Consider the following 63,169-nt stretch of genomic DNA (forward strand, 5'->3'; position numbering starts at 1 on the left):
CTCACCTGACTGGACAGTGGCAGGAGATGTGGGGGAAGAGAGTCAGAGGTTACCATGGGATCCTTATTCATTTTTAGAAAGTCGTCACCCTCTGAGAACCTTCTCAGCAACTCTCTTTTTCCCTCTTTCTCTCTGTCCTTTTCACCCACTTACCCCATCCCACCTTTTCTTCTCTTCTACCCTCTCTCCTGCCTTCCCTCTGTTTCTCTTTCCCTCCCTCTCTCCCTGCTTTCTTTCTTCATTCACACTCTCATAGAAACCAGTGTTTATTTGATAAGCCTCAGACAGTTTATAAACAAACTTCTTGTCCATTACTAGATGTTGGTCTTTTTGCAGGCAAATTCTCAGAAGTTTCATTATTTATTTCCTCCTCTCCCACCCTTTTTAAAGTGTCCTGTCTGAGGTCAGCATAGAAGCCAGGAAGGGCCATGAAAGAAATGGAGGTGTCCTCATATCTCAAACCCTGGTGGCATCGTGGTTAAGAGCCACGGCTGCTAACCAAAAGGTCAGTAGTTCAAATCCACCAGGTGCTCCTTGGAAACCTGATGGGGCAGTTCTACTCTCTTCTATAGGGTTGCTATGAGTCGGAATCGACTCAACGGCAACAGGGTTCCCTATACCAGGCCTAATATTGTGTGTGAATCTGTATAAGAGAGTCATATTTATCAGCAGAAGCCATAATCTCTTCTAGATCATGGTTAACAGGACTTGAAGCCTCTCCAAAATCTAAGACCAGGGAGGTAAGAGTTCAGCTAAAAAAGTGGTAGCTTGGACTGGAAGTTGAGGTTGGGGCAGAGCAGAATTTATAGTAGAATTCACCCTAATGATTAGAAAATTCCTTTGATGTCCTTTTAAGATCTTTTCAAACTTTCCTAGAGATCAAAGCAGAAATGGATGTGAAATAAAGGGAGAAGTAATCAGTAGCTGGAGAAGAGATTCATAGTCCTTTGGTTTTACTGGAGCCTGCTCTGCTCAGAACCATTTGTGTACTGCTTCTTGGCCCAGAGTTGGAAGCTGAAGCCCACCCCTACTCATTCCAGCAGAGAAACTTGAGCTCAGGAAGAGGTTCCAGGGCATCCAGGCACAGATAGTCCTGCCCTGACTCCACCTTCATCCTGCTTGAGCACCCTACCCACCAAGGACCAGAAGCAGCAGCCACAGCAGCATGAGGTCAGAGGTGATAAGTTGTCCTAGGAACAGTCAGGGACAGCTCAGGTGCAGCTCAGGTCCTAGAGCAGGAATCTATCCAGATGACCATGAAGCCAAGGTTGAGCATGTGGTTTAGCAGGGATTTTATAGAAATAGAAAAAAGGAAATAGGAAAGCTCTCTGTTTGCCAATAAGCATTGCCCCCACATCCACCTCCAGGGGTCCTGAGAAAGTAAATGTTTTTTCTCCTTTACACAGTTGCTCAGATGGTGTGTATTGATTAGAAAAGCGTCTTAAAATGTCAGATGTTTGCTTTATAGCACAAGTCACTCAAGGGAAGTTTCCCAACTTGGTTTTTTTAAACATTTTTTTATTTTGCTTTAGGTGAAAGTTTCCAGAGCAAATTAGTTTCTCATTAAACAGTTAATACACAAATTGTTTTGTGACATTGGTTGCCAACCCCACGTTGTGTCAACACTCTCCCCTTCTCCGCCCTGTGTTCCCTGTTTCCATTCGTCCAGTTTTCCTGTTCCTTCCTTCCTTCTTGTCTTTGCTTTGGTCAGGTGTGTCCATTAGTCTCCTATGCATGAATTCAACTATGAAACCGGTTCCTCACGTGTGTTATTGCTGACGCTGTCTAATCTTTGGCTGAAGGGTTAACCTCAGGAGTGACTTCAGTACTGAGTTAAAAGGATGTCTGGGGGCCATACTCTCAGGGTTTCTCCAGTCTCTGTCAGACCAGCAAGACTGGTCTTTTTTTTTTTTTTTTGTGAATTTGAATTTTGTTCTACATTTTTCTCTTGCTCTGTCTGGGACCCTCTGTTGTGATCCCTTCCCAAGCAGTCAGTGGTGGTAACTGGGCATCATCTAGTTGTTCTGGGCTCAGTGTGGTGGAGGTTATGGTATTTGTGGCCCGTTAGTCCTTTGGACTAATCTTTCCCTTGTGTCTTTGGTCTTCTTCATTCTCTTTTGCTCCAGCTGGGATGGGACCAGTAGATGTATCTTAGATGGCCACTCACAAGCTTTTAAGATCCCAGACGCTACTCACCACAGTTGGATGTAGAACAATTTCTTTATAGACTGTGTTATGCCAGTTGAGCTAGATGTCCCCTGAGACCATGGTCCCCAGACCTCAGCCCAGTAGCTCGGTCTCTCAGAGCATTTCCCAACTTGTTTTGACTTTGCAGAGAATGTTGAGATCTGAGCTTGCTAAGATTTTAATCACTTGTTTTGCCTCTTTCAAAGGGAAATTCTCTTTACCACTTAAGATGCATGGTTTGTTATGCAATTCCTATATTGTGACAGTATGCCAATTCTGCATGGATGCTGCTCTATGGAAATCTACCCAGACCCCATGAAGAGCCAGACATTTGTAAGAAATGATGATGGGATTAGGATGATACTAGATGGTATTATGTATGACCAAGGGACCTAGCAAGATACCAGTTCTGCTTAACCCAAGTCACTCTTGCCCACGAGGTGTTCCAGAAGATACACACAGGAAAGAATAAGCAATGCAAATACCTTATAGCTACTTGAGGCTTTAGTTATAAATATAATAGAGTGGTCAGAAGGGCCTGAACACATACAGGAGAACACACACACTCCAAAGTTCAAGAACAAATTTTGAAAGAGAGCTTTTGTGTCAAGTTGGAAATAGAATTCACTCTAATGGTTAAAAAAGGGGGAACTTTAATGAAGGGACTGCCTAGAGAGATGTAGATAAGGTTAAAGTAACAGAGTAAAGATGGCGAACCAGCCAGATATGAGCCACAGTGGGAAGCTGTTACTATACCTAGTGCTGAAGAAGCAAGGGAGGAAGTACTGTTACAAAGCCCAGTGAGAACTGGAACCACCGGAGGAGCTGCCAGTTGGTGTTGTGACTGTGGAAAGACAGAGATGAGGCACAAAAGCCAAGTGGAAGAGGAAAGAAATATTCCGATTTCTCTCTGTTCCTGCCATCTGATCACCCATCAGCACCTCCCGTTGATGGAGCCCAACTGAAAGCCAGCTGGCCACAGTATGATAGATGGTGTATGCAGAGGTCAGTCCCTCAGGCACAGAGCAGCAGGAAGGGTACAGAATGAATCTAGGGGTGGAGTGAGGTGGCTTAAATTGAAAACAACCAGTAAAGTCCTCAATGAGGAAAACAAGGTTACACCTTCCCAGCAAAATCCTTTTTTTCTCCATCTTTGAATCTGCATATTCCCACCCAATGTTATCAATGTATGGGTTACTGAGGTAAGATTTAGCAGATATTTTGGTCAAGCAAAGAGAATACCTTGATCATCCTCAGTCAGCCATATTAGGGAAGAATCCTGATAGAAGAGTAAACAAGGCAAATTAATACCCTTTTACTAGTTACTTGTAGATCCAAATTCTGAAGGAATTTTAGCCTAGGCTGTAAACTTTTATCCAGAATTTGTTATGATTCACACAGTCGAATGGCTTTGCAAAGTCAATAAAACACAGGTAAACATCTTTCTGATTTTCTCTGCTTTTGGCCAAGATCTATCTGACATCCCTCGTTCCGCTTCCTCTTCTGAATCTGCCTTGAATTTCTGGCTGTTCCCTGTCGATGTGCTGCTGCAACCATTTTTTGAATTATCTTCAGCAAAATTTACTTGTGTGTGATATTGTTTGATAATTTCCACATTCTGTTGGATCACCTGTCTTTGGAATGAAACATCTCAATTGGTATTCTGTCAATTCCTGGAGCCCTATTTTTTGCCAACACCTTCAGTGCAGCTTGGACTTCTTCCTTTAATACCATGGGTTCTTGATCACATGCTACCTCCTGAAATGGTTGAACATCGACCAGTTCTTCTTGGTACAGTGACTCTGTGTATTCCTTCCATTGTCTTTTGATGCTTCCTGCATTCTTCAATATTTTGCTCATAGAAACTTTCAGTATTGCAACTCAAGGCATGAATTTTTTCTTCAGTTGTTTCAGCTTGAGAAATGCCGAGCATGTTCTTCTCTTTTGGTTTTCTAGCTCCAGGTCTTTGCACATTTCATTATAACACTTTACTTTGTCTTCCCAAGCTGCCCTTTGAAAACTTCCAGTCACTTAATTGTGCTCATGCACAAACTGTACGTAAACCAAAAGGCAGTCGTTCAAAGAGAATGAGGGGATACTGTGTGGTTTAAAATCAGGAAAGGTGTGTGTCAGGGTTGTATCATTTCACCATGCTTATTCAATCTGTATGATGAGCAAATAATCTGAGAAGCTGGGCTATAAGAAGAAGAACGCAGCATCAGATTTGGAGGAAGACTCATTAACAACCTGTGATATGCAGATAACACAACCTTGTTTGCTGAAAGCAAAGAGGACTTGAAGCACTTACTAATGAAGAATCAAAGACTACAGCCGTCAGAATGGATTATACCTCAACATAAAGAAAACAAAAATCCTCATAACTGGACCAATAAGCAACATCATGACAAACGGATTTCATTTCACTTGGATCCACAATCAATGCCCATGGAAGCAGCAGTCAAGAAATCAAACAAGGTACTGCATTGTGCAAATCTGCTGCAGAAGACCTTTTAAGTGTTTAAAAGCAAAGATGTCACTTTGAGGACTAAGGTACACCTGGCCCAAGCCACGGTATTTTCAATTGCCTCATAGCATGTAAAAACTGGACAGTGAATAAGGAAGACCAAAGAAGAATGGATGCCTTTGAATTGCGATGTTAGCAAAGAATATTGAATATACCGTGGACTCCTAGAAAAACTAACAAATCTATCGTGAAAGAAGTACAGCCAGAGTGCTCCTTTCAAGCTAGAATGGTGAGACTTTGTCTCATTCACTTTGGACATGTTATCAGGAGGGACCAGTCCCTGGAGAAGAACATCATGCTTGGTAAAGGAGAGGGTCAGTGAAAAAGAGGGAAACCTTCAATGAGATGGACTGACACAGTGGCTTCAATGATGGGCTGAAGCATAGCAAAGATTGTGAGGATGGTGCAGGACTGGGCAGTGTTTTGTTCTGTTGTACATAGAGTAGCTATGAGTTGGAACAAACTCAATGGCATCTAACAACAACAACAACAACAACAACAACATGGAGCATTAAACAAGATAGTCCATCTCCTGGTCATCAACAAATAATATATAAAATAAATAATTAACATATTTATAAATGAAACTTTCTGAGAATAGATTTTATATTATTACTTATTTAGATATTATTTTATCTTTCTCATTAGAGTTTAAAGACTTATTTCTATTTCCTGCCAAGCTCATTCCTAGGTAAATTATCTTTTTTTTTTTTTTCCTATTTGTAAATGGGATCTTTTATTCTGTTTTCTTGTTAGTGGTTGGTGTTGGCCATTTTAAGGATCTTGATCCATATTGTCAAACTGCTTAATTAATAGGAAGGTTGTACAATTATGTGTCTATCATCCCTTCCAAGACGACATCCAGGCAGTTGAACATGGATGGAGAGAGATTATGTTAGTCTTCTTTTGAAAATCCCCATGGTTTTCCATCTCACCTAGATTAAAAGTCCAAAAATTCTCAAATGACCTATTAGACTTTATATCATCTGGCTCCCCAGATATATTTTTCTAGCATCATTTCCTACTGCTTTCCCCTTTGCACTCTCAGCTGTATCTTGATATTTCTTGTATATATGAACATGACCAGCACACGCTTGCATGAGAGATTCTGCACTGGCTGTTTCCTCCATCTAGAATAATTTTTCCCCAGATAAGCACATATCCCTTCATTTCATCCCTTTGTTTCTTCATATGTCTGCTCAAATGTCACCTTGTCAGTGAGGCCTTGACTGACCAACCCATATAGAAGAGCAATCCTCTTCTCCACCCCCTTTACCTCGCTTTTAAAATATGCTTTATCAACATAAGAAATAGCATGTATTGTATTTGTTTAATTTTTCTCTCCCCGGTATAATGTAAGCTCCCCAAGGGAAAGGGCATTCTCTTTTGTTCATTGTTATATCATCTATGTCTAATACTGCCTGACACATGGAAATATGCAGTATTACTAGAAAGAATGAATAATGTCAGTATAAGGGAGTACAGTGTGTACCCTCACTCTACTGACTTAGAAAGAGATCACACCTCAGACTCCATATGTTACTTCAGGTGGCCCTGTGCAGGATACTTCTGCTTCTTTCCACCTGGGAAGGGCACTGTTCCTAGAATGGACAAGAGAAGACAGTGCATAAGAATTACTGGCAGAGCATAGTGCAGCCTGTGAAGAGGAGACTGGACTAGATCCACAGATCAACATGGGCTGCTGAAGTCATTTCCTTTTCTCTATTCCCAGGAGGAAAACATTGTGTGCAGACCAGTGAACAACTTCTTTGTTTCTAATAAAGCTTCTTCATTGTTCCAGAAGGGAGAAGAAAGTTTCTGAGTTGTGAGAAGCCACCTGTGAAAGGGGAAGCCCAGGGGTCCTTCAGTCCCTCAGCTTCTCCCCTTTTAAGTGGAACAGAAAGTAGTCAGAACAGTCTCAGAGCTGGGCTTATTGTTGGGTCAGGATTGTTAAATTTCCTTTTAGACTGTCTTCCAGGTACAGGAACCATTGATTAGGAGAGGCATTAGTAACTGGGTGAATAGGATTTCCAGGGATGAGTTATACCATTTCCTAAAGAGATACTTCTCCACAGGCAATTATCACTGTTTTCTGTTCATGGAAAAATATTGATTAAGTGCTTGATGCTATCTACAGTGTCTCTATGTCTTCAGATTCTTAACTTAAAAGTCTAAACTGCCTGTAAGTCCTACATTCAACTCAGAATCAGATGCCCAAAATTTACCATGCAAAGGTGATTGCAAAAGAATGTCCATTGTTGGGTTATTAATTATGCTGAGAACAATCAAACTGTCCAACATTACAGAATTGGTTACATTATTTATTGTATATTCACAAAATTGAATTGTGTGTAGTTATGTATGAAGTAAATACATATTCTTTGATGTAGAGAGATATACATAATATACAGTCAAGTAAACAAAGAGGTTATAGAGCATCATTATAGTATGATCTCATTTTATGTATATGAAGAAATTACTATTTAAAGACCATTATCAATTTGTGTCAATTGATCTAGGTTTCAGAAACAAAATTTACCTTAGGAAGAGAACTGCTCTTTTGTTTGGGAAAATAATTTAGTTACGTTAAAAAATGTATCCACATAAAAGGAAAGAAAAGAATCACATGATCATCTCAATCAATGCAGAAAAGGCATTCGACAAAATCCAACACCCATTTCTGATAAAAACTCTCAATAAAATAGGTATAGAAGGGAAATTTCTCAGCATAATAAAGGGCATCTATGCAAAACCAAAAGCCAACATCATTCTTAATAGAGAGAAGCTGAAAGCATTCCCTTTGAGAACAGGAGCAAGACAAGGATGCCCTTTATCACCACTCTTATTTAACATTGTGCTGGAAGTCCTAGCTAGAGCAATCAGGCAAGAAAAAGAAATAAAAGGCATCCAAATTGGTAATCAAGAAGTTGAACTGTCCCTATTTGTGGATGATATGATACTATACATAGAAAACCCAAAAGATTCCATAAGAAAACTACTTGAACTAATAGAAAGATTCGTCAGAGTGGTAGGATACAAGCTAAACATACAAAAATCTGCTGGATTCCTATACACCAATAAAGAGAATGATGAAAAGGAAATCAGAAAAACAATACCATTTATAACAGTCCCTAAAAAAATAAAATACTTAGCAATAAATCTAACTAAGGATGTAAAAGACCTATACAAAGAAAACTACAAAACACTACTGCAAGAAACCCAAAGGGATCTACATAAATGGAAAAACATACCATGCTCATGGATAGGTAGACTCAACATTGTGAAAATGACAATTCTACGTAAAGCAATTTACAGGTACAATGAAATCCTGATCCAAATACCAACAATATTCTTTATAGAGTTGGAAAAACTAATCATTAACTTTGTATGGAAAGAGAAGAAGCCCTGGATAAGAAAAGCACTACTGAAGAAGAATAAAGTAGGAGGACTTGCACTAACTGACCTCAGAACCTACTATACAGCTATGGTAGTCAAAATGTCCTGGTATTGCTACAAAGGCAGATACATTGACCAGTGGAACAGAATTGAGAACCCAGATGTAAATCTACCCACCTTCTATCACCTGATCTTTGACAAAGGCCCAAAGTCCATCAAATGGGGAAAAGATAGTCTTTTTAACAAATGGTGCTGGCAAAACTGGATGTCCATCTGCAAAAAAAATGAAACAGGGCCCATACCTCACACCATACACAAAAACTAATTCAAAATGGATCAAAGACCTAAATATAAAGCCAAAAAGTATAAAGTTCACAGAAGAAAAAATAGGATCAACACTAGAGGCCCTAATACACGGCATTAACAGGATACACACCATAACCAACAACACACAAACTTCAGAAGATAAACTAGATAACTGACATCTCCTAAAAATTAAACACTTATGCTCATCAAAAGACTTCACCAAAAGAGCAAAAAGAGAAGCTACAGACTGGGAAAAAAATTTTGGCCATTACAAATCAGACAAAGATCTAATCTCTAAAATCTACAGGAAAACCCAACACCTCTACAACAAAAGAACAAATAATCCAATTTAAAAAGATGGGCAAAGGAAATGAACAGACACTTCACCGAAGCAGATGTTAAAGTGGCCAACAGACACATGAGGAAATGCTCGAGATCACTAGCCATTAGAGTAATGCAAATCAAAACCACAATGAGATACCATCTCACCCCGGCATTACTGGCACAAATTAAAAAAAACAGGAAATAACAAACGTTGGACAGGCTGTGGGGAGATCGGAACTCTTACGCACTGCTGGTGGGAATGCGAAATGATATAACCATTTTGGGAAACCATATGGCACTTCCTTAGAAAGCTGGAAACAGAAATACTATATGATCCAGCAATCCGACTCCTAGGAATACATCCTAGAGAAATAAGAGTAGTCACTCGAATAGACATATGCACACCCATGTTCACTGCAGCGTTGTTCACAATAACAAAAAGATGGAAACAATCTAGATGCCCATCAACAGGTGAATAGATAAACAAACTATGGTACATACACACAATGGAGTACTACACAATGAAGAAGACAAATGATGAATCTGCGAAGCATCTCATAATGTGGATGAATCTGGAGGGCATTATGCTGAGTGAAATGTCAATTACAAAAGGACAAACATTGTATGAGACCACTACCGTAAAAACTCATGAAAAGGTTTACACATAAAAAGAAACAATCTTTGATAGTTATGAGGGAGGGGAGGGGTGGAGATGGAAAAATACTAAATAGTCAATAGATAAGGGGTAACTTTGGTGAAGGGTAAGATAGTACATAATACTGGGGAAGCCAGCACAACTTGTACAAGGCAAGGTCATGTAAGCTCCATGGACACATTCAAACTCACGGAGGGACCAAATTACTGGGCTGAGGGCTGTGGGGAACATGGTCTCAGGGAACATCTAGCTCAACTGGCATAACGTAGTTTATAAAGAAAATATTCTACATTCTACTTTGGTGAGTAGCATCTAGCGTCTTAATAGCCTGTGAGCGGCCATCTAAGATACTCCAATTGTCTCACCCCTTCGGGAGCAAGGAAGAATGAAGAAAACTAAAGATACAAGGGAAAGATTAGTCCAAAGGACTAATGGACCACAGCTACCACGGCCTCCACCCAACTGAGTCCAGTACAATAAGATGATGCCCGGCTACCACCAGTGACTGCCCTGACAGGGATTACAATAGAGAGTCCCAGACAGAGCTGGAGAAAAATGAAGAACAAAATCCTAACTCACAAAAAAGACCAGACTTACTAGCCTGACAGAGACTGGAGAAACCCCTAGAGTAAGGCCCCCAGACACCCTTTTAGCTCAGTAATGAAGTCAGTCCCAAAGTTCACTCTTCAGCCAAAGATTAGACAGGCCTGTAAAACAAAATGAGACTAACGGGGCACACCAGCCCAGGGGCAAGAACTAGAAGGCAGGAGGGGACAGGAAAGCTGATAATAGGGAAGCCAAGGTCAAGAACGGAGTGTTGATATGTCATGGTGTAGTTAACCAATGTCATAAAACAATATGTGTACTAACTGTTTAATGAGAAACTAGATTGTTCTGTAAACCTTCATCTAAAGTACAAAAAAAAAAAAAAGAAATGCATCCACCCCTCCTCCCCTACCACATTTAGGTAGTAGTTAGATAATAAGATGAAAAATGGCTAAAATTTCTCTGAATAAGAAAATAAAAGAAGTTACAAACAACATGGGCAAAGCAATTTCAAAAATATTATGCAATTGCTTTTCTCATTTCTGGATTAGAGACTCAGAGTTTGCTGTTTTGAGCTGTAACTTCCTTACGTGGCGGCTGCCCCTTGGAGTCAATCTCAGGAAAACCACAATATCTACAATGTGCATCACAGTTAGCTACAGAGAGCACTCACATCGTTTGAAGTGTTGGGTCCTCAAAATTGTCCTGTAAGATCAGAGAGTTTCAATGACACATTCCAAACCTCAGAGCCAGTAAAATCTAAAAGCTATTTGTCTATGTTTTAGACTTAGTGACTAAACAATATTACTATCAGGGCTGAACATACACTGCTGAATTAATTCTTATCGGCCAGACTCACGGAAGACTCATTTACAAACCCAAAGATCAATTTTTTAAAGTTTTATATACTGAATATATCTTCCAGCGTTCAGAAGAGTACTTGGTTGAGCTATGTACTATCCCTCCTTCTTAGTACCTAAAAAACAAACCAGTTGCCATTGAGCTGATTCCTGCTCCTGGGGATCCCATGTGTTGCAGAGTAGAACTGTACTCCATAGGGTTTTCAGGCTGTGACCTTTCACAAGTAGATTGCCAGGCCTTTCTTCTGAGGTGCCTCTTGGTGAGTTTGGATCACTAACCTTTTGGTTAGTAGTTGAGCACTTAACCATTTAGGTCACCTAAGTACTTGAAAAATAGAATTGTTCATTCATTAAGTCATTCAAAAATTTGAATATTTGTTGATAGTCTATGCTGAATACTGTGCTAGATGTTAACTCTTGAGGGCCATCCAAAAAAAAAAAAAAAATGATCCCTATTTCCATGGAGCTTCTGTTCTAATACAGGAAGACAGATATTAAAAATTGTGACAAGTGGTGCAAAGAAAAATTATAGGGTCACTATGAGTCAGAATCAACTTGATGGCAGTGGGTTTGGGTTTGGATTTATGAGAGAATATAATAGACATTCTGGGCTTGTATTAGTCAGGATTCTTGATTGCAAGCAACAGACACCCAACTCAAATTAGCATAGGTTGAAAAAAGAGGACAAGTGAGAGAGAATTTAATGGTTGTTTTAGCTTGAGTTTTCTGGAAATCATAGCCTGAGACAAAGATTAAGTTGCTGATCCTTTATTTGGGAAATGAAAACTCAAGTCAACATGGGTAAGGAAGAAGGGAAATGAAACAAGTAAAGATATGAAGGAATGTGAAGTGGTGCATTCTCACGTTGGCTATCGATAATATCAAGCTACAAAGAACTAAAGCAAGATCACAAAATGGGTATGTCCACTTGGCTGGCAAGACTTCTCTAGAGACATTTCAATGAAAACATCATGCCTCAGAGTACTCAATGAGAGCCGGGTCCAAGGAAGAATCTATTCTGCTCTTCCCACATCCTGTGGCATAGGGTTTTATCCAAACACTAGAACGTTGCTTAATGAACATGGAATCAGAGCAAAGAGCTTATGATATGTCACTGAAGCTGTGGTAGATTTTTTTTTCACTTAAAAAAATGTATTCTTCCTGTTGAGACTATACACAGCAAAAACACACCAATTCAGCTGTTTCTACATGTACAATTCAGTGACATTGATTACATTCTTCAGGTTGCAAACATTGTCACCCTCCTTTTCTGAGCTGTTCCTCCCCTAAAGTTCCTATCTAATCTTTCCAGTTGCAATTGTCCCTTTGATCCTGTACAAAAAAAACAAAACTAAACCCGTTGCCGTCGAGTCGATTCTGACTCATAGCAACCCTATAAGACAGAGTAGAACTGCCCCATGGAGTTTCCAAGAAGCACTTGGTGGATTCAAACCGCTGACCTTTTTGTTAGCAGCTGTAGCACTTAACCACTATGCCACCAGGATTTCCGTTGATTCCATATCAGCTTAATGCTCAGGGCAAGCTGGACAATGAATAGGAAGACCGAAGAAGAATTGACGACTTTGAATTGTGGTATTGGGGAAGAATATTGAACATACCATGGACTGCCAAAAGAACATACAAATCTGTGTTGGAAGAATTACAACCAGAATGCTCCTTAGAAGCAAGGATACTGAGACTATGTCTCACATACTTTGGACATGTTATCAGGAGGGATCAGTCCCTGAAGAAGGACATCGTGCTTGGTGAAGTAGAGGGTCATTGAAAAAGAGGAAGACCCTCAATGAGATGGATTGACACAGTGGCTGCAACAATGGGCTCAAGCATAGCAACGATTGTAAGGATGGTGCAGGACAGGACAGTGTTTCGTTCTGTTGTACGTAGGGTCGCTATGAGTCGGAACCGACTCGATGGCACCTAACAACAACAACAACAAGCTAAATTGTTGTTTGGTTTTAAGAAGACTTAAGGGGATATGACTGTGGTAGATCTTGAACCATCACCACCCTCCTAAACGGAGGTTCCCAACTCATGTTACACCCTGGAACACTGATCTGGGTGAGCTATTGATCCTCTAGGGCCTTAGTTTGTTGGGGCAGTGCCTGGGGCCACTGGAAACCCTGGACCACTCATTTCCTGCTGCAGCAGCCTCACCCAGGCCTTTAGATTGCCTCCAGTTTATGCCAGATTACCCAACAAATATTATCATGTTATGAAAAACTGTGGGAAGGATTACTGGAAGTACACTTCCCTTGTAACTTTGTCTTGTGTCAGCTAAGAACTGTAAATCTCCTCTACAGAAGCGAGGATGGCGAGACTTCCTCTCACATACTTTGGACATGTTATCAGGAAGGACCAGTCCCTGGAGAAGGACATCATGCTTGGTAAAGTAAAGGGTCAGCGAAAAAGAAGGAAGACCCTCGATGAGATGAATTGCCACAGTGGCTGCAACAATGGGCTCAAGCATAGCAACAACTGTGAGGATGGCGCAGAACTGGGCAGTGTTTCGTTCTGTTGTACACAGGGTCGCATTGAGTTGGAACCAATTCAACGGCACCTAATAACAACAACAGATGCTGAACACACACATCCATGTGTATTAATTTCCTAGGGTTGTCATAACAAAGTACCATAAACTGGGTGGCTTATAACAACAGAAATTTATTGTCTCACAGTTCTGGAGGCTTAGAGTCTGAATTCAGGGTATCAGCCATGTTGATTCCTTCTGAGGGCTCTAAGGGAAAATCTGTTTCATGCCTCTCTCCCATCTTCTGGTGACAGCTGGCAATCTTTGTAGACCATTCCAAACTCTGTCTCCATCTTCATGTGGCTGTGTTCCCTCTGTGTGTCTCTCTCCATGTTTCTTTTCTTCTATAAAGAGCACCATTTATATTGGATTAGGACCCACCCTACTCCAATATGACCTCATGTTTACTGATAACGTCTTCAAAGCCCCTATTTTCAAACAAGGTCTCATTCGAAGGTACTGGGGGTTAAGGCTTCAACATATCTTCTCTGGGGACACAATTCAATCTATAACACCATGCTTAACATTTTATGCTGATGTATAAAAGGCTTCCAAGGCTGAAGCAAGGTGGTGATGAATTGACCTAGGAGAGTGTGTGTATTAATATCTGGTTATCTGGTGAGAAAGCAGATTCTTCAGACTACGTAGGTTTTCCTGGAGGCCCGAGGAGACTAATTTGCTCTCTGTTCTCCCCTTTTTCAACTTCCACCTACTACTTACCTTTGCTCACCCCTGACACACCCAACCCACTGAGAAAAACTTCTCTAGTTCACAGCATTCAGCACAAAGTAGGCAGTCAAAATATTCAAAATTTTGAATGACTTAACGAATGAACTAAATCTATTTTTCAAGTACTTTGGTACCAAGAACTGAAAAGGAGGTACTGTACATAACTCAACCCAGTGTTCTTGGAGCATCTGATATTCATCAAAAGCATTCAGGAGCAAAACTGGTTAAGAACCATTAATAGTCAATCCTATTTCTGTTTTTCTTTTTTCTTTCACTTATCATTTTATATTAGAGTTTCCAAGATTATAGTTCATGGGTTTGTCCCCTTGTTGCACTCTAGTATCATTGTTGGGAATTGGGAGCTACCAAGACTTATTAAAAGAAAACTACAAATGCTTCTTTTGGGTAGGTCAGTCTTGTTGGAAAGACTTGCGCCATGGGCAGATTCGTTTTATTATATGTTGAATATTTTTTGCCTCAATTTCATGGGGTGAGAGTACTTTAGTTATTCAAATTCTGATGCCACATCCTAGATCTGCAGCTTCTATAATGCTTTTGGCTATTATTTACGTATAGTATTTACAACACCATTACCTCACTTCACAGTGCACTGCTTCAAACAGCTTTGTACATTTTGACATTTACTTTTCTCTTGGGGGTGTATTTCTAAAATGGGATTACTGAATCAGAAAGAAATTGAACAGTCTTTTTCATATATTGTGAGATTACTTTTCTGAAAAACTGCTATTTTGCAATGCCACCAGCAATATACTTGTTTCTAAAAGATCTACTATCATTGCATTTTATTCTTTATGTTTATTTTTGTTAATTTAACTGAGCTGTGCCTAGGAAGATTTTGAAATATAAATATACATGCCTTTCCTTTTGTTCCTTTTTATAAGTGGAATTCTTTGCTTGGTCTGCTCAGTGTCTGGACCTGATCAAGATAATAGGTGAGGAAAAGAACTGGAAGGAGCTGAGAGCAGAGTAATTGATTTCCATGAGAAAAGGCACAGAGTTAGCTGCAGAAGAAAAATATCCCGAACAAAAGAGAAAAGAAAGTTAGAAAAGGGGAAAGAGGTAATGAAAGAGAAGAGCCAGGAGAATTAGAGTGTTGGAAGGGATTTTAAAATGAGTTTTGGAAGTAATAGCTACTGTGCTGAGTGAAATTTTGAGGGAGAAAATGTAGAAAAATACATGGAGGGCATTTGGCTTTGGGTTGTGTGATGAAATTTACTGCTTTTTTGAATATACTTGGTAAAGAGGTAACCTTCACCATGACTCCCGAACTCTTTGGCCTATGGTATAAATGAGCAGGATTTTATCACAATCAGGTTATGACGGTTCTCAAAACACACCCTCAAAGTTTAAGAGATATTGCAGAGGAAACTGTGATATTTTAATAATGCCCATTGAGGAAATGATGCAGTTTGGATCTGGTTATATTAGAAGGAGAACCACATTTATAGTGTTAAATGAATTCATTGATATGAAGGTTAAGTAACTCCCTTTAGAGGTCAGATCTTGTTTTTTAACCCAACTTCTATGGATACCCAATTTCTTAATAAATTACAGTCTTTCCTAGAAGGAGAAAGATCCTGGGTAGACTTTTGCCCTACTCCACCATCTAAGACAGGGCCCTCTAAGGACGGAATGGCTCTTGTGAGCCAAGTCATTAAACAAATTTTGGAACCACAATTAGAGACCATGTGCTACCATAAGCAAGAGAAACTCATGGGGAGTTCTAGTAGAGATGGTTGAGAAAGACACTGAGTCATGGTAAAAGCAGATCCCTGAAGTTTACAGGTTGGCCAACCTGGAAGGTAAAGAAGTATTGGAGATTAAATGAGATACTGCAGTTTCCAGCTAATGCCTACAATCTTCTCCATGGGTGGGGCAGATTTACAAATCCAGGACATCCCAGGATTTGGGAAGGTAAGGCTACTGTATTGGTTTCCTAGGGGCGTAGTAACAAATTACCACAAACTGTAGCTTAAAATAACAGAAATTTATTCTCTTATAGTTCAAGAGGCCAGAAGTCCAAAATCAAGGTTCAGGCAGGATTGGTTCCTTCTGGAAGCTCTAAGGGAGAATCTGTTCCATACCTCTCTCCTAACTTCTGGTGGTTGCCATTGACCTTGGCAGTTCTTGGCTTGTAACTACATCACTCCAATTTCTGCCTCCATTGTTGCATAGCCTTCTTCCCTGTGTGGATCTTGATGTGTCTTTTCTTCTTACAAGGACGACAATCATTGGATTTAGGGTCCATCCTAATCCAGTATGACCTAATATTCCCAAATTACATCTGCAAAGACCTTATTTCCAGATAAGGTCATATTCTGAGGTTCCAGGTGGACATGAATTTTTTTAATTGTTGTAAAAAATATAAAAAACACAACATATGCCAATCAGCATTAGTCATTTGTACAATTCAAATGAAATGAATTGCATCCATCATTATGCAACCATCACCAATATCCATTGTCATATTTTCCATCTCCATAAACAAAAACTCAGTGCTAGCTTAACCAAGATTTTCCTCTTTCCCCTGCCTTTCAGAGACACTATTCCACCTACTAAGGCACAGTGGTTAAGGCACTTGACTGCTATCTGAAAAGTCGGTGGTTCAAACCCGTCACTCCAGGGCAGAAAGATGTGGCAGTCTGCTCCTGTAAAGATTACAGCCTTGGAAACCCTATGAGGTGGTTCTACTCTGTTCTATAGGATCACTGTGAGACAGAATCCACTCAATAGCAATGAATTTAAAGTTTACTAAAAAAAAAAAAAAAAAATCTGGAAAACATATCTATACTGATCCAGGCAAAGTCATCCTAAAGGGTGGCAGAGAGGAACCATGTGAACCCAGTAAGAGCAAGATAATCTCAAGAATGATAATGAACTTTGAAGTTGAAGGGACCCTGTGTGATCCAATTAGATTTTGTAAACATCTTTGCAAAGATTACAGTAATTTCACTGGATTAAAAAGTTGGCAGGGACAAAAACTATAAAGTATTAAATATTCAGCATTTCCCCTATCCTGACTTTTGTGGAGAATTTCTTGTTTGCACTGTAAAATTGGGCTTATCAGATAATCTAAGGAGGGTGCTAATGTGAGTTCTGTAGCATATTTGAGGGTGACTTGTGGGAAAATAAAAGATTAAAAATTTTTTTTTTTTATTGTACTTTAGATGAAGGTTTACAGAACAAATAGTTTCCCATTAAACAGTCAGTACACATATTGTTTTATGACGTTGGTTAACAACCCCGCGACATGTCATCACTCTCCCTTCTCAAACTCGAGGACCTTTTTTTGGTGAAAATATACATAGCCAAAGTTACACCATTTCAAAAATTTCTACATGTACAATTCAGTGACATCGATTACATTCTTCCAGATGTGCTGCTATTCTCACTATCCTTTTCCAAATTATTCCATCACCATTATCTTCAACTCACTGTCCCCTAAGCTTCCCATCAAACCTTTTGAGTTGCTGTTGTCAATTGGATCTCACATAGATAATTCTTTTTTTTTTTTTTTTGGTACCTTCGATGAAGGTACAAAACAGAACAGGGAAAATAAAAGATTTTGAAGACATTTATGGTTTAAATGCTTTCAGTGTGATGAGTAACTACAACGAAATCAAAGACAGAAAAACGAAAAACAACACTTACACGTGTAAGTTTATGTTAATGAAAATCTAACAAGTATTTTTAAAGGGGAATTTTATAGCTTAGTTAATTAAATGTCTTAAACATTTTTAACTGCAATTATAAATTTAATGCACTATATTTGATTTTCTTTCCTCGTAAACTGTTTGACTGACAAATATTCTCATGTACTTAAGTAATCACAAATCAAATAAATTACACTTATAAATATGGTGACTATTAAGCTCTCCTCAATGATGTTGACAAACTTGGTAAAATATTCTCTTATAACTTTCAACTTAAAACCACAATTCTAAATAATGTACTCATTACACATGTTTAAAATTGGAACCTCGTGGTTAATTTATTAGATAATCCAATATGCTAAATTATTATAAGTATTACAGATATCTAAGACATTAACCATCCAAAGATTCTTTCTTAACATAGAGAAAATATTAATAAAATGTGTTTGCTTTTACTTCATTATCTCAATTTTCATTGATGCCTTCATCAGGCTAAAGTCAATTATCCGTTAAAGAAATAATTTTAGCAGTTTGAAAAACAATCTGGAGTTACTAAATGTTAGGAATTTGCTTGAGTGCTAATTTCAGACACCTAAAATGATGATGGCTTGAAGATGTTAGAAATTTGTTTTTCTTTCACCTAATGTCTATAGCAGCAAAAATTGAATCTTTGGAAAGAGTTTCACAAAATCTAACTGGGCCACTCAGAGTCCCGCCCAGTTTCAAAGTCCACCCTTCACCCATGATATTATCTTCCTCCTACTTAGTGTGGCATCTCTGTCCTTTTCAATGTCCTGGGCTCCTTCTAGCTTTCTATTCTATACTCTTTACCACACAGCTTCTATCCTAAAGGTTGCCTCAAGGTCACAGACACAACATTCCATTCCAGGAAGGAGAAAGGAGGAAAGAGGAAGGGAAAAAAGCCCTCAAGTTGAGTCAACGTCATCTCCTCTCTACCAACAACTTCTGCCTATATACCATTGTCTAGAATGCAGTCATATGGCCACGTTTACCTGCAAAGGGAGGCTGGGAAATATTGTTGTTCTTAGGTTACATTACAGCCCCCAATAAGAAGGGGGGAGTAACTGTTTGGTGGATAACCAGCCATCTCTGCCCCACTCTGCCAAACACCATGACTTTATGGTGTGGTGCTGGTGGACTGAAGTTGTACATAGACCAGAGATTTGGGCTGAGCTTCAGAGTTATTTTTCTCAAAATCATGAAAAATAAGTTGAGCCCTCTTTTATTGTTTCCGTGCCTATACCATTTGCTGTCAAGTGGACTCCAACTCAAGGCGACCCCGTGTTTGTCAAGGGTAGAACTGTGCTCCATAGATTTTGTTTGTTTGTTTTTTTAATGGCTGATTTTTTGGAAGTAGGTGTACATCTGGGTGGACTCAAACCTCGAACCTTTCCATTAGCAGCTGAACACATTAACAATTTACACCACCTAGGGACTCCATCTTTTAGTGACCCTATAGGACAGGGTAGAACTGACCCATAGAGTTTTCAAGGAGCGCCTGGTGGATTCGAACTGCCAACTTTTTTGTTAGCAGCCGTAGCTCTTAACCAATATGCCACCAGGGTTTAAAAGTACAGACGCTGTGAGCAGGATTCAAACCTGCGCAGGGAGACCCCATTGGATTTCAAGTCCAACGCCTTAACCACTCGGCCATCACAGCCACTTACAGCTATGAGTCACTATAAGCTGGAATTGACTTGACAGCAATAGGTTTGGTTTTTCGGTTTTAGGGACTGCATGACAACAGGAACTTCAAATTGATGTCCTGGAAGTGAAATGGTCATGCAGCTTGCTGTCCCTGGATTCAAATTATATCTGAACAGAATTTTAAATCTGGTTAGAGGCTATGACCCTCCCCACCCCCACCAGTCTCCAGCATGCCTCTTTGCCATTAGATTGGATCCAACTAATTCCATTATAAATTTTCTTCATAGTTTTAGCTGGCCAGAGTACAACTCCCATAGATATTTGTATAACATATGATTGTATTGGAAACCCTGGTGGTGTAGTGGTTAAGAGCTATGGCTGCTAATCAAAAGGTTGGCAGTTCGAATCCACCAGGCGCTCCTTTGAAACCCTATGGAGCAGTTCTACTCTGTCCTATAGGGTCGCTATGAGTCAGAATTATATGGTCGCTATGAGTCAGAATTGACTTGATGGCAATGGGTTTGGGTTCGTTGTGATTGTATTAGGCATATCTTACATGTCAGCTTCTGAATGTGCAGTGACAGTTTCTAAGATCATTGTAATGAAGAGAGGAGAACTGAAGACACACAAGGGAAAGGTATAGAAGAAACTCTGGAAGACACGGGGAGAAGGAAGAAAAGTGGAGAGACTGGGATAGGAGGTCTAGGGTGAGTTCAGGAAACTAGAGAATTGGGAAAAAAAGAAAATAGATTTGGGGTGAGCAGACGTTATGATGAGTGAACTTTGGCAAAAGAGATCTCTAAAGGAGAATTTTAGACAATTTTGCTGTGTGCTGTGTGTTGTGATACCCATCATATTTTACCACTCTCTACCCTTGCCCTCCTCAAGAGATAGTCTTTGAAATCCTGCGTTACTTTTCAATACTTGTGGGGATTGGATTTCTGTACTTTTTGAAAATGCCACCTTACCAAAATGGATGCTATTGAGAAAGCACAGACCTAGTTTATTGGGGTTCAGTAGTGTTACGACTTTTGACGAATGTTTTATTTTTTCTTTAATTATTAGCAAGGTAGAATATTTTTCTTTGATTTTTAAATTAGTTTTGAATCACACAAGTATACATAAATGCACTCTTGCAAAAATGTAAACACTACAGATAAAATTGGAGCTCCCCCTGAACATATCTGTGAACACTAATCCTCACTTTAGATGTAGTCATTGTTGTGATTTTAGGATTGATTCTTCCAGGCTATATAAATATGTATCTATAAGATTGCTTCATGCATGTGTGCTTTTTTCCAACATAAATGATGTCACACTTTTCGTATAGTTTTGCAATTTTCCTCCCTATGTAAAAACCTGTCCTGGTGATCTTTCCAGGCCAACTAATATTAAAACAAGCAAACAAAAAACCAAACCCGTTGCCGTCGAGTCGATTCCGACTCGTAGCGACCCTATAGGACAGAGCAGAACTGCCCCACAGGTTTCCAAGGAGCGGCTGGCAGATTCGAATTGCTGACCTTTTCGTTAGCAGCCGTAGCATTAAACCACTGCGCCACTAGGGCTCCAAAAAAAAAAAAAAAATCCTGCTGCCGTTGAGTCAATTCTGACTCATAGTGACAACTACCTTATTCTTTTAAACTCCTAAATAGTATTCTACATTATGGCTATATCATGGTTTATCCAGCTAGTGATGTGCTGGAGTCCATTCATACTGGCTTGTGAGCTCATCTCTGCAAGCTCATCTCTTACCATAACTCCAGATACAAGAAACAATATTCAACAAATGTTTAGTAATTGTTTGACATAGTAATTGTATATACATGTGTGTGTGTGCATGCATATGTGTGTGTGTTGAGAAGAGATAAATTCTCATATATAATTACAAAAAAGGAGGAAGCTCTTGCTTAATAGGCTGGGAGAAACATTTCCAGACAAGAATAATATTAATCTCAAGGAGTCACAAATGAGAAAGTGTGAGATGTTACAGACGACAAGAGTCCAATTCGCCGCTGCAGTCCATATGAAAGTCCATGGTAGGGAATAATGACAAGAAAAGGTGGTCATATGGAATAGGAGCAGCTGACAGATAGATGTTGAACTCTAACGTTACTCACCTTTACACCTGCATCCTCACAGGGCCAAGATTCAAAGACTCTGTAATCTTCCTCCCACTGAGACAGTGTATCTTCCATTCCATGTTGACATCCTGGGTGAAGGCTGGTTGCATGCCTCCTGCCAGAGGCTTACATATTTCCCCTCAAGTATTCCTTTGGCAGGTCTGCAGCCAAGATCTTGGCACACTATGGTGACAAGCTTCAAGTTCCAGCTTTCATCACACATGGTGCCCCGCTGACCCACCCATTTCACTTTCACCAGCCCTTTGAGTGGTGGGGACCGCTCACCCACCACACTCTGGATGAAGACTTTGCAAAGACATAGGATATTAGCTGGGGATGAGGGAAGAGCCCAGAAGGCATTCAGGGATGTATTCAGTCAACTTGAGACTGCTTCTACCATTCAGAGGGGGAGGCAGATGTTGCACAGTAAGGAGAGAAAGGGCGAGCGGTGGGGGGCATTGAGGGGAGCGGCAGGACTATTTCCCTGAGCTCTGATTTTATTCCGTCTCTAATCCAAACCTCCAGTGGTGTCACCCACCCCCATATACCGCCGTATTGAAAAACTTCACTGACAGTCAATTGAATAAAACTGCTGGCTTTTTAGTTTGAAGATTAAGGGAGACAGGCTGGTTAGGTGGAGAGGGAACTCAGAATTATTATCTCATGAGGACTAGGGTTCAATGAGCAAGAATGCAGTCTTTATGTGTTTAGAAGAACAAATAGATTTGCTCTTGAGGTTCCTGAGGAGATAACTAGAACTCCTGTATGGAAAGTGCAAGAAAACTTTTTTTTTTTTTTTTTTTTTTTTGTCTACTCATCATGAGAAAAAACTGAGGAGGGAATGGGGTGTCCCAGAGAGCATGCAATCCACAACTGTAGGTTTTCAGTCATATGGCCTGTTAACAGATATTCCACTACTTAGGGCTGGATGCTTCAGTCTAGTCATGTTTGCTGAATCTTAATGTGCACCTGTTTTATGTAGGACTGGCTTTGGAACAGGGTAGGACTGAGCCCACAGGTGAGAGTCCCTGGTGTGTCCTTCCATGGCTGGAGAAGGCAGGGATTGGCATTTTGAGGTGGTTGTCAAAATGACTAAGGCTCTCTTGGGCTGCCTTTCTAGAAATAAAATGTCTATATATAACAGGATTCTGTTGGGTTTGACTGCTGTTTCCTTTATGCCACTGTATGCACCTGCATTACAGCATTGACTCGCTTCTGTTGCTCTCATTTGTTTACCTGTCACCCTCCACCACAGTGACCCAGATGGAGAGAGAACTCAGAATTATGTCACATGAGAATTCAGGGTTGAAGGAACATGAGCACAGTCTCCAGGCATTTAGAAGAACAAATAGATTTGTTCTGTGGGGTTTCTGAGGGGATAACTAGGACTCATATATGGAAAAAACTGAGGAGGTAATAGATTGTTCCAGAGACCATGCTGTCTACAACTGTAGGGATTCAGTCATATGGCTTGTTCATTACTGTGGCTGGCTGATTATTATTAACGATTTTTTTTTCTCACCAAGTCTCAGGGTTGTTTATTGCAAAAATACTAATAACTGTCAGAAAAGAGTTCCTAAACACTTCTTAAAACCCCAGCAGTGACCCTGTCTGTTTGGGGACCTTGTGGATGCTGTGGGACAGTCACGGCACCTATGCTATGGACTCCCTCAGAGAACGACGAAGCCGTGATGGCCTCCCATTCTCCAGATACCTGCAGTGAGAGATCCAAGAGGAAGCACAGGTGATGGTAGCCAGGAGAGTGGAGTCTGCAGGGGGAAGCCCTGTGAGCCTGGCTGGACTGTCTGCATCCTGCCTGGCCTTTGTTGTCCTCAATGCCCCTTCTGTGCTCTGTGCTGGAACTTCAACCTCTGCTTCTCTGGACTTCTCTGGAGATGTTCCTTCAAACGAGACATTACAGGGATGAGGCTAAGAGCATGGGATTTGGAGACGGGCAGACCCCATTCAAATCTCACTGGGAGCACTTACTGTGTGACCTTAAGTAAGATAGTTTTGCCCTTGGGGGTAGTTTTGTTGTATAGGATTTAAACTGTTTTGCTAGAATTATCAGCTTTTATTTCTGCCTTTTAGTAAATAAACTTCTAACTAATTTAGTCTTACATAATCCACTTTCATGTCCATCTTTTAAATGCTAAATCAAAAGTGATGGCAAAACAAGCAGCTTATATGATGACACCTCAGATAAGCACCAAGCAGGGATGGTCAGCTGACTCCTAAATCTAGCCTTTCTGAGGTCCTTCTGTGCCCCAGAGCAGACTGCCTGGACATCCCTGATCCTAAGCTTATGAATGACAGACATTCCCATGTTAAAAAGCCCCTCTTCTGGTAACTCCATAACAATGGTTCAGTACAGGGCCCAGAAGAAGACAGGAAAGAGGAGCTGTTTGAGGTGGTCCAGGATTGGGAAGTGTCCCAGGGGTTCCCGAGCTCCGTTCTGCCGGCCCAGATGCCTCTTCTTTAGGCTATACTGATCCTCTTCCATGAGTCTGCACCGTTGTTGTTCCATGTGGTCTCCGTGGGATTGTCGGTTTCCTTTTTTCAAGGAAAAAACAAAAAAACAAGGCTTGTCTCTGCCAGCAGAGGGCAGTCTACCCTTATGGACTCTTGGGTGAAACTTTTCAGAAAAAGCAAACCATCCTATCAGTCGTGGAGGATTTCAAGCTGCTTTAGAAATGTAAGAAACCCTGGTGGCTTAGTGGTTAAGTGCTATGGCTGCTAACCAAAAGGTTGGCAATTCGAATCCACCAGGAGCTCCTTGGAAACTCTATGGGGCAGTTCTACTCTGCCCTATAGGGTCACTATGAGTTGGAATCAACTTGATGACAGTGGTTTTTTTTCTTTTGTTTAGAAATGTATGTGTGCTTCTCTCCCACTGTGCAATATTTTCAATAGTTTTATTTTATTTATTTTTAGTAAGTTACATATTCATATGGTTCAAAAATCAAAATATATAAAAGGGCATACACTCCCATTCTCAGCTAGTTTCCATCCTCTGAAAGCAGCCTATATTATCAGTTGCTTGGGTAATATTTCCAAGAACTCTAATGTACAAACAGACAGATAAATACATATATGTTTGCTTCTCTTCCTTGTTTGTACAAATGGTAACAGACTGTACTGCGTTTTGCTGTTTTCGCTAAACAATAGCTGTTAGAAATTTCTATAAGTCAGTACATAAAAAATTCCCTTATCTATTTTCATAGCTGAATAATATTTCATTGTATTGGTGTAAATAATTTATTTAACTTCTTCTCTATTGCTGGACATTAATACTGTTTTTAAATATTACCTATTTCAAACAAGAATGCACTGAATGAATTTCTGCTCCACAGGGTTTCAAGCCCCATCAGGCAGGGATTTTTGTCTGTGTTGATCATTGATGTATTCCCGGTATCCACAGCTGTGCCTGTTACACGGTAGATGATCAATAAATATTTGTGGAATCAATTTATTATTTTAGATATGCATGAGTCTATTTGTAGGGTCGCTATGAATCAGAATCAACTCGGTGATAATGGGTTTGGTTTTTGGTTTGGATCTGTAAGGTAAATTCTCATAAGTATAATTGCTAGGATAAGCATATATCCTAAAATACTTATTAATACTGGATTATACCATCCACGGAGCCCTGGTGGTATAGTGGTTAAGAGCTTGGCTGCTAACCATAAGAGTGGCAGTTTGAATCTACCAGTTGCTCCTTGGAAACCCTATGGGGCAGTTTAACTCTGTCCTATAGGGTCACTATGAGTTGGAATCGAGTCAGTGGCAACGGGTTTGGCTTGGATACCATCCGTGGAACTTGCTGCAATGTACAAGAGTATTCTTTACTCAAAAAAAGATTGCCACAAAAACATACCTATTATCTCCCTTGCATCTACAATTTAAATCATCATGCCCTAAATGGGAATAAAACTATTTAAAGTCTCTTTAGGCAGAAATATCCCCTAAGATTTCCCTTGCAGTCGGTTGCTTTGCTTAATAGCAAGAACATGCAAATCTTGTTGCTATTCTCAGTTACCCAATTGAGAAGATGGAGCTGCATGTTCACTCACAGAACCCAAACCACACTGACTTTCAGGTCAGACATCTGCGGGCATGGCAAAGACAGTGAATCTTCTGAGAGGGTATCAGGCTCATACTTTTCCATCCATAGATAAGTGGTGTGCAGGGTCCCCACAGCTCGCTCTAATCTGGCCGAGGATGGGGGGGGGGAGCTGTGCAGTCAGACTATTTTGTCTCTAGAGTCCCACTCTCCTCATTCTGAGCCTCTTCCCTTACTCTGGCCTCCTTTCTCCTCCAAATCTTTCTTCTAGTAACTCCTCTCTGCCCCAAAACCTCAGTAAAGAAAGGAAATTAAATATCATTTACACTGAGTACTCATAACCTAAAAAGAATTTAAATCATCACCTCTCCCAGGGACACTTGTGTTCTAGGGTTTAAACCTTTAAGCCAAAAGAATAGCTGGAGTAGTGGACACAGTTCCTGGCTTGGAGTCAGTAGATCCCTCTTAGTTTTTCTATCAGTCAAAACTACATAATCTCAAAGATTCCTTCCAACTCTGACATGTTTTGTTTCTTTGAGTCTACAAATGAAACCCCAAGAATCTCAAATTTCACCTTTGTGGAAAAAATGGTTTTGTTATATTTGGGCACTTCTGGCTCTCTTGCAATCATCTCAGTTGATTCTCTGGCATCTTTCTGTCTGCTGGTTCCCGGTTCAAGTCCTCGTCTTTCTCCAGGCCATTATAATATTCCCTAAGAATACTGTGCCCCCTGGTCCACCCCTCACAGCTAATCAGACTTGTCTTCTGGCTTTATTCACATCACTTCCCTCTTTAAACTTTTTCACCATTCCCAGCTGATGCCACAACAATGTCCAAACTCCTTACCAGAGGGCTTAATGGTGCTTATAACCTAAGCCTTCTTTGCCTCTCTGATTCCTTCCTTCTGATTCCTTTTACACACTCTACACTCTAATCATGTTTCACCTCCTCATTCATTAAACACAGCAGGCTTCCACCCTTGTGTGATATTGATAACGCCCTTCCCCTAATATGGGGCACCATACTCATGTTCCCCTATTCTTCTCTACTTATCCTTCAAGGATAACCCCCTAATCAGACTTAAATTGTATCTTTCTCTGTTTTTAGTCAACATTTTTTAATCCGTATTCGAACATTTATTTTATTATAATCTACTATATACATAAATCTGTCTCACCCACCAGATTGTAACTCCTTGAGGGCAGATTTTGGATCATATCCATCTTTGTTTCTTTATATCAACTACGGTAGTACAAAATATAGTTAAATTCATCTTTGCTGATATGCACTGAATTTGCCCGATGAAATTTTATTTTTCGGATAGCCAGATGAAATGTTCTCCTTGATGCTGAAATTTCAGTTTTTATTTAATATTTAGCTATAATATGTTAATAAGTAAATAGAAATAAATACAAAGCAAGTCACAGAGAAATTATAAAGATCACAGATTTACACAAATACTTGTTGAGACTAGCAATCTGCCTGCCATCTTGAGTAGGCAAAGGGCTGTACCTGCCATCTTCTGTGATATAGGAACTAACTCCCTGTCCTTAAGCTATCTCCTTATTTAGATATGCTTCCTGTTTCTGGCCAAGTTGAGGAAAACAAGAGACTGGGGTCACAGGACCAGCTGAAACTGGCAAGAACTAGATCCGTTCCGCCTGACATCGACCGCATCTTCTGGGTGACCCCGGAACTCTTCTCCCACTGGATGGAACAAAACTTTAGTGGCCCAAGATTAGTGGAAGGCTTTCAGAAGTGAGGTGTTGGAGGCTAAGATCCCGTTTGAGAGACCCCCCTCTTTTGAGACAGCAAGGGCAGAAAGGCTGGACTGCCCTGGGAATGCCTTTTTGGGCCAGACCAGTCCTCAAGCTGGCCCCACCTGAAGGTGTTCCTGAAGACTGCAGACCGAATTTACTTCACCCATATAAACCCCTTGGGTTATTGTTCTGGGAGCCATCTTGGCGATGCAAGTCCTGGTGTGCTCCTTTGCTTGGCCAACCAAATAACGCTTCTTCTTTTGCTTTCATTCACTTTGTGTCTCTATGGCCGTGTGGAGCAGGCCTGGAACAGTCAGGTTACAGTGCTAAAATTCTAACCCTTGTGCTATAAATATGACCGTGTTTGGAAAGAGAAATTTCTTTTTATTATGTTAATGAGGTCATACAGAGTAGGGTGGGCCCTAAATCTAATAATTTCTGAGTTATAAAAGAGCAGACTAGACACAAACACAGACACAGGGAGGGGGAGGTGAAGGGGAGAGACAGACACCAAGCAACACCAAGGAACACCAAGAAATGCCAAGGGACGCTGAGGGCTCCCCACAAGGAAGGAATCGATATGTTTGAGAACCTGATTTGGATTCTTAGCCTCCAGAACTGTGAGAAAATAAAGGTATGTTCTGTAAAGCTACCCAGTTGTAGTATTTCTGTTACAGCAGCTCTAGGAAACCAAGACACTAGCCTTGGCACAGTCAGACTTCTCCTTGAAATTGTCAATGGTAGTCCTGCCCCATCTTTTTTTGTGAGTTCATACTCACTATGCTTCCTGTGGTTATACTGTTAGATATAATTAAAGCTTCCAGTAGGAAAATCGTGAAAAGGAAAATTGTCCACGTGCTTATTTTGGGGAATGCCAAGAAAAATGAAATTCATAGAGATTGCGTCTGGCACACAACTAATCTTTGGGGAGGTGGAGAGAATCCAAAGAAAATTGAAACCTGCAGGACATGAAGAAGGAAAGATACAGGAAGCCATTCTGGATTAGGTAAGAGGCCTGAGTCTTCTAGCAGATGAGCTCATATAAGCACGCTTGTCTTAGATTCTTAGGGCCGCCATTACACAATTCCACAATGTGGGTGGCTTTAAAGAACAGAAATTTATGTTTTCACAGTCTAGAGGCTAGAAGTCTGAATTCAGCACATTGGCAGGGCCATGCTCTCTCTCTCTCTCTGTGGCCTTAGGTGAAAATCCTTCCTTGTCTTTTTCAGTTCAGGTAGCCTTGGGTGTGTTTTGGTGTTCCTTGGCTTGTAGACAGAATCTCACATGCTTCTGTCTTCCGCCTGTGTATGACTCTATTTCCATGTTTCTCCTCTTTTAAGAGACACCACTCAGAAGGGATTAGGATTAGGACCCACTTTACTCCAGCATGAACCCATTGACTTAACTGATACTGTCTGCAAAGAAAAACACTATTTCCCCAAACAAGGCCACCTCCTCTCGTGCAGGGCTTGGCACTTCAACATAACAACCCTTAATACCCATAACAATCCATAACAACCCTTAATACTCATCTCTCCTTACTCTGCAGGCTCAGGAAGGTCCAAGGAAGACCAGTTAATCATGCACCAAGGGCTTGTAAGATGCTAGATATTGCAATCTAGGCATTAAAATACAGTGTGAAAAATGGTACTATTGCAGTATAGTCTTATTCTAGGACCTACAACTGAGACATGGGTCTCGATAGGCAGCACTAAGCCTCTGGACTGGCCAAGGAGACATCAGTTTTAGAGATCATAGGGGACAGGTCAACTCAGGACCGTCCACTGACCTGAGCTGCAGAACAGTCACGGGTCAAAGAGCAGTAATTTTCAAAATAGTTGAGCATGTAATCCTCTGGGAAGCTCTCCAATCACGATGTAACTCTGTTGGCCTCCTGCTCTACTTTCCCTGTTCTCATGAAATGAAAGCATATTGTCAGTTTATTCTGTAATTAAACACCAGAGGGCTGATTTTTTTCTCAGAAGTTCCATTCTCCCTCTTCTGCTTGAAGTCTCTGACTTAACTCATCTATGAGACACATTAGCATAAAAGAGCAGAGTAAGGAGGGGCCCTGGTGAGGAAGATGTTCCCTTCCCTCCCTACACATTTCCCTTGCCTCCACCCCAACCTCAGGCTGGATCGGGCTTCAAATCCAGAAAATGCATATCTTTCTCTGTGGACTCCCCATTGTATCCCAGTCTAGGACAGTTTCCAGACTCACAGTCATAGTCAGGTTGGTGACTGTCTGGCTGTGTGCTCCACATGCTTGCCACGTCCATCGTGGCATCAGATTCATAAGTCATCATGTACAGAGGAAAACCAAACCAAACCCATTGCCATCGAGGCGATTCCAACTCATCGTGATCCATGTGTTACAGAGTAGAACTGCTCCATAGGGTTTTCTTGGCTGTAATCTTTATGGAAGCAGATGGCCAGGCTTTGTTCTGTGACACCACTGAGTGGGTTTGAACCATCAATCTTTAGGTTAGTAGTTGAATGCAAACCATTTGCTCCACCTAGGGACCTTCGTACAGAGGAAGCTTCTAGATAAATGGACCTGAGGCAGTGCATGTCAGAGACCCAGGCATTCCAGTGTTCCAGTAGGTACACAGAGGGCATGATGAGAAGTCACATGATCTGGCAGAAACCTGGAGTTTGGATGAAGAGGCTGCAGAGAAAAAAAAAATTATGATTTAAGGAAAATGGTAGCCATCACAGAAATAGACAGTAGGTGCCAGCAAAATACCCTCAAAAGACTGAGCAGAATCAGCCACACCTTGGAAGAGACCAGTCCAGGGTGTTCAGAGATGACATCAGGCTACCCTAGCACCAAGGAGACCAGAGAAGAAGTTCACTGTCCACGGGCCCCTCCGTCTGTCACCTCCAGGAGAATAGGAGCTCCACATGCCTCCCTCCTGTATTCCCACCTACCAACTCGGGAAGGAAAACAAAGAGTGTCCCCTTGTGAAAGGGGATAAAACAGCTTTTGAGGAAGTTAAATTTTAAATCCACGGAATATTTATGTAAAAGAGGCTGAGTTAGGAGAAAAGAGACCATTTAAAATCAGACCAGCCTGAGATATATTTAATTTACAGGTTTAAATTCCCTTAGGGCATCACCAAGGGTGGAATCTCAAAAATAAGATGTGATTGGTTGTATAAAATTTAGATCCTTTGCTCATCTGAGTTGTGGTATGTAAATTTTGACTCTCTCTCCCACATATGTTTGATATTAAGACTCAATGTCATGTGCTCAATATCAGACCATATATGTTTGCAAAATAAACATTTATTAACTCAAGCCAGTTTTTTTTTTTTTTTTTTTAATCATCATTACGTACTTTGTAGACTCTCCTTTCTACCTCTGTATCCCGGGTAGTGCCATCTCTGCCTGTAAACTGTTCTCTCACACTGCCAAATTTTACACACTGCTCATCTCTGAAGTAAAATTCTCTCCACAAAGCATTATTGAGTATAATAGGTTTATTAATGAAGCTCAGTTTATTTAATTACTTGGTAGTGTGGAAAGTCATTTTATTATTTCACAATTGCTTACATCTTCACTTACTTTGTTGAGTATAATAGGTTTATTAATGAACCTCAGTTTATTTAATTACTTGGTAGTGTGGAAAGTCATTTTATTATTTCACAATTACTTACATCTTCTCTTACTTTGTTGAGTATTTTTGTTTTCCACCAGTAGATAAAATCTCAAGCAAATCTGGTGTGCTTTCAATCATTTTCAGGTATTAACAAGCAGTCTTCTTTTCAGATAGCAAAAAAGAAAGAAAAAGAAGCAAGAACAAGTATGGTCCATCCTAAAATTTGACTTCCTAGTATAACAACCTCTTCCCCACCCTTCTCTCAGATCAGGGCTGACTCATACTTGGAAATGTGCAGCAGAGAAGGAGGGGATTTGGTTAGTTTCCTTTCCCTTTTTTGCTTCACTTCTTTCCCAACTCATTAGCTGCTATTTTGGGTCCCTCACAGGTGGGGAGACCCACGTTGGGATGTGTTAATGAAAAAGCGCAAACTGTTCTGTGAGGTGGGAAGTCATAATGGGGCTGACACCCCTTGGTCGTGGCCCACCTGCTGGCTCATTTGCTTTAGCAGCACTTTTCTCTTTAGCTGCTTCTTCAGGGATTCCTCCATTGTGAACATCCACCTGCAGGTCCCTGATGCTAACGATGCCTCCTCCAGCTAACACTGTATCTCCCCCGACAGCTCTTGGATTTTCTCCCCCACTCAGTCTACTGATGCCTCCAGGCATCCTCTTGACTAGGATCACCTTCAAGACGATCCAGTCTGATCCACAGTAAACCAGAGAAAACACACATCTTTCCTTGTTGAATTTTGAATGCACAAGCTATTCCCAATGCAAGTTCAGCCAACATTCACCTTTAGACATTTACAGATGAGTCAGGTTCCAGTCCAGGGTCTTCCAAACTCCAGGGAGCCATGCACAATTTTCTGAAGGCTTTCTGAATCCCTTTCTTGGTTTGTTTGGAGGAAGGTGGAAGAGAGTACCCAGCACACTAAAACTCTCTTTAAAAAAATTCCTTGTTATATATTCCATATTATTTAATAAAATCTTGGCATTGTCTTGTAAAGCCCAGATGTGCAAGATGGACTCATGAGGGTAGTATGGGTTTTACAAGCATGGAATATGTCCTTCACAAATGGTCTACCACTAATTTTTCCAGACCTTGGGACTACCACCAAAGCTGAGAGCATATGAAAAGTCATATTTAGGAGATGTTACTAAAGAGATATTACTAAAGATTTTTTAGTGAAGATATGAGACAATTTACATTACTCCTTAACAACAACAAAAAGGAAACCAAATAAATTCCCATTAAAGATTTTAATTCTTCCCAGTATCTCTCTTCTCAACCGCACAGAAATTGACTCTTGATTCTCCCCATCTCTTATACAAGATATCTGTGTCTAGTCTTCTTCTCTATCTATCTATCATCTATCTACCTATCTATCTAGAGTTTCCTCCCCATCTCCATTTTCATATGAAACTTTTATTACCAGGCTTGTGTCCCTATTCACAACTTACTGATATTTTCAAGGGTCAAACATCATTACATTAAATGGATGTTTTGTACTAATAATTCCAAGAATAAAAACCAAAACCAAACCTGCTGCCATTGAGTCAATTCTGACTCATAGTGACTCTATAAGACAGAGGAGAACTGCCCCATAGGGATTCCAAGGAGTGGTTGGTGGATTTGAACTGCCAGCCTTTTGGTTAGCAGCTGAGCTCTTAATCACTGCACCACCAGGGCTCCAGCTACAAGAATAGGGATTATAAATTTCTTCTAAAAGTGTCACACCTATACCACAGCATCTATAGTATGCTTCCTTTTAATATGGTTACTTGTGTCTTGAAGAAAAACACTGCCTTTAACCCATCTTTGACTCTTCTCCTCCTTCACTGAGCCTAGCACAGGGCTTGGTGCACAGGAAATAATCAGTACTTTTTTGTGGTTAAATTCATAAGATTTGGTTTAAAAATGTATTACCAGTTTTGAGAGAGCTGAGGGTGAGGGTTAACAGAGAATGTCTCCAAACTCCTCTTTCTAGCTGTCGTGGATTGAATTGTGTCCCCCGCAAAATATCTGTCAACTTGGGTGGGTCATGATTCCCGGTATTCTATAATCGTGTACCATTTTGTAATCTGATATGATTGCCTTATGTGTTGTAAATTCAATCACTATTATCTAATAAGATGGACTAGCAGCAGTTATACGGATGAGGTACACAAGATTGGATAGTGTCTTAATCCAATCTCTTTTGAGATATAAAAGAGAGAAGCAAACAGAGACACAGGGGAACCTCACATCACCAAGACAGCATTGCAGGGAGAAGACCATGTCCTTTGGACCTGAGGTGCCTGTGCTGAGAAGCTCCCAGACCAAGGGAAGACTGATGCATCACAAGGACCTTTCTCCAGAGCCAACAGAGAAAGCCTTCCCCTGGAGCTGACACTCTGAATTTGGACTTGTAGCGTACCGGCCTGTGAGATAATAAACCTCTCTTTGTTAAATCCATCCACTTGTGGTATTTCTGTTAGAGCAGCACTAGATGACTAAGATATTAGCTCTCCTTTTTCTTCTTCTTCTATATGTGGTTAGCTCTCCCCTCATAACACTATCCTCTCCTTATTGCATTTCCAATCTCTTTTCAGGAGACGTGGCAGATTCCAGCTGATAAAGAGGAGTGGGGACGCCGGAAAAAAAAAAAAAAAAGTCAACCCCACCCCCACCATATGGAACAGGAATGGTGCAGTAAACTCTGAACAAGAAGTATCTGGGCTGGCAGAACAGAAACTGTTCTCTTGATCACACAGATTAAGGAAAATCACCATTTCCTTAGTGAGGAAGGATTGGAGTCTGACATGGCATTTGACATGCAATACTCCCAGTAGCTAAGTAGGAAGTGCACGCGAGTAAACCGTGTATGTGACTCATTAGGGAGCACTTATTGAGCCGTTAGTATAATGTCTTCTATTCGAGTCCACCTAGAAGCACCTCAGAAGAAAGGCCTGGCAATCTATTTCCCATAAAATCAGTCATGGAGCACAGCTCTACTCAGACTCACACGGGGTCACCATGAGTCAGATTCAATAGCAACTGGTTTATAATGTCTTCCATGGAGAGGCAGTGTCACAGAGTGATGCCCAGTAACCCCTGGGACACTCCCAGTCCTGGGCCACCTCCTCAGTCAGCTCCTCTTTCTTGCCTTCTTGTGGGCCTGTACTGAACCATTTGTTCTGAAGTTACCGGAAGAGGGGCTTTTTAACATGGGAAAGTCTGCCATTCATAAAGTCTAGGTTTAGGATCAGGAATGTCCAGGGAATCTGCTCTGGGTCACAGAAGGGCCTGGGCAAGGCTAATTAGCACTAGGAGTAAGCTGGCCTCCTCTGCTTGGTGCTTATATGAGGTGTCGCCATATAAGCTACTTGCTTTGTTGTCAATTTTGATTTCCCGTTTAAAAGAGGAACATGAAATTAAATGAAGCAAGATTAGATTAGTTAGGAATTTGTTTTAAAAAGGCAGAAATGAAACCGATAATTCTAGCAAAACATTTTAAAATCCTATTCAACAAAACTACCCCCAAGGGCCAGAATCTTACTCAAGGTCACATAGCCAGTAAGCGACCCAGTTGGAATTTGAACCAGGTCTGCTGGTCTCCAAAGTTCTGATTTTCAGCTTCTGCACTGTAATGGCTCTTTTTAAGGTATGGTTCCAGAGAAGTCCAGAGAAGCAGAGGTTGAAGTTCCAGCACAGAGCACAGCAGGGCCATTAAGGACAACAAGGACCAGGCAGGAAGCAGACAGTCCAGCCAGGCTCACAGGGCTCCCTCCTGCGGACTCCACTCTCCTGGCTACCGTCACTTGTGCTTCTTGTTGGATCTCTCACTGCAGGTACCTGGAAAACGGGAGGTCATCACGGCTTTGTCGTGCTCTGAGGGAGTCCACAGCACAGGTGCCGTGACAGTCCCACAGCATCCACAAGGACCCCGGACAGACAGGGTCACTGCTGGGGTTTTAAGAGGCCTTTAGGAACTCTTTTCTGACAGTGATTAGTATTTTTGCAATAAACAACCCTGAGACTCGGTGAGAAAAACAAATCACTAATAATAATCAGCCAGCCACAGCAGTGGAATATCTATGAACAAGCCATAAGACTGAATCCCTACAGTTGTAGACAGCATGGTCTCTGAACAATCTATTACCTCCTCAGTTTTTTCCATATAAGAGTCATAGTTATCCCCTCCAGAACCCCACAGAACAAATCTATTTCTTCTTCTACATGCCCGGAGACTATGCTCATGCTTCCTCAATCCTAAATCCTCATGTGACATAATTCTGAGTTCCCTCTCCATCTGGGTCACTGTGGCGGAGGGAGATAGCTAAACAAATGAGAGCAACAGAAGGGAGTCAATGCTGTAATGCAGGTGCATAGAGTTACACAAAGGAAAGAGCAGTCAAACCCAACAGAATCCTGTTATATATTTTGTTTCTAGAAAGTAGCCCAAAAGAGCCTTAGTAATTCTGACAACCATCTCGGAATGCCAATCCCTGCCTTCTCCAGCCCTGGAACAACACACCAGTGACTCTTACCTGTGCACTCAGTCCCACCCCGTTCCAAAGTGAATCCTTCGCAAGACAGGTGCACAGTAAAATCCAGCAAGCATGGCTGGAATGAGGCTTCCTGGCCTAAATCTGTTCCATTATTACTGTGGTGGGCCTCCTGAATAACTTGTTCTCTTATTAATTCTTTAAGTCTGTGATACAAGCCCCAGCCTGACAGAAAACATTTCCTGCAAGTTATTTCCTCTGGGGCCTACTACATTTCCCCCTCAACCCATTCAAGACAATGTGGAAATAATGGACAAGGAGTATAGCCATGAGATGGCATTTCTTAAGCATTTAAAGGCTCAGTGACATTCTTTGGTTGCCAATACATCAATTAGTTCATTCATTGATTCAACAGCCACTTTTTACATGCCAAGTACTTGGGAAATAATGGTGAAGAACATATATGGAACCCTACTTTCATGGAGCCTACTGCCTAATAATTGTCAAACTCAAACTGTAGAAATTCAGGCAAAGTGAAAGGTGCTCTGTAAGTCCCCCACCTGGACGTGGGACAATAAAACAGAAAAAAACAAACAAACCAAAAAACCAAAAAACATTTAATTGGAAGAACAACATCATTATAGCTCTGGTGTGGGCCAAGGTGAGATACTGTGGATTGGAACTTCGGGAACTGTCCACATACTGAGGGGAGAAGAGCTTCACCTTGATGTCTAAACCAACAGGACATGAAGTTCACACTTTGTTAGAGTACCCTGCAGTGTTTCTATCCTCTTATGTTTGCCATATATAGATGCCCTCCAGACAATTGTTTACTACCATAGAGTTTTGGGCTCCCTCACCCTCCTGCGTCTCCCTTCAACTGCCCCATCTGGGTAAGCCCCCTACTGTTAACCTTTCCTCCATCCCCTAGACAGTTCAGCTTCTCCAACTTCCACCTTCACTCTCTTCCAGTCCCAAAGCCTGGGCCTTGTCATTGCTCAGAACTACTTCTCCTCTGAAACCATAAACACCACCATCCAAATCTCTAAACACAGCTTCCCATCCTTTTCACTTTCTTACGCTTTCTCCTTCCCCAACCCTTTCTCATTGAGGTCTCTCCTGTCCCACAATTTGTTTCTGTTTTCACTTTTTATCAGCCCATTTCCTGATCTTCCCTAAGCCTGTTAAGCAACTTGAGTGACTCAACTTGAACTCCTTGTTTTTCTGAGCCTTCCAGCAGACTTTCCTATGAGTCCCCAACTCTGAACCCAGCAGGACGATACTCTCATCCCGCAGCTACTTGACTGCAGCCTGAGAGGCTCTCAAAGCTGGGCATGTTGATGGCACTTACAAATGTGTGGTTTTCGATGTCAGTTGAGCTCAGTGCTAACAAATAGTCATTTTACTTATCTTTGTCCATGGCCTGTTTTCTCTCAGTGATTATTTTAGACCTTTACCATTTTTCACAAGTTCCTTACCCAAGCCCATCTCCCTGCTCACATTAACATCTTGCCCCACATTTCACTGAAAAACTCTGTGACTGTCAAGTACAAACTTCTACTTTCCACACATCACTGCTGGCATTTATTTTTATTTGCACCCGCTGTCTCAATTTCCCTTCCAGAAGTCTGGGAATTATCTTAAACCACTAATTATCCCTTATGTTTACATCCAAAGAGCAAAGTCTTACAGATTCTACAATTAATCATCTTTCAGATGCATTTCCTCCCCTCAAGGCTCCTTGCCACCCTCTCCATTCAGGCCTTCTTCTGCTGTCTCCTGGACTTGTGCAGTGGTCTCTTAATGAATCTCCCTGACTCTAGTCTCCCTCCATTCCAATTCATCCTCTACTGTGCTCCAGAGCACGTAACACTCTAAAATGCATTAAACTTTCATGACTTCTTGTGCTGTATGGGATAGTGTTCTTCTGTGTGATGAAGCTCCCCTTTCCTCTCTTCATGTCCCTGACTCTGTTAATAAAACAGAATATTGGTTGGGGGGCTTCTGTCTTCTTTTTCTCTTCTTCTTTCACTCACTTCTCCACATGAGCAAGGAAGAAATGTATCTGAATAATGAGGGCTCCAGAACTCTAGTGGATTTGTCTGTCCTCAGGTCACATGAAGTCAAGTCTTATCTCCTCCAAGCGTAAACTCAGTAGGTCATGTCTGGCTCCTGTAGAATGGAGCTCTGAAGCTCCTGCTGATGCGCTTATAACTGGTTGGGTAAATTCAATTTGGAGGTAAATGCATAGGATCGTGGATCCCAGTTGCAATCTCATCTAGCTTCATCAACAGTAAAGCTAATAATTGAGGTCTTTCTGACTTCTGTGTCTGTTAATGCATCACTTCAGAATCTGAACAAGGGGTGAGGTGATTAATTAGCATTTACAAATCCATTCATAATAGATCCTCCATCATCTGGATCCTGTTTATAATCTTTACCATACTTCTCTGAAACCTTGCTTTCTCATTTTTGAAATGAAGATAATATTATGCTCCTCACAGGTTTGTTAGGAACCTTTTCATGAGGTAAGATTATATGCACCTTTCAACACCACTACCCTGACCTCTGACCACCAAGAAGACTGTGGTCCACTCATCCTAAATTACTTACAGTTTTTGGGCAATGCAATTTCATTTGTCTGGATATCTTGCAAAGCCTTTGTCACTCTGATTCTCCATTCTACTCATTCTTTAACATCTGTTTAAGTGCCATCATCTCTGTGAAGTCTTCTCTGATTAGCCCCAAGTAGACATGATACTTTCCTCCATAGTGTCCCCAAAGTTCTTATACTTTATAGCAGTTTCCACATCTTATTGAAATTATTAGACCATGTCTATTTGTAGTGCTGAACTATTTTTTATTCATCAATGTATTACTTGCACCTATCGCATTGTCTGCCACTCAAGGCTGCTAAAAACTTTTTAATGAATGCAATAGTAAACAAATGAAGAAATAAGGACTAAAAAAATTAATGCCTACAATGAGCCAAACTTTATGCTGAGTAACCTGAGTAATTACAAAGAAGCTAATATGTCTAACTGTAGAGAAAAAATTACTCTGCTTGAAACAGCAGGTTATGTTAGCATATCAAGCAGAGTGCTTGAGTATTCTAGAGTTGAACAGTTCTCAAAGCATAGCCATACTTGATAATTCAGCAAGGCAGAGGGGCCTGAGAATACTGAGGGTCTTGCTGCCTAATCTCTGCTCATCATTCCTTAGAACTAAGTACCACTTGAGATTAGAAATCATGATGTCCGTCACCACAGGGACCTGTTTCCACTCAGTTTCCAAAGGTGGGCCTAATACACTACGAGAGACTAGACGATGAGCAAATCCAGCCCTCTTCGTAGAACTTGACACCTTGATCCTGGATAATGGTCCATTATAGCTGCCTCCAAGGGCAACTCTGCATTTGTTCTATGACCTCTGGCTTCCATATTCTCTAGGTGCTTACTGTGAAGTGAAGGAATCAAAATTGCCTGCTGTCCCCACAAACCATACTTGGAGACAAAGCATTGCCTGGTCTTCTAAGAGATGGCCCCATTCTTGGCATCTGAGTTTCCTTGTAGGAACTATCTCCACTGTTTACATAATGAAGGGACTAATGCAGAGATGGCTGGAGCTGGGATTATAGCAGAGCCAAGTTATGACAGATTTTTTGTTTTGTTTTGTTTTTGTTTCTCTGAGCATCTTTTTGCCATTTCCGGCCACCTCCCTTCCTCTGGAAACATGCTGAATTCAGCAAGTCCAGCTCTATTAGTTCTGCCTTCTGAATCCATTGGTACTTGGTCATCTGAGAGCACTTCTGTTGCATACAGGAGCTGCTGCTGTCTCCCTCCAGGCACATTTGCAGCCAAAGCTGAATATTGCTACACTGGGGTCTCCTTCTAGCCTTAAATTTCAGTTCATTAACTTCAGCTGCCCACGACATGGCTCTGCTACTCTCCTTGATCCTTGGTGAGTATCTCTGCTCCTTTTGGCTTAGACTCGAGAGTTTTCTAGGATTTTGACCAGGTGAATCTTCCACTTACCTAGCCTGCACAGATCCCGCATCTTCCAAGGACAGCTTCTCTCTGCTCTCTTTCTTTCTTCACATCTAGCAACTCTTCCAAACCCAAAGGAAGCCACTTAATCCACACCCAATTTATAATCCACTTTGATTGCCAGATTTTTAAAATCTATTCCCCTTATATTTGCAATGACTAATTTATGGACATTTTTTTTCCATTTCCCTTTTTACGTAAATTTTCCTAAATGTACTATTTATGAGGAGACAAACAGGTAGAGCAAGGAAAGGAAGATAAGCTGCAAGACAAACTCCTTTCATTGATCATATTACATGGTTTCCTTTCAAAAGTTTTCCACATCATGCTTCTCTAATTTCTCCCAGCTTTTAAAGTCTAGGGTAATCTAGAGTAAATGGGGATTTGGGAGCTAAAGACACCTGGGTTTCAATCTTGGCTCTTTAATTTCTTATCTGTCCGAATATATCCGTTACCATACCTCTCTGAAACCTCGCTTTCTCATTTATAAAATGAAGTAATATTATGTTCCTCACAGGTTTGCTTGGAAACTTTTCATGAGATAACTAATTTAAGACATTTAACAATGCAATGCTTGTTAGATCCCTCCTCTAATCAATCTCATCCATTTTCACTGTCTTGATGAAGTCCTAGTCTCTCTATCTCTTTCTGTCTTACACACAAACATAATTGGGCATGTATGTGCTCTGTGTAAGGCGATGGCCTTATCTTAAACATCAGTATAGCTCACAACACCTAATAGCCAGTTCTGCACATTGTAAATGTACTACTGAATCCCCTCAGCTCAGTCCCAGCTCCTTCATGAAGCATTGCTGGTCTGTGTCACCCCCAATTTTCCCCCTCCCTACAGAGAAGGGCTTTCAAGTCACCTACTAGCTATATTAATTTCACACCACACATATCAGACTTGGCACATTCAGTTTCCTTTGTACGGAAATATGTTTTGTGTTCATTGTTAGACATGTAGAGTGTTATGCAATGGTTCATGTAAGTATAACTTTGGGTTTTAGGCAGCTGCAAACCAGATCTCACTGAGTCTGGGTGTGGACACATCTGGAAGAGAAAGGGCATAGGGCTATTGAGGAATTCCTTGGAAACCAAGAAAAGAAAGTATTCCAGGACAAGCTACTGAAATAATTGGATCTGCCTTAAAAACTGTAGACTGGAAGTCCAAAGATAGTAAGTTCCTTCAGAAGAATCTTTTAAGATAAGGGGGAAGTTCTGCAGTTGAAAATACCTAGCCTTCAGGGAATATTTGGAAGTCATAAGGCTCAGGACTCTACAATGTTAGGAGAGAGCCTTATGGATAGAAGAGTCCAACCCCAGGAGATACTCCAGGGAGAAACTCCAATGTATCGAACATGTGCGGATGCATAAATCTAGAGATTTGGAACTGAGTGTAGGGTTGTTTTCTGACCTACAGGTCTAAATCTGGGGTCTGCAAACTAGCCCATTTTAAAATGATTGAAAAAATTCAGAGGAAGAATAGTGTTTTGTAACACATAAAATTAGGTGAAATCAAGGTGTACTGGAATACAGTCATGCCGATTTGTTTACATATTGCCCATGGCTGTTTTTAAACTACAAAGGCAGAGATGAGTAGTTGCAACAGAGACCATATGGTCAGCAAAGCCTAAAATATTTACTTTTACAATTTTTTTCTGTTAAAAAAAATTACCAACCCTGGACTAAATACAGTGCCAGTGAACACAGGCCAATCCCACCACTTTTCCCTACTCTCTGCACTGCCCTCACTGCATCTTTACCTTCTCCCACCAGTGCGTCTTTCCAGTGGCCTCCAGCACTCTTTCCTGTTGATCCAGAGGCTGCTTCACCACACTCTAACTACAAACAGTAATAACCAATCAATATAGTTGACTGGAATAGAAATCCAAATCTAGGCATACCTGGTACAGAGCTGCCATCATATGCCCAGGGAGAAGGACGGGGTCAGTTAGCTGTGGTAGAATTAGTCTCTGTAGTTTCAAGCCAATGTCTACATATCATTTGAGGTTGGCCATCTCAGAAGAAGGTCCCAGCAAGGCTGACCTGTATGCACCACTCCAACAGTCCCACAAGGTTTGGCAAGGGCCTTCCAGAAAGTTGTGTTCAACAAAGCCTTAGAAATTGACTACATGACCTCACTCACTTCCTTCTTTTTCCCCCCAGCCGTTTGCACTGGACCTGGCCTCTTAGGTAAGATTTTTTGGGATTCCTGAGGGGGAGGCCTTCAAGCTCAGAAAAGTGGAAATTTTGAAGCTACCTGGACCATGGGGAAATTCAAAACAGGTCCAGTAGTCTTCCTTTCTGACTTCCTACCCCACTCACACAGTCTTGTCTGGATAGATTTCTTATCTCCAGAACTTATAAGGAATTAGGATGGTTTATCCTGCAACGAGAAGTCCCTGGGTGGTGCAAATGGTTTACACTTGTCTACTTGTCTACATGCAAGAAAGGCTTGGTGAACTGCTTCCGTAAAGATTATAGCCAAGGAAACTCTATGGAGCAGTTCTACTCTAGGGTTATTATCAGTTGGAATTGACTTGATTGCTTTTGTTTTATTCTGCAAGGGGTCTCCTGTCCACTTGGCCTCCATGGCCCAAGATGTTTGGCCAACATCCAAGCAGCATATGACTTTCAGATCAAGTAGGGGCAGTTCTACTCCATCCTATAGGGTTGCTATGAGTCAGAATCGATCAAACAGAACACAACAACAACAACAACCACACACACACACACACACACACACACACAGGCACCTCACTACCTTGTGGCCATGTCTGGGAAATGAACTTCCTTTTGCCCCACTGGGTACCAATACATCCAGGTCTCCCTACCAGCCTTAATGTAACCTTTGTTTAAACTAGAAATCCATCTGCCTCTGTGCAGCCCATGGCTGGACCAACAGAGTGCAGCTGGATGTCAGCCTGCATTGGCCACCTCTGCAAAGAGACTTTGGGCAATGCCCAGACTGCACAACCAAGCAGAGGCTGGGCTGCACAAAGAGAATGAGTCTATGGAAGAGTAAGGTTATGATGGTACAAACTCAAGGGGGTTGTTTGTAGAGTATCGGTTTTTTAACATTGTCCCTGCAGTCTATCCTTTCTCTTGAGATTAGAGACTTTACTAGAGAGAGGAAGCTACAAACTCTGCTGAGTGTGGAATCTCCTGCACCCTCCTGGATGCAAGTTGATTTCTTAATGAGCACTGCTGTTGGGTTCTCAGTCCAACTCTCAGATTACTTGGTCTTTTTATTCTGGCCTCCAGGGCTGTTCCTTGGTGCTGGTATTTGGAGACAACTGCTCTCTTTACAACCTCCCCATACCCTAGGATGTTTTTCTTCTGACTGTGGCTCCATTTCTAAAGTCTTTTGATACTAAAGGCTGCTAACAGCACTGCCTAGGACACAGCTTCCCTGATGACCCCTTCTACTCTTCTGTAGCTTTAAAATCATTACTCAGCCCTTCTCTCTCCCCTCAAGTTGGATTTCTTTTATATTTATTGTCTTTCTTTTTTCTTTTTTTTTATACTACATATTTCTTCTTTCCCATGGGTTCTTCTAGTATTCCATTCCACAGAAAACGAAAACTCATTAAAAGGGAGTTTATTTTAAAACTAGAATTTTATTATCCAAAATCAAATATAATAACCTGCCTGTGACCTTGATAGCTAATCTTTCCTGGAGTAAATAATAACACCAATGTAAACTCATGTCTTAGTTACAATGAACTATACTGACTCAAAAGTTATTTCTGGGTGACTCCTCAAGAACTATATTTGTACGCAAATGTATAAACCTTAAACACAGGTGTGTAAAAGTGGTAACTTCCTTAGTTTTTCTATTACTAAATTTAATTTCAAGCCTTCATTCTACGTATTGAAAAAGAAAAAGGAATAAAAAGAAACAAAAAACAAATGAACAAACCAAATATAAGCTTTTCAGTGCAGTTTAATATCAGCCAGATCAATGTTTTCTCATTCAGCCACTTCTGGGGTTGATTCCAGGTTCTGGGAAGTTTATACAGCACTGAGACAAGGCAGGCAGTAGGAAATATGGTCATATTCCATCCATATAGGCAGGTGGGTAATCCCATATGGTCCTTGTTGGCATCTGTTAAGCTGCTCATATCTCATTAGGTCACAGACCACTAGCCCAAACGTGATCCCTCTAGGTACCAGACCTCTCTCAGCTAAATGTCCTGCTGGCTAACTTTCCCACTCCTTGGAGCGTGAAAAATTCCTGTCTTCTCCTGTATCACTCTGGGGCTGCAGGAGACTTGGTGGGATTACCTCAGCCCACTAACTAAATATAAGCTCCTTGAGGGCAGCAATGTTATTGATATGATTCATTACTCTTCTCAAAGTTCATAAAATAATACCTCTAACATCGTATACACTCAACGAATGTTGCCTGAGGGGATTTTGTTCCCTGTTGTCCCCTACTCTACTTCTATGCCTTGATGGAAGGGAGAGGTTTCTGTTAGTCTTTTGCTCCCCTATGTTCTAGTCAAGACACAGAATCAAACATGGATTCCTCAAAACTCATGTAAAGGTTCTATGGAGCCTCTCTCCTACCCCAACCCCACCCTTGGTGACCCCCTAGACTAGGAATTGGGGCTCTGAGACTCTGAGGCTCTGACTCTTCCCTTGCCTGGTGCTCTCTGTATTTCTTCTGAGCTAGATGCTTGGGCATGGGAAAATGTCACAGGAAGTAACAAGGATGATGTGGGTCACAGATAATGGGAAAGAGAGAGACAGGTTGTTCAGCTTAAACCAAAAAACAACAACAAAAACCTGTTGCCATCAAGTCAATTCCAACTCATAGAGACTCTATAGGACAGAGTAGAATTGCCCCAGTGGGTTTTCAAGGGTGTAATTTTTATGGAAGCAATCTGCCACATCTTTCTCCTTTGAAATGGCCAGTGGATTTGAACCGCCCACCTTTTGGTAAGCAGCTGAGCTCTTTAACACTGCACCACTAGGGCTCCTTTGTTCAGTTTAGGAGCCCAAACTGTACAGAGAACCCTCAGTCCCTCCTCCATCTGACATCGTCTATGGGGAGAGACAGAGTCATGAACAAGAAACATCACACAGTAATCTTTGCTAGACTTGCATGCTCGCCTAGGGCTTCCACTAATTTACAGTATGACCATAGGATCTTCACTACTTTGAGGATTGTTTTCCTTACCTGTGAAATAGTGGGATTGGGCTTTATAGTCTCTATAGACCCTTCTGGTTCTGACCACCAGAGATTCTGAGAATTCTGCTACATCTTTAACCAATATCCTTCCTTTAATCTTCAAACTGAAAATCACACAGTCATATCTAGGTGTCTGTAGGTGGAGTTTCTTGGTAGGGTACAATTAAGGGTGTAGCAGAATCAGAACTCAGAGATGGGATCCTGCAGGTCCTCTCTCTCCCCTTCCCTCTGTCTTCTCCTTCCCCTTCTCCAACTTTTCATGCCCTCTGTGAATGGTGGTAGCTGTCCCAAGCTGACTGACGACACTCCTGAGTACCCTTTAGGCTCCCCCTAGGTCTCCAGCTAATAACACATCTACTTGCAGAGTCTTCACACACAGTGCGACTGGTGAGAGGCCCCCACTCCTGTGAAGGGCAAGTGGAGGTGAAGCACAGGGGTCATTGGTACACTGTATGTGATTACGGCTGGGACTTGAAGGATGTCTCTGTGGTGTGCCAGGAGCTGGACTGTGGAGAAGCCAAGGGAACACTCCCTGGATTGACGCCACGGGCACAAGAGAACCAAGACATCTTCAAGCAACAGTTCAATTGCAATGGTAGGGAAAAGACACTGGCTGAATGTGAGACAGAAGATATTGATGATGGGAGTTGTAGCCACCAACATGTTGCAGGAGCATCATGTGAGAGTGAGTATGGCAGGGCTCAAAGACCATCTGTCAGCTGCCCATATCCCACAAGGCAGCTCTTGGTTGTCTTTACTTCCCACTATGGACTTTCACATGGGCTGCAATGGCTAATTGGTCCCTTGTCCTTCATATCTCACACTTTCTCAGACCTAGAGATAAACATTATCCTCACGTAGAACTGTTACTCCTACTTGCTTGAGCTGATGCTTTCCTCTAAGTCACAGTATATATGAGGACCTGTTTCTCTTCTAAATACACACACAAACGCACATGCACAGAGTCTCCTGCAATCACTAAGTATATACTGAATAGTGTACCATGTATCTGGAGCTGAAGGTGGAGTTATGGAGGAAGAAATGAGCTCACAAAGTGTAATGTATGCTTATTCTACAGTTTCAACTCTCAAGGAGTCCACCAGCTAGTCAAGTAGGCAGGAGGTACTCACAGGAAACCAACACTCTCTCACATATTTTTCCTTATTCCTTTACTCTCCTGTATATATTTTGCTTTCTATGTATAAATAATTTCTCTCCTCTTTGTGTATAATACTTTTCCCCATTAGACTTCATTCGGCTAAAAGTCTAGGCCATGTCTTCTCTTTCTTTGTCTCCCCATGAGTTTGTTACCAGGGAATCAGTCACTGAATCTTTGTGACCTGATGCTGAGGCTTCTTTCCTATTTTTTAGAAATATTGACGATTGGGAGCACTAATCAGGGATAGTTGGGTGATGGTGCCAACACTGACAGCAAAAGGCTTTAGACTTGGGCACATCACTTTACTTCTCTGTATGTGATGTTGCTCTTTGTTTTTTATTTTATTTCTTTAGTCTACACAGTATTTCTACCTATCTTTTGTGAAGAGCAAATGAGAAGTTGAATGTGAAAATAATTTGAAAAGATGAAAATGCCTTAGAAATGAGTAATGGTTCAGCTCAGAACTGACTGATTGATTCATTCATCTATTCATTCAGTAAGCATCTGTAAGCAGTTATTAGGTGCTAAGCACTCCAGTATACACTGTACTAAACACCAAGAGCATAGAGATGTGTACATTGACTCCCTTTTCCCAACAAGACTGTGTTCTTGCAGGGAACAGACACTTTCTCTTTCTCTTTCCCAATCCCAGACACTGTGCAGCTAGCTGATGGCCCTGGACGCTGCACAGGACGAGTAGAGGTGAAACATCAGGACCAGTGGGGCACCGTGTGCAAAGCAGGCTGGAACCTCCAGGCCGCCAAGGTGGTATGCCGGCAGCTGGGATGTGGGCGGGCCATACTGACCCGAGGACACTGTGATGACGCTACCCAGGGCCAAGGACCCATCTGGCTGAGCCAGGTGTCATGCTCAGGAACAGAAATGACCATTCAGGATTGCTCTTTCAGGAACTGGGGGGAGAACAACTGCACCCATGACGAAGACACTTGGGTCCAGTGTGAAGGTAATGCCCACAAGTTCAGAGGCTAAGTTTATTCATGAACTTATTAAGTGGAATTTTATTCATTCATTATTTACAGAGAGTTGTAAATACACATGGTAAAGTTACTTAATTGTGCTTATCCTCAATGTTTGGGTCTATAAAATGGGCTAATAATACACGCCTTTGTATATAAAAATGATTTAAACAAAGAAACAAAAACTAAACCTGTTGCCGTTGATTCCAACTCATAGTCACTATAGTGACTCATGGTGACCCTATTAATATATTAAACAATATTAATCCCTATATTAATATGACATATTATTATATTAAATTCTGTATAAGCATTCTGAGCCTTATTCCTCAATTCTCTGTAGCTCATTTATTTCATACTGGCCTGGCTTCTTTCTTCCACTCAACAAGCTTTTGAATTGATAATTGCCTCCTCTGCACTTTGCTCCCAAACGGTGTATCTAAAAACTGAAATGTATCTTTTTTTTTCCATAAATGATCCCATTACAACAATGGCTTCAGTGGGTAAAAAAAACCTAGTTCTTCTAGATTCTGCCTCTTGCTGATGGGTGAGCACAAACTTCACTGGGAGATGGACAGTGACCATCAAAATATCTGCTGTAGCTTATACAAAGCGATTAAAAAAATTTATACTGTGCAGTAGGTGAAAGTTTACAGAGCAAATTAGTTTTCCATTTGATGTTGTTGTTAGGTGCCATCGAATCAGTAGAGTTGGTTCCAACTCATAGCAACTCTATGTACGACAGAACAAAACACTGCCCTGTTCTTCACTATCTTCACGATCGTTATGCTTAAGTCCATTGTTGCAGCCGCTATGTCAATCCATCTCCTTGAGGGTCTTCCTCTTTTTTGCTGACCTTCTCCTTTACTAAGCATGATGTCCTTCTCTAGAGACTGGTCCCTCCTGATAACATGTCCAAAGTATGTGAGACGACGTCTCGCCATCCTTGCTTCTAAGGAGCATTCTGGTCCTACTTCTTCCAAGACAGATTTGTTTGTTACTCTGGCAGTCCATGGTACATTCAATGTCGTTTGCCAACACCATAATTCAGAGGCATCAATTCTTCTTTGGTCTTCCTTATTCAATGTCCAGCTTTCTCATGCATATGAGGCGATTGAAAATACTATGGCTTGGGTCAGGCCCACCTTAGTCCTCAAAGTGACATCTTTGTTTTTCAACACTTAAGGAGGCCTTTTGCAGCAGGTTTGCCCAACGCAATACGTCATTTGATTTCTTGACTGCTGCTTCCAGGCTGCTTACGTGTTAATATAGAAAACAGAGCACGCAAGGGCCACAGTCAGGGCTACTTCTTAGACATAACCAAACATGTTGTGGGATAAAGTTCCTAGGCTCGAAGGCTAGAATTCTGTTGATAATTTTTGCATCTGTTTTCATGAGGGATATTTTGTAATTTTCTTTTTTGGGGTTTCTTTGCCCGGCTTTGATATCAGGGTTATGCCGGCTTCATAGAATGAATTCAGGAATATTCCTTCCTTTTCTATACTCCGAAATAGTTTGAGTAGTATTGGTGTGAGCGCTTCTCAGAATGTTTGGTAGAATTCTCCAGTGAAGCCGCTCGGGCCAGGGCTTTTACATGTTGTGAGTTTTTTTTGTTGTTTTTTTTTAATCTCTTCAATCTCTTCTTTAGTTATGGGTCTGTTCAGTTTTTCTACGTCAGTTTTTTTTTTTTTTTTTTAAGTTTAGGTAGGTAGTGTGTTTCTAGAAATTTGTCCATTTCCTCTAGGTTTTCAAATTGGTTGAAGTACAATTTTTCATGGTTTTCGGTTATGATCTTTTTTATTTCAGTTGGTTCTGTTGTATTGTCACCCATATCATTTCTTATTCATGTTATTTTCTTCCTCTCCTGCTTTTCTTTAGTCAGTTGGGCCAATTGTTTGTCAATTTTGTTGATCCTTTCAAAGAACCAACTTCTGGTCTTACTGATTCTTTCTATTGTTTTTCTGTTCTCTACTTCATTTATAATGGAATTTTGATGTGCGCTTTTTAGCCAAACAGATTGTTGTTAGGTGCCATTGAGTCAGTTCCAACTCACAGCAACCCTATGTACAATAGAACAAAATGTTTCCTGGTCCTGCACCATCCTCACAGTCATTGCTGTGTTACAGCCCATTGTTGCAGCTGCTGTGTCAATCCCTCTCTTTAAGCGTCCTCCTCTTTTTCAACGACCCTTTACTTTACCAAGCATGATGTCCTTCTCAAGGGATACTAAACAGACAGGGGCTAGCAATCTACAATAAAAACATATTTAAAAATCTGATTTAAATTTCTTTCGAAATTTCTGGTGGCTTAGAGTATCTGTTTGGAGCTCTACCAAATCATGAAGCCACCCAGAATTAATTCTTTAACTAAGAGCCGACCTTAAATTTCTATTTTGATTAGGTCTTTTCTCAAAACAAAAAAATATTGCACAAAGTCTTAGATATCTAAAGAATTGACTGCCAAAGTGTTAGATGAAATAGAGGAAGCAATGGAGTCAGAACCAGAGGGGCATCTAAGAATTCAGCCATAGTATTGACTAATATTTTGGCTTGAGTAAGGGCAAACATACTGGGATCTTAACATTAAGCTTCTGGAGAGAGAGAAAATAGGCAGCATTAGGGAGGATGGAGAGTCCCTAGATGCTGCAAATGGTTAATGCGCTCCGCTGATAACCGGAAGTTTGGCAGTTCAAGTCCCACCAGAAGCACCTTGAAAGAAAGGCCTGGTCATCTACTTCTCAAAAATCGGTCATTGAAAATTCTATGATACACAGTTCTGGTCTGACACACATGAGGTTGTCATGAGTCAGAATAGACTCAATGGCAACCTGTTACTGGCTAGAGGGGATGAACATGGAGTTGAGAATTTAATCCTGCCTTACTGCTGCCTCTCCTTTTCCAAGGGGCTGGCAGCAATCCAACTTCAGGTTCAGGAAAACAGAGGTAAATTGTGACTGACCAGGCTGACCTCAACATCAATAGAGGGTATGGCCATGGCATCAGGAGTCTCTGAACAATATTGATACCTATTATAAAGACAGTGGTAGAGCCATGCCTCAGAGATGCCCCCCCTGGTTGATTGCAGTCCTTGGTTAGCATCATAGGTTCTGGGAAACAGAATCCATCCCCTACGAAGAGATGAGGAGCACGGGCTCATCAAAGACAAGAATATAAACCTAGAACATGAGCAAAACCCCAGGCAGATGGTCTGAATATATACTGCCCTTGATGGGGATAAACAGGCTGTTTCTGGGAGGATGTTCATGTATTCCAGGAGCCGCATCAAGAGACTATGGACACCAGAATTTTAGCAGTCAACTGTTTTTAAACTCTACTCGCTGATGGGGATGGGACTCCCATTCATTATGTAGCCAGTTTTGGCTCCATTGGCTCAGGCTGGAAGAACTGAAACTGTGATGGTAGATATTCCACATCTTCACCTGGGCAGAGCTGGGTTCAGAGGAATAGACAGGCTGAATCAGTCAGTCTGTGTTGCCTCTGCTTTAACTCTTTCTTGCGCTTTCAGAAGAGTTGTTAGAAAAGACATTAAATATGGATCAGTCAAATAATTTCATGTACCTGTGAAGTTCTTCGATTTTTAAAACCTACTAGAAAATCATCTACACATGTTATATTTATAAAATAGATGGAGGACTGAAAAGATACTTATTAAGGAAAGGGACCTGGGCCACATGGGTTGGAACCTGATGGAGACCTAGAGGAGGGGCTTAACCACAGAAACATATGTGGAGAGTTTCACATGTAATGATGTGTCTGAGTGAGGATGTAGATGATTTTTTTTCCTTTCTCTGACTCTCTCCAACCCTTGACTTCCTCTTCCACCCCACAGATCCCTTTGAACTGAAGTTGGAGGGAGGAGACAGCCCCTGCCTTGGGCGACTGGTGGTGCTGCACAAAGGTGTATGGGGCTCTGTCTGTGATGATGGTTGGGGAGAAAAGGAAGAACAGGTGGTATGCAAGGAACTGGGCTGTGGGGATCCCCACCCTCTGCGCCACAGACTCCAGAAAGACTTTGGCCTGGGGGTTGGCCGCATCTGGCTAGATGACGTCCGTTGCTCAGGGAGTGAGCAGTCTCTGGAGAAGTGCCGGCACAGGTTCTGGGGGTATCATGACTGCACCCACAAGGAAGATGTGGCTGTGATCTGCTCAGGTAATTCCTGCAGCTGGAGTCCATGAAGACTGGCCTGGTGGGGAGTGCAGAGCAGGAGTGGGAGTGGGGACTCTTTGGACACATCCATGAGAAAATTTTAACAGAGAGCCTGAATTACCAGCCCTGAACTGTAGACCTCTTTGGGGAAGTGGAAGAAGAATCCCTGACCCAACCTGGCCTAGGAAATACAAATGCAGCCCTTGGGTGGCTGACTCAGGAGACTCACTGGTCAGAAGATCAGTTTTATAATCAGGATGAGAGCTGACTGTACAGAGCTACTTGGCTCTGGGATGAAGGAAGACCTGATAGTTGACCAAGGAATGTGAGGAGCAGCTTAGTGCCCAGAAAATGAAGGATTTGGTGACACAAGACTAGGGTTTGAGCCCTGCTCAACTACTTTGAAGCTATGTGATTTTAGATAGTCATTTAACTGCTCTGAATCTGGTGTTTTCATGTGTAAAATAGGGAAATGCTTGCCCCATTTATCTCAGCAAGTTTTATGATTGTGGAGGATAAAACGTGTTAATATATGTGAATATTGTCTGTGACTCACATGGGAGCTGGTTGGGTAAATCCCTGGGATACTGTACCAGATTGTGACTTGGCCCCACATCAGTGTGTGTCTTAGGCCCTAGGAAGGTCTCATCTTTTTTCTTAGCCTTTTTGAGCTTGAGTGAAACAATGCCTTCATGACCTGTTGCCACCCTTACTGTATATTCTTCTTCTCTTTACAGGGCAGTAGCCTGGCCTTCTCGATGCTTCATCTGGCTCCCACTGGCCCCAGAATGACCCTACTTGTCTCATGGGCCCAGATTATTCCACTGCTCATGCTGGGCCTGCAGACTTTAGCCGCCATCCCTCATCCCCTAAGCAGTAGTCTGAACACTGTGCTTAACCTTGTTCTCTGAGCCAAGCACCTCTATCCTTGCCTGGTGATATGAATTATGAGAGAAGAAATGGAAACTTCTTGCAGTGGAAGATGAGCTTCCAGTTGTCCTATCCTCACCACTGACCCCTTGGCATTGGTTTTTTAGCCTTTCCTGCCTCTTCCCAACCTGCCTGGGACTCCCAGGCCTATCATTTTGACCAGATGTGCAAGCCATTACTAAGGCAAGATCTATGTGTGTAAACAAGATAAAAGGAATAAAACAATAAGAACATTTGAAAGGAAATGTTGGCGGACAATTTCACAGAAGTTGGGGGAAATCTTAGAATCATCATATACTCTTTTATCAAGTCTTGGGTGATCACAATTAATAATACTTCCCTACTATCTTATTCCTTGGTGAGAGTAGAACATTTTTTTAGGGGCAGAGTCCTCTAATCCAAGACCTGATCTTTTTCATGACACTTGGAAAAAGATATTGGATACTCTGATGCCCTGAAAAATACCTTTTTTGTCCATCCCTATACTAGCTGCCAACATGGTTGGCCTTTAACAAGAAGAATCTTACAAATGCATTAATTTTATCTAAGGAAAAATATATTGGATACAGAGCTACCACTGGGAGAAGGGCAAGAAAAAGGCAGAAGGAGGTTGGGATGTCCAGAGTTGTGTATCATGTCAATCAGAAAATATAATTTTCATTTTATCAACCGAGGCTTTGGTATCTGCTGATCTGAGGCATAACATCATGATACTAAAATGACAATCAAGACTTGATTGTAAAAATAGACAATCTTAGACTCTGAGGTGAAGCGTAGTACTTATAACATGCCTACATTTACACTGTCTAATAAATTAGATCACAATCTCCGTAGCTGCCTGTCTGTGTGATATGCTCTTTTTGCCCAGGAGGAAGCAGGTGTGGCAGCTTCTCAGCAATGGCCTTTTAGGCAGGATTGAGTAGAAGAGAACTCACCAGCAGATACAACCATAAGCGTGATATAGCTCTCTCCTCTGGGCGTGGAGCTCTCTCCCTGTCTATTTCCTGCTCCAGCCTGTGAATCTGAAGTTCAATTCTGCATCTCCTGTTGTTCAGATCGACATATGTCTAATAATCCAACTCTTATGTCATGCCTTTCTAACCTTATACATATATATATATACGTATATATATATATATACGTATATATATATATATTTTTTGCTTTTCTTCTAACCAATAACTTTATGTTTCTAACCCAAACCCGCACTGGTCTCTGGACCCTGACTCTGGTTAATTTGTTCAGAACAGTACAGCTGTAAAGTCCAGGTCACTAGTGAGAAGACGTGCAGTGAAACCAGATAGTAACAGTGAGGGCAGGACTTACCATTTGCTGGGGATCAGGAGGCTAGTGTTTCCTAAGGTACTCACTCCTTAGTCCTAGAGTCCATAGTCTTTAGTCCTAATGTAATCATTCTTTCAACACTAGGTTTTAGCAGGGGATCCAAAAACACTAAACAGAGAAACAATTTCTGACATTGTAAAGCTGTAATGATGGACTAGTGAGGTCCTCTGAAAAAGGAGTCTACAAGAAAGTGCATAGAACCGATACCATTTGGTGACAAAGACTTGGCCATTCATTGGGTTCAGGGTGTGCCTGTCATCTTTGCTCTGCATTAGTCAGATAAGAAATGAGACAGACCTCTAGCAGAGGGAGCAAGAGTCATCTATGGGATCTCATGGCTATTACACACTGGAATGTATTTCTACCACCTAACCAACTATCTCATTGTAGATGCTCAACAAACATTTGCTGAATGAATATTTAAGAACTAGCTTGGAAATAGGCAGAGAAACTCAGCTTCATATAAGGGGAGAAAATGCTCTAACAGCTGTTTTAGGATCGACCCAGTTTACTGTTCAGTTCTCACAGGTCTTTCTTGTTTTGCCTACAGACTAGCATCCTTTCCTCTCCACCCATGGTACCTGGAATCTAGAGGCATGGTGAACTGCCTTGATGGAGTCATTGAAAAAACTCTTTCCCTTTAGTAGAGTAGAACAAGTTTGGAATTTCACACAAGGAACTTTTTGATTACCCCTTAATTTCTTCCTTAAAATTCCTCTTATAAAATCCCAATCCAGCAAAACCCCTAGAAACCAATCAAATAAAAGTACAGGGTAATTGCCCACTGAAAGCAAGACCTGACAGTAGCCTAACTGATAGTATTAAATCCAGTTGCCACCGAGGCAACTCCAACTCATGGTGACCCCATGTGTGTCAGAGGAGAACTGTGCTCCACAGGGTTTTCAATGCCCCAGTTTTTAGAAGTAGATCACCAGGCCTTTCCTCAGGGTGGACTTGAACCTCCTACCTTTCAGTTAGCTGCCAAGTGCCTTAACTATTTACACCATCGAGAGCCTCCAAATGATAGTATTAGCAGATGCAATAAAAATGTGCCACCAAAGGAGAGACTGTCAGAAAATTGAAAGGCTGTAAGACAAAGTTGACACTGGCCTCTTAGCACTGTCCAGAGAAGAGGGTTCCCTGACCCAAGAATATGGCTGTCTTGTCTTGATGTCCAAAATGGCGGTGGATTTAATAGGGTATCATAGCCTGAAGAGATTAGCATAGAGACAAAGACTTCCAGGCCTCACAGATATTCATGTTCTCCTCTTCTTCCTGGACACATCACTGGTCTACACTTTCTAGCCCTCTTATATATAAATAGCTCCATGTGGCCAGTTCTCACCAGAGTATAAATGTAAGTTGTTTATAATACCTTCACATCAAGACAGTTAACAGTAGCTTGCCCTCTCCATGCTCTCTCTCTCTCCATCTACTTGCTGGCTGGAGGAAGACCCCAAGGACATATGGGAGCACACAGTCAGAAAATGGAAAGAGCCTGGGTCTCTGAATGACTAGGTGGAGCCAGAGTCTCCCACTCGTACTCTGCCAACTGTGACATGGATAAGAAATAAATGTTATTTATATGAAGCCACTGAGATGTCAGAGTTGTTTATTTACAGCAGTTAGCTCACCTTCACTGATACAAACGTTAAGATTAAAATAAATAAATAAATAAATTGCACTGATTTGAATCTCACCCAACAAGCTTCTTATGGTCATCTGGCTTCCCCAAAAGCCTGTAAATATTTTCCCCACGTTAATCAGGAAATGTGAAAACTGGCCCACTCATAATTTTATTTTTACTATACATTAATTAATTTTATTTTTGATATTTATTTTTTATAGTCTCCAAAGCTCTCTTTTTCTATATACTACACCCAACATGTTCATGGAGAGAGTCTTTTGTGTTTTAAACAAAACAATCTTGCCCTCCTGGCCACAGTTGACTGGTACTAAGAATGGACATATGTCTCAAGCTAGATCAATCAGCCCTTCCCAGGAATTGGGCATTGTGACCAAAAGTAGAGTTAGTTTCTCCAAGTAGCTGAATTTATGTTATCCCAGAATCTGTGGCTGGCCTTTTTGTTTTTTACACAGCACATGGAGTGGATATAACAGGATATCATAGCCTGAAGAGATTAGCCTGAAGAGACAGAGACTGCCAGGGCTCAAGACATTCATGTTCTCTTCCTCTTGACTCTGTCCATGGACATGTTGGGTGTAGCGTATAGAATTCACATAGATATTCTGAGACATCCATGCTCAGCACCCTTGACTTCTACATGGTGCTGCTGCATGTCACCATTGAGCATGACCCGGCCAGACAAGAGAAGCACATTGTCAGCATCAAGGAGATCATGGTCCAGGTTGCCAGTGAACACTTGTGAGGGTGTTGGGCCCCTACGGATCCCAAGAAAACCAAGCTCTGGGCCCAGCCCTCTCCCCATCCTGCCCCATGGAGGAGGGCTGGGGATCCACCCTTTGGGGCCAGCCTGATCCTGCACCTTGGGGCTCCCACCCACAAATTAAATGTCGGCATCACTCCTCACCCCCCCCGCCCAGCTTTTAACCTCTGCAGCACCTCCCAGCCCAGGAAAAGCATCCACCCAACCCACTGTCACAGGCACCCAGAGAGGTCCCCATGCCTTACACAGCCTGCCACACACGACAAGGGCACAGACTACACGCTCCTGCATACTGGGTAGCGGCGCCCCACAGACGTGGCCACGTGACCCAGGACACGGGTTGGGGGAGACCCGCAGCAACATGTACACCCTGCAGCTCTGGCACCCAGGGCACAAGGCAGCCAAAAGACACACCTTACACCTTGCGCAACACGCAGCTTGCTGCAAGAACACAGTGTGGGGCAGGACCACTCATAAGAGGGTGTGCTCAGGTGGCTAGGGCCTCTGCCTGTCATCCTCCCATTCCAGCACTCCAGGGGTGGGGGTCTGGGGTGGGAGACTTGTACTGACCAGCCCTGCCTCACCCAGCTGAGGGACCCTCATGGAGACAGCCCCTCCCACCGCTACTTAATCTGGACTTTTAAAATAAAAACAAGCAAAATTTGAGTCTGGAGTTTGTGAGTGTGTGTCTTGAGGAGTGGAGGAGCCAGAACATACACCCAGGGTCCCCCTACCATGACAGCCCTGCTGGGGGCCCCAGGCCTGCCTGCTTACCTCTGGGAGAGCTCCAAAGCATGGGTTGCCCCCGTTTCTCAGATGGGAAAACTGAGGCCCAGACTTGACCAGGCTCACAGAACAACTCAGGGCCACCATCCTCTCCTAACCCTAAAAAAAAAAAAAAAAAAAAAAGGAGGAAGAACAAAGCCCTTTCACAGAGATAACTGAGTAAGAATGAAAGAGATGTGCAGGGAGGAACAGAGATAAGAGACAGAGAGAACCCAGGCAGTATTTTCAGTTTCTGGTTCTTGTCTCTTCCTGGGGTCCAGCTGCATTTCTGGCCTTGGGTTGTGTGAGAAACTGTTGTATTCTTTTTTTTTTTTTATTTTTTATTTTATTGTACTTCAGGTGAAGGCTTACAGAACAAATAGTTCCTCATGAAACAGTAGTACACATGTTGTTTTATGACATTGGTTAACAACCCCACAACATATTAACCCTCTAACCTCTCAACCTTCTCTTTTGGTGAAAATACACATAGCCAAAGATACACCGTTTCCAAAATTTCTACATGCACTGTTCAGTGACATTGACTACGCTCTTCCAATTGTGCTGTTATTCTCACTTAAGAAGAAGGCTTACAGAACAAAATAGTTTCTCATTTAACAGAAACTGTTGTATTCTTATAGTAAATTATTTTTGTTTTTTCTTGAGTTATCTCAAGTTGGCTTTGTACTTCCAACCAAAAAAACTCTAACCAATTCACTCATTTTAAATTAAGTGATAATTCATCCATCTATGGCAAGGTTGGTTAGATAATCCAATATATAAATAATAAATTGACTTTCACTGTATTTATAAAATTGAGTTTATTGGTTTGAAAAGATAAAGAACAGTACCTGTAACAGAAGAACAATCCAAAGACATTACACTTTAGTGGCCCTGGTTGGATGGATGCCCAATCAACCTGTTTTACCCAGATGACATTTATATCTCATGCCCTTCATATTAAAACACAACAATTAAAGATCCAGTGAAGGTGGGTTGCAGAAGGTCAGGAACTCAGAAGTGACAGCTATTCATACTTTCTGTTTGTTTTATTGGAAATGTTCTTCTTCAGCTTTTCCATCTGGTGAACTTTTAATCATTCTTGAAAGCATATTTCTCTCTTCAAATGTAATTTAAATCGGGTTACAACCCTGTTTAAAGCCCTTTGATAGCTTCCCATTGCACACAAGGTAAATGTGAATGTCTTACTTTTCCTAAAAGGCATGATCTGGCCCCCACCTACATCTCCAATCTTATCTCATGCTACTGTCCTCCTCTAACAGCACATTCCACCCATGTGGTCTATCCCTTTCTTAAACACACTAGTTTTATTGAACTCGGAGAATTCTGCCAAATGAGCAGGTTTTGGGGGACAGGAACTATCACAAACTCTGTTTTAGACATGATGCACATCAGACCTCCATGTGAAGATGTTGAGTAGGAGTTTAGGAGAGAGCTCTGAGCTTAGAGATATAATCTGGAGAATCATCAGCATATACATGGTATTTAAAGTCACAAGACTGGAGGACATCAGTCACAAGAAAATGAGTGAGGATTGAAAAAAAGAAGGGATCCAAGGACTGAGACTTGGGAATCACAATAAATGTAAGATTCACAACAAATGTTCAATTCACATGAAACAAGGGCTTGGGGAAGGCACACTGTTGGGTGTTGTTATGGATTGAACTGCATCCTCAAAAATGTGTGTCAACTTGGCTAGGCTATGATTCTCAGTATTGTGTGATCTCCATTTTGTGATCTGATGTAATTATCCTATGTGTTGTAAATCCTAACCTCTATGATGTTAATGGGACTGGATTAGAGGAAGTTATGTTATTGAGACAGGACACAATCTACAGGATTAGGCTGTATCTTGAGTCCAAAAGAGAAAAGAGAGCAGAGAGAGGAAGGATCTCATTAACATCAAGAAAGAAGAGTTGTGAGTGAAGCATGTCTTTTGGACCCAGGGTCCCTGTGTTGAGAAGCTCCTAGACCAGGGAGAGACTGATGACAAGGACCTTGTCCCAGAGCTGTCAGAGAGACAGAAAGCCTTCCCCTAGAGCTGGTGGCCTGAATTTGGACTTCTAACCTCCTACACTGTGAGAGAATAAATTTCTGTTTGTTAAAGCCATCCACTTGTGGTATTTCTATTATAGCAGCACTAGATAACTAAGACAGGTGGCAATCCCAGGAAATACTAATGAGAGACTAGGGAAAGTGAGGCAGGAAAGGGAGAAAATCTAATAAAGTGAGAAATAATGAGTTGGTTACTGCAATGGGCAACTGGGTCACCATTCTACTGGGGATCTTGTGAGGAACTGTGTAGGACCCTCGTGAGGAACTGTGTAGAATGAACCTCAAAATTAACTCACCAAGGAATGGGAAAATTGGGGTATTATCCACTTACTCCCATCCCCCATGGATTATGAGTTTCTCCTGTTGGTGTTAAGCTCTTTGTATGGATTGAGAAAGCTCCTGAATACCAGTGAAAACCTCAGGTAGAAAAACCCAGAGATGTGAGCAGTTAAGATTGGAAGTCATCGATGTTCATAGGACTTGTCCACAACAGCTGTTGGAGACAATGAAGTAGAAGTCAATATGAGATTGCAACATTGTGAAAGTCAAGTGAAGATAGTGTTTCAAGAAGGAGATTATAAATTGACTGTATTGACAGGTCAAGTAAGAAGATGACTGAACACTGATTTCTGAATTTGACACCATGGAACTCATTGGCCTTACTAAAAGAAATTTTGGAGGCATGATGGGAGAAAGAACTTAACTGGAATAGTTCCTAGGGTCCACTCTCTCTAGGTGCATCATAGAAATAGTCTCCTCTGAGGTCCTGCTATCTCCTTAGGGTATTGCAAGGGCATGGGACTAAGGTTGCTCTTGACATAGAACCCAGAACCACCCACTTCCCTGGTCTTGTGGAATTTATCACCCTCTCTCTTCCACTTATTTATCCTTCCTGTCAACCTCTCTGGCAGGTTAATTTGAGTTATTCAGTATAGTGGTTGAGGCAGACGCCAAATGGGGATGATTCAAGAGACTGGAACATGAGAAAGAGGTAATAAAGTAGTGATGATGAACTGGCTGTAATGATGGTCCTTTTAACTACTCTAATCATGGGACTTTGCAACTCAGTGAGTATTGACGCCTGGCCCTGTCTTATGCTGTCTACTCAAATACTTCAGGTTGGGGTATGTTTTGATCATCTTCCTCCCCCTTAATGTTTCCTCTGAAACTACCCTTGCATAAGTGTATGAGAGCATCACCCATAGACCATGGATTTTATACTCTGTCTCCCAGCCAGTCTCATTCACTTTCCCAGAAAGTATCAGAGGGTTTTCTGTCCACACAGACCTTTACAGTTCAAGCTCTCAAGAGCCCACCTTCTACAACTAACAACCCCAGCAGAGCTGCAGCTGGTGTTATGAAGTCTTTGATGGTCAGGGACTGAGGCTGAGCCAAGGAAGGAGCAGCGTACTTAAGAATGGACCATGTGGTGTGGACTAGAAGGATTTTCATTCTGTCCAAGGTTATTCTGAAGCCAAAACACTTCCAGTATATAAATGACTCAAGAATGGACCTGGGAAGGTAAATACCTAACAGGTAGATGGGAAGAAAAGTCTTTCATGTAAGTTCCTATGAAAAATTATCTTTCTCTTTGTGAATTCATTAGCTAAAGATGTGGTTTATTCTCAAGTCTGGAGCAGGGACTGGAAGAAGGAGGTGAACACTGGAAAATAGTTCTGACCCTGACTTGTATCTACTGTGCATTTCAGAGTCCTTCTGAGGTGGTATCAACTGTGTAGGTGGCTGTGCACCCCAGATTAGCCTTTAGTCCATGCTCACAGCTGCCTCTACAACAGTCTGAAGCCAATGTCACTTCAAACATTTCCTGTCTGGGCTACTCTCTCAGCCTCTCCCAAGGCAATGTCTGAAGTTGTACCCATCGTTTACTGGCCCAGCAGACCCAAGTGGTACCATCATCCTTTCTGTGCTGGTGATAGTCCAGACTCTCATTGTAGGTAATGTGTAGACAGACAGCCTGAAAGGAGATTCAGTCTTGCTAAACCCCTAGAGAGGGAGAGAGGGAAATGGCCATGGCTTTTCTGCTGGATGCTGTTTCCATGAAAAACTGCTGCATGAATTGGGATCTGATGAATCTTGTCTCTCCTAATGACAAGACTTATTGACGGGAAGTTATCCCAGAGACACAGGAGGTGAGCTCTGACAAGGTCAGAAAAACAAGAAGGAAACATTGGAAGGTAACCCTTGGGTTATCTGATGAGAGAGGGGAAAGGTCTTGAAAACATGAGTTTAGGGGAGGACTTTATGAATTGGTGAAGTCCTAAAGAGACTTGGTCCCACTTTACCTGGGACAGTCCTGGTTTATGCCTACTGAGAGTCAATTAATCTTTGTTAATAATTTTTATTATTTTTTTTTATTGTACTTTAGATGAAGGTTTACGGAACAAGTAGTTTCTCATTAAACCATCAGTCCACATATTGTTTCATGACAATGGTTAACAACCCCACTATGTGTTAACACTGTCTCTTCTCAACCTTGGGTTCCCTATTACCTGAGCTTTTTGGTCCCCTCCCGTCTTCTAGTCCTCTTCCCTGGACTGTTGTGCATCTTTAGTCTCATTTTGTTTTATAAGGTTGTCTAACGTTTGGCTGAATGGTGAACCTCAGGAATGACTTTATTACTGAGCTGAAAGGGTGTCCAAGGGCCATACTCTCGGGGTTTCTCCAGTCTCTGTCAGGCCGGTAAGTCTGCTCTTTTTTCATGAGTTAGAATTTTGTTCTACATTTTTCTCCAGCTCTGTCCAGGACTGTCTGTTGCGATCCCAGTCAGAGCAGTCAGTGGTGGTAGCTGGGCACTATCTAGTTGTACTGGACTCGGTCTGGTGGAGGCCATAATAATTGTGATGTATTAGTCTTTTGTACTAATCTTTCACTTGTATCTTTAGTTTTCTTCATTTTCCCTTGCTCCTGAAGGGGGGAGACCAGTGGAGTATCTTAGATGGCTACTCACAGGCTTTTAAGACCCCAGACGCTACTCACCAAAGTAGAATGTAGAACATTTTCTTTATAAACTGTGTTATGCCAATTGAGCTAGATGTTCCTCGAGATCATGGTCAACACAGCCCTCTGCCCAGCCATTCAGTCCCTCAGGGAGTTCGGATGTGTCTATGGATCTTCCATGACCTTTCCTTGTACAAGCTGTGCTGGCTTCCCCAGTATTGTGTACTGTCTTACCCTTCACCAAAGTTACCACTTATTTATTGTCTATTTAGTATTTACTCCTTTACCCCTCCCATCCCTCTTAACCAAAAATGATTGTTTCTTTTTGTGTGTAAACTTTTTCATGAGGTTTTACAGTAGAGATCTCATACAATATTTGTACTTTCGTGACTGACTTATTTCACTCAGCATAATGTCCTCTAGTTTCATCCATGTTATGAGATGCTTTGCAGATTCATCATTGTTCTTTATTGTTGCATAATACTCCATTGTGTGTGTGTGTACCATAGTTTGTTTATCCATTCATCTGTTGATGGGCATCTAGGTTGTTTCCATCTTTTGTCTATTGTGAACAATGCTGCAAGGAATATGGGTGTGCATATGTCTATTCCTGTGACAGCTCTTATTTCTCTAGGATATATTACTAGACTTGGGATTGCTGGATTGTATGATATTTCTATTTCTAGCTTTCTAAGGAAGGGCCATATCATTTTCCAAAATGGTTGTATCATTTTTCATTCCCACCAGCAAATCATGAGTTCAGATCTTGCCACAGCATCTCCAACATTTGTTATTTCCAGTTTTTTTGATTCGTGCCAGTAATGCCGAGGTGAGATGGTATCTCATTGTGGTTTTAATTTGTATTTCTCTAATTGCTAGTGATTGTGAGCATTTCCTCATATGTCTATTGGCCGCTTGAATGTCTTCTTTGGTGAACTGTCTGTTCATTTCCTTTGCCCATTTTTAAATTGGATTATTTGTCTTTTTGTTGTAGAGGTGTTAGATTTTCTTGTAGATTTTAGAGATTAGACCTTTGTCTGACTTGCAATGACCAAAATTTTTTTCCCTGTCTGTAGGTTGTTTTTTAACGTCTTTGGTGAAGTCTTTTGATGAGCATAAATGTTTAATTTTTAGAAGATCCCAGTTATCTAGCTTATTTTCTGGAGTTTGTGTGTTGTTGGTTATGGTTTGTATCCTGTTAATGCCATGTATTAGGGGCTCTAGTGTTGATCCTGTTTTTTCTTCTATGAACTTTATACTTTTTTGGATTTATATTTAGGTCTTTGATCGGTTTTGAATTAGTTTTTGTGTATGGTGTGAGGTATGGGTCCTGTTTCATTTTTTTGGAGATGAACATCCAGTTTTGCCAGCACCACTTCTTAAAAAGATTGTCTTTTCCCCATTTGATGGACTTTGGGCCCTTGTCCAACATCAGGTGATGGTAAGTGGGTGGATTTACATCTGGGTTCTCAATTCTGTTCCATTAGTCAATGTAACTGTCACTGTACCAGTACCAGGCTATTTTGACTACCAAAGCTGTATAGTAGGTCCTGAGGTCTGTTAGTGCTAGTCCTCCTACTTTTTTCTTCTTCAATAGTGCTTTACTCATCCGAGGATTCTTCCCTTTCCATATAAAGTTAATGATTAGTTTTTCCATCTCTTTAAAGAATATTGTTGGTATTTGGATT

At 41.4% G+C, this 63,169-nt stretch overlaps 1 protein-coding gene and 1 non-coding gene across 2 annotated transcripts; one reads left to right on the forward strand and one right to left on the reverse strand.

The window, feature by feature from the left end:
• Nucleotides 1-19,348: 19,348 nt before the first annotated feature.
• On the reverse strand, nt 19,349-19,430 carry TRNAS-UGA (transfer RNA serine (anticodon UGA)). The gene has a single exon. It is a non-coding gene; the product is annotated as a tRNA-Ser (tRNA).
• A 19,839-nt stretch (nt 19,431-39,269) lies between these two features.
• Nucleotides 39,270-52,688, forward strand: CD5L (CD5 molecule like). The gene is made up of 6 exons (XM_023725599.1): nt 39,270-39,411; nt 41,667-41,693; nt 45,062-45,382; nt 46,509-46,820; nt 50,683-51,003; nt 51,738-52,688. The coding sequence occupies exons 1-6, from the start codon at nt 39,384-39,386 to the stop codon at nt 51,743-51,745; spliced, it is 1,017 nt and encodes a 338-aa protein (XP_023581367.1). The 5' UTR covers nt 39,270-39,383; the 3' UTR covers nt 51,746-52,688.
• Nucleotides 52,689-63,169: the final 10,481 nt, after the last annotated feature.

Source organism: Trichechus manatus, unplaced genomic scaffold (genome assembly GCF_000243295.1).
Source record: "Trichechus manatus latirostris isolate Lorelei unplaced genomic scaffold, TriManLat1.0 scaffold00333, whole genome shotgun sequence".
Lineage (NCBI taxonomy): Eukaryota > Metazoa > Chordata > Mammalia > Sirenia > Trichechidae > Trichechus > Trichechus manatus.

Coding starts and splice junctions, on each gene's coding strand:
- CD5L (XM_023725599.1), top strand. CDS start 39,384: ATGGCTCTGCTACTCTCCTTGATCCTTG. Junction 41,694..45,061: donor CACTGGACCTGGCCTCTTAG/GTAAGATTTTTT, acceptor ATCTACTTGCAG/AGTCTTCACACACAGTGCGA. Junction 46,821..50,682: donor CACTTGGGTCCAGTGTGAAG/GTAATGCCCACA, acceptor TCCACCCCACAG/ATCCCTTTGAACTGAAGTTG.